The 72,089-nt window shown below is 37.3% G+C and overlaps 1 protein-coding gene and 2 pseudogenes across 5 annotated transcripts in view; all 3 read right to left on the bottom strand.

Moving 5' to 3' along the window:
* The window catches only part of LOC120078319 (trans-resveratrol di-O-methyltransferase-like), a 10,345-nt gene extending 409 nt beyond the window's left edge, over positions 1-9,936 (bottom strand). The window contains exons 1-2 of one of the 5 annotated variants that reach the window (XM_039032555.2): positions 9,017-9,936; positions 1-8,925 (exon numbers count right to left, since the gene is read on the bottom strand). The exon at positions 1-8,925 is cut by the window's left edge and continues 409 nt beyond it. In XM_039032555.2, the coding sequence (XP_038888483.2) occupies positions 8,791-8,925; positions 9,017-9,784 (903 nt within the window). In that variant the 5' untranslated portion in view covers positions 9,785-9,936 and the 3' untranslated portion in view covers positions 1-8,790. The remainder of the gene's footprint in view (positions 8,926-9,016) is intronic. The other 4 variants (XM_090313443.1, XM_039032556.2, XM_039032554.2 and 1 more) reach the window with 4 other exon arrangements.
* Positions 9,937-12,815: 2,879 nt separating this feature from the next.
* On the bottom strand, positions 12,816-46,403 carry LOC150036254 (trans-resveratrol di-O-methyltransferase pseudogene; annotated as a pseudogene).
* Positions 46,404-47,367: 964 nt separating this feature from the next.
* On the bottom strand, positions 47,368-49,097 carry LOC120077368 (putative O-methyltransferase 3; annotated as a pseudogene).
* Positions 49,098-72,089: the final 22,992 nt, after the last annotated feature.

Below are 72,089 nucleotides of genomic sequence, written 5' to 3'. Positions count from 1 at the left end.
ACTTCTTCCATGGAAGACTGGATTTTTTGATAATGCAACGGCAGAGATTTGTTGTAGCCCAACCCTAGACATGCAGGACCGTCATAGCCCAACCCCGACATACAGATGCAGGTGACAATGTACATGGAAAAAATCTTCTACCCCACGAATGTAAGTTTGGAGAAAACTATGCATAAAATTAAAATATTCTTCAACTATTTCCTTCAACCCCATATCATAATACATCCCAAATTCTTGAAGAAATTTACTTGTAATCTGCATATCTATGCAAGTCTGAAGATGGATAGTAGGCTTTAGATTTTTATTTATGGTTGTTTTGCACTTCATCACTATATCTACATTGTTCTTAAAAATTCATATAGAAGAAATGATAAAGTGCACAAATGCATATTCTTTCTTTTGTTTTCGACAAAAAATAGTCTGTTGTTGCTCTTTTGATGTCACACATTGATAGCAAATTGCTTTATTTGATTGGATTAGTTTGTTTCTGAGTTTTATATTGTTTATATTGTTTATATTTTTTAAAACTTCCAATTTGTAAGATAATTTAGTTGCTAAGAATCACCTTTGTTACTTAGTAAAAGTATATTTCTTTTAGTATTGAATTTGGAAGCTGACTACAACTACTACTTTAGAGCATATTTGGATTGACTTTCTAAGTACTTAAGAATACCTTCTTTGTACGTTGAAATACTTATTTAAGCACTTAGAAAGTCAATCCACATAATGTCTGAATTTATGAGTAGAAATGTGCATAATTCATTACTCATAGCCTATAATACTTCTAGTTCACCTCATGATTTCTCAGTTTTGTCTTTCATATTAGTTCTCAACATTAAAGTAAAGTCTATGTCCCAAACTCCCATCTCCGAGTTTCATATCTCATTTAGATGTTGGATCTTTGTAAGACTTGCATTCGGTCAAGGAGGAACGCTAGGCTTTAATGGAGATACACATATCACTCAACATATCTGTGTAAGTTTGATTTTGCATTTAGATTTGTAAATTGTTGGCTTGACCAAATGTTTAGTTCTAAAGGCTTTGATTTTTCTTTGGGTATTGATCTATGTTTTCAAGAATACATCTTTAAAGTAAGTGTTTGCTTCAATCTTCTTGTTTATGTCAAATAACTATGTAAATCCTTGATATTATAGGTTTCTTGAATCAAAGGTAAAGGTTGTGATTTCTCACTTTTTGAACGTTGATATATGGTCTCTTTAGTTGTATGTAGTATTTTTTCCCTTATATTTGTATTTTACAATTTTAATTTTACATCATGTTCAACACTCTATTGTAGAAAAATATTGTCACATTTGATGAATGAGTTTTGAGTTTGATGGTAAATATATGTTCTTTTTGCAGCAAGCAAAGATAAAAGACTTATCAGATTTTTTATGTAAATACTAGTGGATGCATCATTTTAAAAAGATGGAGATTAAAGGATACTTACGTATATTGAGGAAACTAGAAAGTTGAGGTTACATTATTTTTTCTTTATCTTAATTTAATTTATACAACATGTCGATCCCAAAAAAAATATAGTTATTTTTATGGAATGTTGTATTGATTGAAGCATCTTATTATGAGTGATATTTATACTACTGAAATTTTATTTTGATTTAAATGTACTTACATACAATACTAAAAATTTATATGATTACAGTTGATTTTATAACTTCATTTGTAATAATTTGTTACTGGTATAAAGTGCTACGTAAACAATATACAATTTGATCAAAATCGACTATCAAGGGGAGATTCAAAATGTATATGATTTTAAAAATTGCAATCAAAAGTCAACTATAGTATTTTTTAATGCTATGAAAACTTTCCAGGATATTAAAATTATGTAATAAAAAATGAATATTTTATAGTATTGAAAAAATGCTATGGAAAGTCATGGACTTTCAATAACATCGGTTACAACAGCATGTCTAAAACGCTATAGAAAGTCTTTTATAACTTTTTTTTTACCGCTATAAAAATGCTATAGAAAGTCTTTTATAGCGTTTTTTACCGTTATAAAAGATGCTATAAAAGACATTCTATAGCGTTTTTTGCCAATGCTATGAAAGGTTTTCATACCATTAAATATGTGCTATCAAAAGTTGATTTTTTATATCGGTTTTTATAGCGTTAAAAAAACGTTGTGGAAAGTTGGGGATTTGAATAACATGTGCTACGACAACATTTCGAAAACGCTATGAAAAATCTACGACAACGTTTTTTTAAAGCTGTCAAATGTGATATTTGTTGTAGTGTTGCAAATATACTGTTAAAAGATAATAATAAATCAATATTTAAATATATGGATTATCTATGCTTCACTTTGATATGATCCAATATTTTCTTTACAAATAACGAAAACTTCCATTATCATTCTACAATTCATTCAATTTTGACATTCTTAAAATGACAATTCTTTCAATCATGACATTCTAAAGATGAAGTGACCAAATAAATAAGAAAACTTATAATTATTCTTTTAAAAATATGTAGTTATTATATGAAAAATTGTCTACTATTTTTAAAGGATGTGTCTATTTAAATTTTAGTTTTTATGTGAAGGGATAGATCAAGAGGATTATTATTTATATAAAAAATATTTAGTTATTATATGAAGTTAAAATTAAATTACTTATATACAACACAAAGTGATGCTTAGTTATTGTATTTATCTGAAAAGTATAAAATTAGAAAAGAAAAGTTAAAAATATCAATAAAAAAATCTAAAGAGTACAAAATATATATATATATATATATATATATATATATATATATATATTATAAAGGGGTGTGAATATAATTTATAATTAAGTTATTTTTCACTCTATCCTCTCTTGCTCTTCATATTGTTTTTCTCTCTCCTCCACTGATGTGATGCTTCTTTGTTGGAGGATAATTTGTTGAAAACAAAAATCTAAAAAGAAAAAAAATAAAAGTAAAAGGCACATATACCTAATGAAAAGGGTATAATGGATATTTAGCAAAAATGAAAGGCAACATCAAGAGAGAAAAATTATTCCGATATAGCCCTTTTAATTGGTATACTGGATAGACTTGTCTAAAAAGGATAAAAAAATGCTTTTAATATATATACCTTCTATAGAAGGGAAAAAAAAAAAAAATCTTTTTGGTCACTGAGATCTCAAGAATAAATGTATTTGGTGCTTAACGAACATTTCCATTCCTGTTCTTTATGTTCTATTTTGAAAGACAAATATAATAATCATTTCTTTTTTTTTTTTTTTTGTTCTATGAATTTTTAAAATAAAAACAAACAAAAATGATATAAAAATAATTTTTGAAATTTAATTTTTAAGTTTTAATATTATATTATATTTTTAGATTGTATTTTATATATAATTAAAAATGATAAAAATAACACTTTCATATATGTTTTAGAAAAAAATTGAAACAATTAGAAACTTAATTTTGTTGTCTTAAAAATTTATACACAATTATGAAGACGTCATTAGAAGAGAAATATGAACAATATTTGACCGAAATACTTGTCTTTTCTAAAATAACAAAAAACAAAACACTAGAAACATAAACGCTACCATATGTTTTATATATACCATTAACAAGGTATATCACTAATATATCCATTTTCTTAATTTATAAAAAATGTACCTACATATGTATCATCAATATATGCATGAGTTCTTACATGTTCGGGTCATTTTTGCAAAATATTTTATCATATATTTAGCCAAGAGATATGCCATTATCATAAATGCTCCTTAAAATTGTAACCAAACAGTTGTAATTATAAAAATAACACTTTCATTTCTTCACGTATAATGGATAGAGAGGATGGAAAGGATCATTCCAACATAGAATTGTAGCTAATCTGTTTAAAATGATCTTTCAAAGAGCTTCAAAAGTGTTTTCTTTTTTGAAAAAGATATAACTGGGGTCAGTAGGTATACCGGGACATCTCAATTAGGTTGACACCTCCTTAGCACCATTATCATATCCCCAACTTATTCATTAATCAACAATAAAAAGGGTTACAAAAGAAGGGTTGGAGATGAACCCTGTAGAAAGTGCAAGTTACATGAAAGCATTAAAATTCAGTGAAATAGTAGTTGGGGAGTAGTCTTTGAAGTGTTTTGACTTGGAGGACCACAAACCAAAGAGGATGTGCAGACATTTTTCCAAACCTTTGTTTCAGTGTTTTCAAGATCGTTGAAGGTTCAGTTTTTTCTTTCAAGCCACAAGGACCAGCAAATGGCTATAGCTGAGTTGAAAACAATAACACCCTTTTTTATTTTGTAGTTTATATTGGAGATTGCATTTACAAGTGAAGGCATGCCACTAGCATTCCTAATGTTTCTGTTGGTCCAAGGTTGAATTTTCCTCCAAATAGCTTTTGCAAAGTTACAATGGATGAATAGGTGATTCATAATCTCCTTTTTTTTCTTTTGTGTAGGATGGTCCAAAGAAAGAATTTGCATTTTTTTGGAATATATGACTTACATACTTTGTTAAAAGTAGGACGATTCTGATTAGTATTATCACGTACAAATGGGCAAAAGAGGTTCATTTTGGCTGAGGAGATGTTATATAAATCAATGCTTTCCAGAGTCCATCGAGGCTTGTTAGAAGCTTTGCTGTCGTTGGGTATTATCAAAGAGCTCTTGAAGTTGTTCCAATTCATTATGTCTCTGTCAAATAGAGGTGTGCGAGGGATAAGATTCCAATAATTTGTGTGAATGTCCCAATTATCTTTGATGGAGCTGTCTAGGAGACTTGTAAGAGCCTAAAGTCTAGGAAAGCTATCAGTAAGAGGGCTTCTCTGATTCCATTTTCCTTTCTAGAAAGATATCAAAGCACCATTGTTCACCTTCCATACCATATTTTGTCCAAACCAATCAAGGAATTTAATAATAGAATGTCATGATACTTTTAAGCTACTATATTTGCCTTCAACAGGAATGCCACCAAGAAAGGATTGTTTGTATTTTGTCATTATAATTTGCTTCCAACGGGGGAGTTCTTCATAGCAGAAACACTAGAGCCATTTACTAAGAAGGGCGAAGTTTGTATCATCAATATTGTTCATGTCCAAGCCACCTCTATTTTTTGGAGCAGTGACGATCGACCAATGAACAAGGTGAGTAGAGTTTCTGCTTGAGTCATCTTTCCAAAGATAGTTTCTCCAAAGCTGGGGCTTTGAAGACTGAGAGTAGCTAAGTTAGAACACTGCTGAGGGTTGATTTAATGAGTGTAGTTTTTTCCCCTTTGGAGATATATGAGTATTTCCAATTATCTAGTCTTCTCCTGATTTTTTTCACGATGACCTCCCTAAAGGAAGTGGAAATAGGTTTACCACCAAGGGAAGCACCTATTTAAGAGGTATGTGTTGTTGTTTCCAGTTATCTAGTCTTCCCCTGGTTTTCAAACACAGTCGTAGGCAAGGTGAAGTTCGAGTCTCTCTGCAAGCACTTTGGCAATAATTTTATACAAGGAGGTGGTAAGACTTACAGGCTTGTAATTAGAGGTTAGAAGTGCTTTATATTTCTTTGCAATTAAAGCAAAATAAGTTTCATTAAGATTTTTGTTTACTATACAATCCTGAAAAAGTCGTGGAACACTCCCATGATATCTTCTTTGAAAATGTTCTAGTACTTTTTGTAGAACTCAATAGTAAATTCGTCAGGACCAAGAGCTTTATTAATAACAATAGAATTGAGCACTGAGTGTACCTAAAGTTCTGTGAAGGGGGAATGAGCCTCTGGTTTTGTTCATGCGAGATCACATTCAAGTGAAAGTTGTCAATATATAATGAATCAAAGTTTTCCCAACATAGATATCCTTAAAGATCCTTAAAATATTGAAGGAGGCTTCCTCAATACTGTTGTTGTTTGTGCAGCTAACTCCGTCTTTGTTGGTGATTTATGAAATAATATTTCTTCTTTTCCTGACCAAACAAACTTTATGGAAAAATGCAGTATTTTCATCTCCCTCTAAAAGCCATTACTTTTTTACATCATTGAGCCCAATAGAGGTTTTCTTTAATAATAGCCTTGCTGAGATATGCTTTGAGAGAAATTCTTCTTTGATAATATTAAATAAGATATCAGATAACTTCTGATCGGCTTCAAGTTTATTAATAGCTTCTATTTCTGACAGCACAAGAAAATTGTTTCAATCTCCTAATGAAGGAGTATCTTGGATATCCAATTTGATGGGTGCTGCTCCACCAAAATTTGCTATTATTCTTGAAGCTCAGGTTATCCAGCTCATAGTTGTTCAATCTGAAAGGAGAAGGACCCCAAGTAAGATTTGAAGTCTCAAGGGCAATTGGGAAGTGGTCAGATGTAGTTCTAGCAAGCTTCTTGGTATATTGAGGAAGGAATTTATCTTCCCAATTTTGTGAATATACGAAACGATCGATGCTTAATAGGACAGGCCTAGTCCTAAGATTTTTCCAGGTATATGTACCATTTTTCAAGGGAGGGTCAAGAAGCCCAAAGTTGTTAATGAACGCATTGAATTTTTTCATACTATGTTTGGCTGGATTTAGGGAGGAGGTTTCATTTTGATCTCTGATGACATTGAAATCACCAAAAAGAATCCAATATGGAAGACATAGGTTGGCCAAAAAGAAGAGTTCATCCCAAAGATTTTTTTCTATCTTTTCTTTTAGCTTGACCATATATAGTCGTTAAGCACAAAGGGAAGCCATCACTCAAATTAAATCTAGCAAAGATGGAGTAAGTGCCTTGAATGTAGAAATCCGATGTTTTAAGTCATCCCATAATAAAAGAATCCCCCTCAATCTACCAATGGAATTTAGGCAAATTCAATTGATGCTAATGGAGCTCCAAATAGATTTGATAAGAGATTTGTTAATAGAGGATAATTTAGTTTCAGTGATAATGACAAATTTTGGACAGGAGCTAGAAATAGTGCATTTTATTAAGGCTCTTTTTTAGGGAGAGCGTAACCCTCTAACATTCCAAGTGATAATTTTCATGGGGAGGTGATGTTCCCTTTGGCCTTTTGGCCTACAAAGAAATCATCTAAATTACCCGTCTGAAAATTATTCGGACTTGCTATTGCATCTGTTGAGATAACTCATAAGTTATTTGAGTGAAGCCATTCTTTTGAAGTCATTTTTGAAGAAGCTTCCTAGTACTTTTGGATATTCCTCTTCTTTATATCTTTCATAATCACTTCCATGTTGCCTTTCATAAACTCAGATTGAGTAGGATAAGGGGTCTATGCTCTGGTTATAATTGATTTGGGCTAGAGACTTTTGCATCTGATTCCAGGTAGATGTAACCTAACTCCACAAAACGTTCAAAATCTGGTTGGTCGGGCCCAGGGACATTATTCCCATTAACTTAAATTTTTTCTAGGTAGTTGCACTGATTTAGCAAACAATTGGGCTAATTTTTTGTTGGGCTTTTCACACGATAGATTCGTCTGTCATTTTTCTTTTCAATCTTTCTTTTTGGACTTGGTGGGCTGGCAATTCAAATTGACATGGCAGGAGCATAAGATGGGTTATAATATTAAGTTTTGTTTCTTGGGGAAAATGACCTTTCTCTTAACATTTAAACCGAAGTGACTAGTGTTAGATTCATCATCACAAATTTTCTTCCCCTTGTCTATTTCATTCATCTTCTCTTTTCCTTTCGACTGTTCAGCTGATTTAAAAATATTTTTTTCACTATTAGTACTTCAGATTACCTTGGGTTCCAACATAATATCTAGTTTGCATTTGGTTGTAATTGAATTATTTGTAACCAAACACTGTTCATTCAGTTGGGGAGGGTAAGCAATGTTGTCACAACTATTGTACTGTTCATTGTTTGTGTCAAATTCATTGAAACTCACGACCACCTCCTTCATGTAGGATCCATGTATGTTTGAATCATGTCTAACTAACCACTTCCCAGACACTTGAGTAATTGGATGCACAATAAAACGATTACCTTTGTTATCGGAGATGGCTATAGCCGTTGGGATGAAGCCTATGAAGTTTCTTTTGATCTTGATACGAGTTTCCATAATATCAACTTTTCTCCAAGTATCCTTTGATACTTCTAAGAAACCACCACACGCATCTCTAATCTAGGTGAAAGTGTGTAAATTCCAAGCATGCAAAGGGATATCCCTAAAAATTGTCTAGCCTCCATAACTTGGGATGAGATTAGGAGTAGAATGCAGACTGAGAGCCCATTCTTCAAATTTGACATAATACTTATCCACAGTGACAAATACTTATCCACTGAGAGCCCATTCAACCAAGGAAATTGTAGTTCTCTCTAGAAAATTATGTAACTACATTTAAACATAGAGGTTGAATTTAAAAAGTACATTTATCATTTAAAGGATCATATATCAAAAGGAAGAAGAAAAGGAAAAAAAATAGAGGTTCAAACATGGGATCCACTAATTTAATACTATATTAAATCATCAATTAATAACCTAAAACCTACTAGCTAAAAAGCTTAAGCTAATAGGTTTGCACAAAATTTAATCACATAAATACTTTAACAACACTCAAGCCAAATAAATAAATATATAATTGATCGAAAAATATTTAGATGCATCTCGAGTTGAATTCATCCTTTTGCAGCTCACCTAGTGTCTAACCACTGATTTTTTTTGGAGAAAAACTCCTTTCTCCTTTTTACCTTAAATATAATTTTTTAGTTTTCTCTACTCTATGATTGTAACAATTTTACATAAAGATAGGTATAGTATAAAATTCACCAAAATATTGATTATAATAACCTATCATATAATAATGTTAAAGATATGAGTGCATCAAATTTTTTGTAGTCTACGTACACAATTGTGCAACCACAATTTGCTATGTGAAAACTCTTCTTCCTTCTTTCTTTTTTTTTTTTTTTTTTTTTTAATATTTTGATTTTGTTTCTGGTATGTGGTTGAAGTAGACTGCAAAAAAAGATGTGTGGAGTCCACAATGTAGTCTAAGTATTTCTCTAATATATAATTAACCAAAAATCTTAAATAAATTTTAGTATACCTTTAATAGAAGTGCATCAGCAGGAGGAATGGCTTCAAACATGTCCCCTCCAACATATTTCAAGTTTTCGTTATCTTTCATGTTAGCCACTACTTGAGGAAGATCTAACACAATGCATACCGTTTGAGGAAAAGCCTCAGCAATGGCTTTGGCCATAGTTCCAGTGCCACCTCCCACATCAACTAGTGAGCCAAGTCCTTCAAAAACACCTTTATATTTACCTAACAAAACACTCATCACCAACTTTGCATCACTCGCCATGCCTGCATTAAAAACATCATTATCTTTTGGCCTTCCACCTACATACTCCCAAAACGACATTCCATGAGCTGTATCAAATAAGGTCTTATCGTCATTTAGGAAGCAAGCCGAGAACAACTGCCATGGCTCTATGATGAGCGGATCAAGCATGGAAAGCAAGAATGGAGTGAGAGTCAAAGGGTTGTCTTTAAGAAGAAGACGAGATGAATTGGTCAACATATATCCTTCTTCTTGTAGAGCAAAGAAGCCGGAGTATGTCAATAAACGCATCAAGCGGTATATGAATTGGGTTTTATTAGGATGAAGTTTGAGGGATGAAACAAGAAGAGAAAGGGGCATAGGGTTGGGGCCATGGCGATGGATGGCATCTGGAATTCCAAGTTGAATGGCACATTTGAGAGACATGGAGTTTATAAAGTCGAAGATGTGGTTCCATATGTGAGCCTGAGCTTCAAGGAGGTCATTATTGCTTTCAAATACTGTCATCTTTTCATCCTTCAAATCCATATTGATAACTCGTGAGAGAGAATTTGGCTTTCGTCTTTTGCTTTTTCCCTAACATGCCATTGTCAAATAACAAATGCAAGAGAAACTAAGTGTGGGGGACTGACGCATCTTCAACTTTTTTCGAAGAGGGCTTTACATAAAAATGCGATATAAAATTGATTATAAATAATTGATTCCAAAATTCACAATTAATAATAAATACTCAAAACAAATAATAATTAATTAATTCTAATTAATACATTTACACAAATTAGGTTTAACCAAAATATATAAATGATACTTGAGCATAAAAAATTGGTTAAGTCATACATTGTCAACTAAAAAATCAAAATTAGAATTTCGCTCCACCTATTCTCGAACTAAAAAAAGGAAAATTTTTAGAAATGTTAAACTAGTTATAGAAATAGTAAAACTATTTACTTATAGACTTCTTTTAGTGTCTATCGGTGATAGACTTCTATCAGTTTCTATCAATAATAGACACTGATAGGCATCTATCAACCTCTATCAAAGTAAATTAAAATTTTGCTATTTTGTGTATATAATTTTTCTTATTTTTCTATTTTTGAAAATCCTCACCAAAAAAGTTGTATTTTGAAATATATTTATTATCCGATCTTCTTAATTGATAATCCAACCAAATTCATAAATCAATTTTAATAAATTTTATTCTACTTCTTTTGTATGACAGATGTTAGATATAAAAATTTGAATTCCTAATTTCGAAGAAGTACATTTCAATTATAGTTGAGTTAGATTCAATAACTTTTATCTAATTAATTATGAACCATTCAAAGTTTAAAAGATGTTTTTAAATATAGACAAATGAACAAAAATATTTACAAATATAGCAAAATTTTACTTTCAATCTACAATAGATCATGATAGACTACTATCTGCGTCTATCTGTGTCATGATAGAGACACAGATAGTATTCTTTATCGCAGTCTATTGCAGATAGACTGTGATAGTTTACTATTATTTATAAATATTTTCAGCAGTTTTATCATTTAAAATAATTTTCTTATAATTAATTTATGATGAAATTTAATATAAGTTATTTAATTGTGTAATTCATCAATTACAGTTGAGTTTGAATCGACATATCATCTCTTTGCTTATTACCTATCACCATATCAATTACAACCACTTTTCCTTTCTTTTCGTTACTTGTGATTGCCTCTTTGCATTTCTCTAAAAGTTAAACTAATATGTACATAAATCTGATTATATCGAATATTATAAGACGTTCGACAAATAAAAATCAATATTAATTGAGAATAATGGATTAAATTAGACTAAAATTTAGAATGAAGAGAGATTATGGAGAACTTCTACTATTGAGAGTTTTGACACACTTTGTTCAATTGGAGTTAACGTTCTTGCTAACTTTATACCAGGATTAGAGAACAACTTTATTTATAGTTGTCAATAAAAAATTAAAGAGATTCCTAGTTATAACCAAGGTAATTATAGTTCTCTTTGGAAAATTGGTATTTACATTTAAAAACTAGAGGTTTGATTTTAAAAGTACATTTAACAATTAGAGGATTATATATCAAAAGGAAAAAAAAAAAAAAAAAAAAACTAGCTAGTGGTTCAAACATGGGACCTACTACCTTAATACTATATTAAATCACCATTTAATAACCTAAAAGTTACCCAGCTAAAAAGCTTAAGCTAATAGGGTTGTAATAAATTTAATCATATAATTACTTTAACAACACTCAAGCCAAATAAATAAATATATAATTGATTAGAGGATTATATATCAAAAGAAAACGAAAAAAAAAAAAAGAAAAAAAGAACTAATGGTTCAAACATGGGACCCACTACTTTAATACTATATTAAATCACCATTTAATAACCTAAAAGCTACCTAGCTAAAAAGCTTAAGTTAATAGGGTTTTAATAAATTTAATCACATAATTACTTTAACAACACTCAAGTCAAATAAATAAATATATAATTGATTGAAAAATACTTAAGTGCATCTTAAGTGCATCTTGAGTTGAATTCATTTTTTTACAACTCACCAAATTGTCTAAACAAAATTTTCCATTTAATTATATCAAATACCTGGAAGATGTCCAACAAATCAAAATCTATATTATATTAATTGGAAGGGAATTAAATTGGGTTAGAATTTAGAATGAAGAGAGAATATGGATAAACTTTTTCTATTGAGAGTTTCACTCACTTTGTTCAATTGGAGCTTACTTTCTTTCTAACTTTCTACGAGAGATAGAGAACCACTCTAATTATAGGTGTGAATAGAAAACTACAGAAGTTCTTAATTACAAGAAGGAAAATATATTTTTCTTTGGAAAATTATGTAATTACATTTAAAATTAGAGGTTCAACTTAAAAATTAAATTTAACAATTAGAGGTTCATATATCACAAGCAAAAAAGGAAAAAAAAAAAAAAAAAGAATTAGAGGTTCAAACATGAGACTCACTACTTTAATACTATATTAAATCACCAATTAATAACCCAAAAGCTACATATCTAAAAAGCTTAAGCTACTAGGGTTGCAATAAATTTAATCATATAAATACTTTAACACACTCAAGCCAAATAAATAAATGTATAGTTGATTGAAAAATACTTAGATGCATCTTGAGTTGAATCCATCCTTTTGTAGCTCACTTAGTTGTCTAACCATAATTTTCTTGGAGAAAAACTCCTTTCTTCGTTTTTCCTTAGATATTTTTTTTAGTTTTTCTACTCTATGATTATAACGATGTTGCATAAAATAGGTGTAGTACCAAATTCAACAAAGTATTGATTATAATAACCTATCATATAATGAAAAACACTACCTTGTATCAAAGTTTTTTTTTTTTTGTAGTTCACACAATTGCGCACCACAATTTGCCATGTGAAAACTCTTCTTTTGTTTTTTTTTTTTAATATTTCATTTTTTAACTGCTATGTGGTTGAAATAGACTGCAAAAAAGATGTGTGGCATCCATGATGTAGTCTAGGTATTTCTTTAATATATAATTAATAAAAAATCTTAAATAAATTTAAGTATATACCTTTAGTAGAAATGCATTGGTAGGAGGAATGGCCTCAAACATGTCCCTTCCAACTGTTGGGGATGATGCCCTAAAGTCTCATGTCCTATAGTTTGTAAACACAGTTTTGTACGAATGCTTGTGATGTATAATATATGATATTTACTTCACTTCTTATCTTTGAAGATTGGATGTTTTATTTGGTTTACCACAAACCAATAAACTAAAATCCCTGGTTGTCATTATGTAACTTAAGCATGTATGTGGTGACATACAAGTGGAGCATATCTTAAGTGATAACCAAAATGATCTATAGTATTTAGATATAGGAGGGAAACTTTATCTTGGTAACGCTACGAATGCGTCCCGCTTTGTAGAATAGTTACAAGTATTATGACTTGCTACAAATGGTCTGATCCTGATAATTCGTGTGGGGACATAGAAAGCGGGGACGTCCTATACAAAGAATTTGTATAAGACCTGGCCATGAAATGTTAACGTCTCGTTATATAACACCGTTCATGACAGAGACGTCACTTCACTAGGATGACCATAGGTAACATGACCTCAATTCTGAGTGAGTTGGGAACTCCTGCCTTTAAGGGTGGTTCTTTGATTTTCATGGGTGCGAGTGGCCAGGTTGCCGACTCAAACCTATCACTTTGAGAATTCATTTGATTTGGGTACTGGGAACTGATGATGGGCAGAAATGCACGTCATTATAGGCCTTTTATTTAGAATTATGAGGGCTGTTAAGTAGAATATGTGGCGATTATATTAGGAATTCATGAGAAAACAAGTTTGTATCGATGGGCATTAAGAATCTCGACTAACCCACTATTATGCATTATTATGCGTTCAATTGTCTATCTTTGTAGCTAACGCAGGAAGCGGACGCATACGCGTAAGTCGGGCTATCGCAAAGATGACCGCATGTGGGGAATCTCTCCATCGCAAAGGCGAATGTATACGTTCGACGCATGGATGTTGCGGCCATCATCCGTATGCATCCATCGCATAGAAGTTGTGGCCGTCAAGCGAATACGGTCATCACAAAGAAGTTGCGGCTGTCAAGTGAATGCGGTCATCGCAAGAAGATTGCGGCTACAGATAATAACCATAATAGAAGGGCGATCGCAAGGTTAGTGGAATGCAACATGAACGCATACCTTGGGAGTATTAAAAGATGATGTTGACATTTTACCTACCACGCCGTTAGCAGCAGAGATTCAGAAAAGGACCATCGCGCCGCGAATGTCAAGAATCAGAGTAAGTCCATTAATGCTGTCGGCGATCAAGCTCTATAAATAGATGCCGTTGAGCAGAATTTCAATTCATCCAAGTTTCTACCTTTGGATGGATCTTTGTGATCCAAATGAAAGCATGAGAAGATAGCTTGAGAGTTCTTCATCTCCTTCATTCATTCCAAGTGACGACTGGAGCCTTCGAGAGCTCGAGAGTCTGCTCCACCACCCATCCATGGCACCAACGGTAACCTTGACACACATCTGCTGGAAGCAAGACATTGCTTCCAGCTAGCCCTCCATTTCTCTTCTTTCCTTGTATTGTATTACATTTTGGCTTAAGGAATTAATACATTTTGTGATCAATGCATTTCTGTATGTTCCTTCAATTCCATCTCCATCTCCATCTACTTAGCATCATTTACTTTCATTGCATCACTAAGTGAGATTGTTAAAGTATCACACATTTAATCATGCGGATTAGGGATATAAAGCATGTAGCAACCCACCGGGAGGTATGCGTTGCGTGAGTGTTGTGAGAAAACCTTATTTGCTTAGTGTGAAGCTGTAGTAACGCTTGTCTATAGGCGGATGTAATGCTTGTCTATGAGTAGAATCAACAGCAACTAACTGCCCGAGAGGGTAAGTAGTTGGTCGCATTAAGCAATATAAGCAAGTGTTCACTAGAGATAGGAATAATCTTACGTCAGCCAGGTTTATGCGATTACCTTGTCTTATGAGCGCATCATCATCATTTAGGCATAGTTGGGAAAGTAGTCTAAAACTCGAGAGAGCGGATTGGATCGCATAAGCAAGAATGGGGAACTTATAGATAAGCTCCATTTGCTATTACACAGCATATGCACCCTACGGATAGAATATTGCATGCGTCCAGAAGTAGGATACGGTGGTACGTGTTCATCTTGTTTATGTGTGAGAGCACATAAGCAGGAATAGAGACTTAGGAATAAGGCCTTTCGACACTATCGCATCGCATGCGTCCTAGAATTAGGCACAAGCGTGGGAACTCCTACCTTTGAGGGTAGTCCTTTGATTTGCATGGGTGCGAGTGGCCAGGTCACCGACTCAAACTTATCACTTTGGGGATTCGTCTGATTTGGGGACTAAGAACTTAGCTACACAAGATGGAATTCACTCCTTCTCAAAGTAGGGGTAAGTAGATAGATTGCTCCGTTAAGTGCTGATCCTGGGGCTTGAACGATGTTGCGCCACACACCTTCTCATGGCCCGAGAGATGTCCACACATAATAGCACTATGTTGTATTGTTCATTAGAGGGATTAGTGATAATTAAGAAGTTAGATGTAACTACATGGGCAAAACGATAATTGGCCCAGCTGTACTTACGAGCATCTGTGAAAGGTTATCGTACTGTTGATTGGTTATATCCAATGGACACAGAAATATATCTATGGTAAGAAGAGTTCAAGTGTCGATCTTTAGTGAAATGCCTAACAGTTAACGAATGATGGATTTCGTGGCTAAAGACTTTAGTCAGCTATTCACGTACCGTTGGAGCTTCGAGCAATAGGTCCATAAGGTCCCCTTGGTAGCTCAATAGATTCAAGTTGAGAATTAGTTTTTGGGTCAGTTTGAAATGTTCAAATTGACTAGAGGGAGTTCGATTATGTATGATATGATTGAACTGGTTAATTATATATGATATGAATGAACTCAGAAGTAGCGGAAGAACCTCCAGACGTACTCTATCGCCCAAAAAATGTGTCGGCTGCAGCAGCACGATCAGTCACGAACAAGTGAATGCTGCGGGGACGACACCACCAAAATGGAGCCCTTGGTATTCTCGGATTGAGAACCCCAAGTGTGGTTTTTGGTGAGTTTGGTAGAGGTTAGAGAATGAACTAATCAAGTAGACGATAAGCAAGTGGGAGAGAAAAGGAAGCTATTGTATAACTAAGTGCTTATCGTTTAAAAGAAGCTACACGATCGTGTAGGCTTTACTAAGCGATCGTTTAATAAAAGGTGGATGATCGTTTTGAAAACACGGCACACTATGCGATCATTTAGGAAAGCTAAGCAATCATTTAGAAACTAGCGTGTGATCGTTTAGGGGCGAGGTGTGCGATTGTTTAGGTGCTGAGCGACTATCGTATAGGCTTTCGACTATGCGATCGTTTACATTTCCACACCGATGCCAATTTTTTCGAACCTTTGTTAAAAGAAACTAATTTTCATTTTATTCTTTGGTTACCATAACCGAAGCGGCTACTCCCACTAATGCACGCTCGAGAGAAATTTTAGGCCAATTATCATATAATTAACCAATTAAATCATTAATAAATATAATCATATTATATTCTCAATTATCATATAATTAACCAATTAAATCATTAATAAATATAATCATATTATATTCTTACCCTATAGTTTGATATGACAGATCTACTATAGTAATTTCTCCTCTACTTGATATAAATATTATTTATATCTAATTTCCTCCAAAATAATAAATTTCATACATTTAGTTAATTATATCATATATAATCAACCAGTTCAATTATATCATATATAATCAAACTCTCTCTTGTCAATTTGAACATTTCAAACTGACTCAAACACTGATTCTGGACTTTACCCAAGCTACCAGAGGGACCTAATGGACTTGTGGCTCAAGCTCTAACGGTACGTGAATAGCTGACCAAACTCTTTAGCCACGAGATCCACTATCTGTTAACTGTCAGGCATTACACTAAAGATCAACAACTGAACTCTTCTTACCACAAATATATTTCTGTGACCATCAGATATAACCAATCATGAGTACGATGACCCATCACAGATGCTCGTAAGTACAACTAGGCCAATTTACCGTTTTACCCCTATAGTTACATCTCACTTCTTAAGTACCACTGATTCCTCTAATGAACAATACAACATAGTCCAACTATGTGTGAACACCTCTCGAGCCAAGAGAAGGTATGTGGAGTGACATCGTTCAAGCCCTAGAATCAGCCCTTGAGGGAGCTATCTATCTACTTACCCCTGCCTCGGGGAAGGAGTGAATTCCATCTTGTGTAGCTGAGTTCCCAGTTCCCAAATCAGACGAATCCCCAAAATGGTAGGTTTGAATCGGCGACTTGGCCACTCGCACCCATATAAATCAAAGGACCTCCCTCAATGGCAGAAGTTCCCAACTCACTGAGGATTGAGGTCATATTACTTATGGTTATCCTAGTGAAGTGATGTATCAGTCATGAACGGTGTTATATAATGATGACGTGCAGAAATGCACGTCATTATAGGCCTTTTATTTAGAATTACGAGGACTGTTAAGTAGAATATGCGGCGATTATGTTAGGAATTCATGAGAAAACGAGTTTGCGTCGATTGGCATTAAGAATCTTGGCTAACCCACTATTATGCGTTATTATGCATTCAATTGTTTATTTTTGTAGCAACTGCAGAAATCGATCGCATACGCGGAAGCCAAGCTACCGTGGAGACGATCGCATGCGCGATCGCATACGTTCGACGCCTGGATGTTGCGGCCATCAACTGCATGCGTCCATCGCATGGATGTTGCGGCCATCAACTGCATGTGTCCATCGCATGGATGTTGCGGCCATCAACCGCATGCGTCCATCGCATAGAAGTTGCGGCCGTCAACCGAATGCGGTCGTCACAGAGAGATTGCGGCTATAGAATAATAACCATAATAGAGAGATGACCGCAAGTTTGGTGGAATGCAAACATGATGCATACCTCGGGAGTATCAAAAGATGATGTTGACATTTCATCTACCACACCATTAGCAGCAGAAATTCAGAAAAGGACCATTTGTCGTGAATGTCAGATTCAGAGCAGGTCTATTAATGTTGTCGGTGATCAAGCCCTATAAATAGAAGCCGTTAAGTAGAATTTCAAATCATCCAAGTTTCTACATTCGGGTGAATCCTTGTGATCCAGACAAAAGTGTAAGAAGATAGCTTGAGAGTTCTTCATCTCTTTCATCCATTCCGAGTGACGATTGGAGCCTTCGCTGGAGTTAGAGCTTGAGAGAGTCTACTCCACCGCTCATCCATGGCACCACCGGCAGCCTTGACACACATCTGCTGGAAGCAAGACATTGCTTCCAGCTGGCCCTCCATTTCTGTTCTCTCCTTGTATTGTATTACATTTTGGCTTAAGGAATTAATACATTTTTTGATCAATGCATTTCTATATTTTCCTTCGATTCCATATCCATCTTCATTTACTGAGTATCCTTTACTTTCATTGCATCACTAAGTAAGACTGTTAGAGTATCACATACTTAATCATGTGGCATAGGGATATGAAGCATGTAGCAAACCATCGGGAGGTGTGCGTTGCGTGAGTCTTGTGAGAAAACCATATTTGTTTAGTGTGAAACTGTAACAACGCTTGTCTATAGGCGGCCGCAATGCTTGTTTATGAGTAGAATCAGCAGCAACTAACTACTCGGGAGGGTAAGTAGTTGATCACATTAAGCAATGTAAGCAAGTGTTCACTAGGTATAGGAATAATCTTACGTTAGCCAGGCTTGTGTGATTACCTTGTCTTATGCATGTGTCCATCACCCCTTTAGAGCTACTCGAGAGAGAGTCTAAAGAAGGAACCTAAGACTTGAGAGAGCTAGGTTAGAATCGAGGCTTGAGAGAGCTAGAATAAGATCGTATAAGCAAGAATGGAGACTTAGGAATAAGTTTCGTTTGCTATTACACATCGTGTGCGTCTTCTTCAGGTGTGTATAGCATGATCGCATAAGTTTGCGTTGGTTGGGGTTACTCTTGCGGTCAATCTTATGGTTGCGATGAAGACATCCTCACCATTTTATCTATTTTTTCCATGCATTTTACTATGCGTCAACCGTTGCTATGTCTCTACCTTTCATTCATACTTCCACCGCTTAATCTATTAGTTAAGAATAGGAGTAGTGCTTAGCCCATAACCCTCATCATTGTTTTATTTATTCGCCGCAAACACATCACCGCATAACATTTAGCTACAAGTCCCTGAGTTCTACCTTGGATTAGCCGAGAAACTTGCGTTCTTGTTATACTTGGGGAGAGCACAAGAAAACTTGTGATAGGAATGCATGGTCATTGCATATGAGATCAATGAATACATTCCATTCCAACACATGACCACCGACGCATGAGAACCAATGCATAACCTAAGACATTCATCACAAATATTGCGTTCACAAATTTACGTCATCATATAACGAGACGTTAACACTTCGTGGTCAGGTCTTATACAAACTCTTTGTATAGGACGCCCCTGCTTGCATGTCCCCAACACGAATGATTAGGATCAGACCATCTATGACAAGTCACAACACTTGTGACCATTCCACAAAGCGAGCCGCATTTGTAGCATTAATAGGATAAGGTTTCCCTCTTATATCCATACACTACAGACCATTTTGGTTATCATTCAAGACATGATCCACTTGTATGTCACCACATATATGCTTAAGTTACATATAGATAACCAAGGATTTTATGTTTATTGGTTTGTGGTAAAGCAAATAAAACATGCAAATGAGCAAAATACAAAATGTGAAGTAAAATATCATATATTATACAACACAAGCGTTCATACAAACTGTTTACAAACTATAGGACTCGAGATTTTAGGGCATCAATCCCAACAATCTCCCACTTGTCCTAAAGTGAAGTGGGCTGTACATAAAACTAGTACAAAACAATAAATTAGGGCATAAAAGCCCAGTACATGAAAATCTCCCACTTTCCCTAGTCCAATCGCGAGCGATCCTATAGACCCATGCTCGTAGGTGACCCTCAAACACTGTAGCCGTGAGAGCCTTCGTAAATGGGTCAACAACATTGTGCTTCGAAGTGATCTTCGTGACGATCACGTCCCCTCGATGCACTATCTTGCGGATCAGATGATACTTCCGCTCTACGTGTTTGCCACACCTGTGACTCCTCAGCTTCTTACAGTTCACCACTGCCCTACAATTATCACAATATAGTGTAATGAGCCTAGACATATCTAGAACAACTTCTAATTCTGTAAAGAACTTCCTGAGCTAGACGACCTCCTTATTAGCTTCACAAGCCGCTACGTACTCCGCCTCTATAGTGGAGTCGGCGATGCACCCTGCTTAGTGCTTCGCCACACTACAGCTCCTCCGTTAAGAGTAAAGATTGAGCCCGATGTGGACTTGCGAGAGTCCTTATCAGTTTGAAAGTCAGAATCCATGTATCCGATAAGGATCAAATCCCTAGAACCATACACGAGCACGTAGTCCCTCGTTCTTCGAAGATACTTGAAGATGTTCTTCACTGTGGTCCAGTGACCCTGGCCTGGGTTAGACTAATACCTACAGACTATGCCCACAGTGTAGCAGATGTCTGGATGAGTACAGAGCATTCGTACATCAAACTGCCAATGGCAGACGCATATGGGACCCGTCTCACCTCCTTAACCTCTTGAGGCATCTTAGAACACACGTCCTTAGACAAAGTGACTCCATGCCTGAATGGAAGTAGGCCCCTCTTGGAGTCTTGCATCGAGTACTTGAGCAACATCTTGTCAATGTACGATGCCTGAGATAGTGCTAGCACTTTGTACTTACGATCCCGAAAGATTTGTATACCAAGAACAAACTGAGTCTCTCCAAAATCTTTCAGTTGGAATTGGGTCGCTAGCCAGTTCTTAATTGCAGTCAGTAGACCTACATCATTCCTAATGAGTAGTATGTCATCTACGTGCAACACTAAGAAAACTACTGAAGCATTGATGATCTTTTTGTAGACACAAGGTTCATCAACGTTTTGGTCAAAGCCATACAACTTGATCGCAGTATCAAACCATATGTTCCAAGATCGAAATGCCTATTTCAGCCCATAAATGGACCGATTCAGTTTGTAAACTTTTTGCTCTTGACCTTGGGCTATGAATCCCTCAGGTTGCACCATGTAAATGGTCTCCTCAAGATTGCCATTCAGAAAGGCTGTCTTGACGTCCATTTGCCAGATCTTATAATTATAATAAGCTATAATGGATAGAAGGATACATAACGAATTTAACATGGAAACAGGCGAGAACGTCTCCTCATAGTCGACTCCCTCTACCTGGGTATAACCTTTTGCCACAAGTCGATCCTTGAAGGTCTGTACCTTCCCATCAACACCCTGTTTGCGCTTGTAGATCCATTTACAACCTATAGTCTTACTCCATCAGGCTGATCTATAAGATCCCATACTGAGTTGAAGTACATCGACTCCATCTCGAGATCCATGGCCTTGACCCATTCATCCTGGTCAACATCCTTCATTTCCTTTTGGTAAGACAACGTATCCTTAACGTCACCATTTGCTACCATAGCAAGGATTTTTGTGAAACCCAGATAGTGAATGGGCGGGTTCGCAACCCTCCCACTACGTTGAGGTTCCCTCAACTCTTGAGGTGGAACCGGCCTACTAGATGAACTCCCATCAACAATTCTTTCTGATGTAGCAGGCTCTTCAACAACTCTTGTTGAAGTTTCAGTAGTTTCATGGGAAAGTTCACGCAACATGACTTTACTTCGTAGACTGTGCTCCCTTATATGATCCTCCTCCAGGAAAGTAGTGCTCATTGAAACAAACACCCTATTTTCCATCAGATCATAAAAATAACCCCCTCGTGTACTTTGGGGTAGCCTACAAAGAGGCATAACCTCGATCGTGGTTCCAACTTCTTGGGATTAGCCTCAAGCTCGTGTGTAGGGCAACACTAAATGCGGAAGTGACGTAAACTAGCTTTAAGCCCGTTCCACAACTCCAGAGGAGGGAACACAGTTGATTATGTATACCGTAGTCTCCACTTCAAAACCCCAAAATGAGTCCGGTAAGGAACCGTAACTCATCCTCGAGCGAACCATGTCCAACAAGGTTCTATTTCTCCTCTCCGCTACACCATTCTGCTGAGGTGTACCCAGTGCTGAGAGTTGGAAAACGATTCCATGTTCTATCAAATAGTCCTAGAATGCTGAGTCCACAAACTCTCCACCTCGATCCGATCGAAGTTTTTTGATTCGTCTATCCAATGCCTTTTCAACTTCGGCCTTGAACTCTTTGAAATTTTCAAAGAATTCAGGCTTCCGTTGCATAAGATAAACATACTCGTACCTAGAGTAATCATCAGTAAAATTGATAACATACTCATAACCACCTTGGGCTCGCACATTCATAGGACCACAAAGGTCAGAATGTACTAACTCAAGAGGCTCTTTGGCTCTATAACTGTAACGTGTATTTTTAGCATGATGCAAGTCCATGCCATAAGCTTGATGACATAGATTTTATGTGATCATATGTGATACTACTATTAGATATGCGTTATTAATGAATGTTTTTGTAGTATGCTGTGTATTGTCACAAGTTTCCTTGCGTTGAAACCAAGTATAATTTCACCGCAAGTTTCTCGGTGTGATCCGAGGTTAAACACAAGGACTGTTTGAGGTTATTGCATTATGTTTGTGATATATGTGACCAGGGGTTTTTCAATTTATAAAAGAATTTGTGTACAAGTAATTAAACATGCGATAAAGTAAAGTAAAGCGGTAAAAATGTGATAATAACATAAATTGCGTTAAAGTAAATTGCATTAGAGTAAATCTAAGCTAAGATGATATAAGATCTAGGTTTCGTGATACAAGATACTGAGGTCAAGGCTGACTGTGAAGATTATACAAAGATCGTGTAATGCGGTGACAAGTCTTATGTGTGAAGCACAAACAGAGAAGATAATTAATACAAATATCGCAAGTTCCTTAATTGCGTTCAAGATATAAGTACGGTTCCGCTTTTCTCTTGGCGTACACCTCTTGGTGATCGGCCGCGTTCCCACATCTCTGTGGTGAAACAGGGACGAACGTAATAAACGCAAGGTTGCTTCCATCTTTAGAAGTTCTACTTGTTTTAGTTAACGCATTCTTCTAACCTTCCCTCGACAGATCAGAATGACATCTTCACTTCTGCTCTCACAGGTGAAGATGCCGTCTAGCATGCCTTAGCTAAATGCATTTATCTCCTTATCACAAATTAAGTTACTCGTTAAATCCATATTAATTACCAAGTTATTAAGAAAACTTCATGGAGAAATTGATTAATGGAGGAGTGGAAATAGACAGAAAAGTGGAAATGAAAGTGATCGAGACATTCAATAACACTATTTAATGTCTGATACATGATTTGTGAATGAAGAGATTAAGAGAATGAAATACAATGGATGAAATAGAGTTAGAAACAAATACAAATAAACACCAACATCTTAGCGCCGATTTGGATGGCAATTTGCTTGCCGGCATGGGTGGTTTGTGCGGAAGGATGAGCTTCCCTCTCAGGCTTGCTCAACCGGTAGTAGGGATCTAAGCACAGAGCTTCACGGCGGGGATCTGGTAGAATTGCACTAAGACTCACCTCTCAGCCTTGTCTCTTCTCTTCCCAGATTTCTTCTGATCAGTACTCAGCTCAGCCTCTCTCTTTCAATGATGTAGCATCAATTAGCCCACGTATCAAGTATATCTTCTCTAAATTCTATGGGGGTGTTTATAAGTGAAAAGCTTTGACTCTTGGCTTGTGGACCCCACTTCTTGTTATGGAAATTCCAAAGATGTTTACAAGTGGGGTAACTTGAAAATTGCATCAAATTTTGCCTAATCAACTTCCAATCCTGCTTTAGAGATTTTGTGACCCAGAACTATTCCTTCTTCCACCATAAAGTGGCATTTTTCCCAGTTCAAAACAAGATTTTTTGCCATGCATCTCTTCAAGACCTTTTCAATGTTAGATAGACAAGAGTCGTAATTATTGTCGAAGACTGAAAAATCATCCATGAATGCCTCGACTGACTCCTCCAAGTAATTTGAGAATATTGGCATCATGCATCGTTGGAAAGTGCCTGGCGCATTGCAAAGTCCAAATGGCATGCGTCGAAATGCAAACGTACCAAATGGGCACGTGAATGTTGTCTTATCCTGATCTTCCGGCGCAATTGCTATTTGATTGTACCCTGAATAGTCGTCAAGAAAACAGAAAAATTCATTCCCCGAAAGTCTGTCTAGCATTTGATCAATGAACGGGAGTGGAAAGTGGTCCTTTTTAGTGGCCAAGTTTAACTTGCGATAATCCATGCAAATTCTCCATGCCGTAGTCGTTCTTGTGGGAATTAATTCATTCTTTTCATTAGTGACAACTGTCATCCCCCCATTCTTCGGAACACACTGCACTAGGCTCACACAGCTGCTATCAGTTATTGGGTAGATGACTCCTGCGTCTAGCCACTTCACTATTTCCTTCTTCACGACCTCCCTTATAGCCAGGTTCAAGTGATGTTGCCTTTCTACCGATCCTGTCTTTCCTTCTTCCAAACGAATCTCGTGCATACAATACGAGGGACTGATTCCTCGAATGTCCGCCAAGGTCCATCCTAAGGCCTTTGCGTTATTTCTTAGGATCTGTATGAGCGCATCTTCTTTCTCCTTATACAGCGATACGGAAATGATAACTAGTAACGTGTTGTTACTTCCTAAGTAAGCATACTTAAGGTGCACGGGCAACGATTTTAACTCTAGCACGGGTGGCTCTTCCAAAGATGGCTTAATGCGTTGTGAGGTCCATTCAGATAATTTGAGTGGTTCAAATTTGATTCAATATGAATTACGACGTAGTCCTCCTCCAATATTGCGCCGATTCCAAGATCTTCTTCCTCCAGCTCCTTCAGGGGTTTGTGCCAATGTTCTTCTCGTAGTTCCTCAATATATTGGCAGTTTTCCATGTCACCTGGGTACTTCAACGCATTGAACACGTTGAATTTTACTTCCTGATCGTCGACCCTGATGGTCAATTCCCCTTTTTGCACATTGATCAGTGCTTGCCTTGTTGCGAGAAATGGGCGACCCAAGATGATAGGGACTTCTCTGTCAGCTTCATAATCCAATATGACAAAATCTGCCGGAAAGATAAACTTGTCCCCTTGCATGAGTACATCATCTATCTTTCCCTCAGGATGCTTTATTGATCTATCGATCATCTGTAATGTGATCGTAGTTGGTCTTGCGTTGCCGATATCCAACTTTTAAAAAATTGACAAGGTCATTAGATTTATGCTTGCCCCTAAATCGCACAGCGCGTTCCCGACCATCTTCCCTCTTATTGTGCAGGGCAACGTAAAAATCCCAGGGTCCTTCATTTTAGTGGGGATATTGTTTTGAAACAGTGCGGTGCATTCATATGTTAGCACAACTGTTTCATTTTCTCCCATCTTTCTTTTATTGGCAAGGATATCCTTGAGAAATTTTACATAACTTGGCATCTGCTCTAGTGCTTCTATTAAAGGAATGTTAATGTGTAGCTGTTGGAGAACGTCCAAGAACCTCTGAAATTGCTTACTATCATCTTTCTTCTTCAGCTTGGACGAGAAAGGTGGAGGATCCCCCCTTACTTCTTGTTGCGTTGGCTGTCTGTTTAGGTCCTGTTCTTACTGTGTTTCATTATCTGAAGGTTGCGTTGATTGAGAATTCAAGTCTCTTGAGGAGCTTTATCTTTTGTAGGTGAACTTGGTTCTGAACTGGTACTTTTTCCACTATTGGTTGACTGGTCATCTTCAACAGTCAAATTTATTAGTGTTGTTGTCGCATCTGGTACTAATGGCATAAGGGCTGTTGTTTCGCCACTTCTCAATGTCATTGCGTGACACTGTTCTTTACCTCGCTGCCCCGATGCTCCTGAGTTGCTATGCCGCGTACCAGGCGCTTTCTTCTTTAATTCCCTCGTAAGCTGATCTATCTGCTCTTTTAATTCTTTAAGGGAGTCAGCTTGCGATTGTCTCATTGCCTTGCTCTTTTCAATGTAATGTTTTAACGATGTCTCCATAGTCGAGGTGCTGCAAGAGGTATCATATAAGAACGGTTGATCATAGGGTGGTATACCTTGAGAATTACCTGTGTTATAGTCTAGAGTAATGAAGACTGGAGGGTTACCTCTATCCTCTTGATAACTGTTCTAATAGAAACTATGGCTCCCTTGGTTGTGATTCCCATCCTAACTCGAAGTTGGGTGATCCCACCAACAAGGGTTATAGATGTTGCCAAACGATTCATCATAGACAAAATATACGAGTTGTTGATTCCATGGGCAAACTTCTATTGGATGTCCCTCTCCACATTGAATGCAATTCATTGCGACCGTGTGAGTCACCGCATTAACTTGCGTTAATCCTTGAGAAAGAGTTCTCTGTTTGTTAGCCACTGTCTGGAGAAGTGAGGTCATTGTGGTCATTTGATCGACCAGTGCGCTCATCGCATCAGTTGACACATCAAAACTTTCTACTCTTTCTTGCTCTAGACCTCTTACCTCAAGCCTGGTATCAATCCACTCATCAGAATGTCGCGAGATGCGATCCAAGATATTCTTTGCTTCCATATATGATCTGTTCATTAATCCTCCTTCTGCGGAGGCATTGCCAACTGCTTGTGTTGATTGGTCTAAGCCATTGTAAAAGGTTTCCATCAAAATACTATCGGGAATCCCTATATGCGGACAACTCTTCACTAGCTGTCGGAATCGCACCCAAGCGGTGCTCAAGGTTTCATAACCTTTTTGCTCAAAATTCAGCACATCCCTCCATCTCCTTGCATTGACGGCTGGAGGGAAGAATCTGTTCATCAACCTATCAACCAACTGTTCCCATGCTTTAATCTCAGTTGGCTCTAATGACTGAGCCCACCTCTTTGCTTCATCTCGCAGTGTGCACGGGAAAAGATATAACCTAAGTCTTTCTTGATTCACATTAGGCATGGAGAATGCACTGCACATGTCTACAAAATTCGTCAAATACGCATGTGGGTTTTCTCCTTGTAATCCTCCAAATTGACCCATATTCTGAATAATCTACAGCATAATTGGTTTTAATTCAACGCTTATATTTTTCTCATTTGCTTATCTTGCGATTCCTGGTGAGGAGTTATAGAAATCCGGCGCCGCATAGTCTCTCATTGGGACATCATGATCAGCAGCAAGAATTATGGAGCCTTGCACTGGCCCATTTTTCTTTTGATTCGCTACTTGAGGATCGTTATTAACAGTCTTGTTTCTTTACCACTTAATTTGGCCCTGATGTGCTCTTGCGCGAATAATATACTTGATCTATGGGTCTGCTTAGAATTTCTGAATTACTCCAGCACTCATAAGCCGTCAGACTGCTCTTCGCGTTGAACAATCAGTACAAAGAGATTTGTCCAACAAAATACCACAAACATATTCAAATAATAACCATTAACCATTCCCCGGCAACGACGCCATAAACTTGTAATGTGTATTTTAAGCATGATGCAAGTCCATGCCATAAGCTTGATGACATAGATTTTATGCGATGATATGTGATACTACTTCTAGATATGCGTTATTAATGAATGTTTTTGTAGTATGCTGTGTGTTGTCACAAGTTTCCTTGCATTGAAACCAAGTATAATTTCACCTCAACTTTCTCGATATGATCCAAGGTCGAACACAGGGACTGTTTGAGGTTATTGCGTTATGTTTGTGATATATGCTATCGGGGGTTTTTCAATTTATAAAAGAATTTGTGTACAAGTAATTAAACATGCGATAAAGTAAAGTAAAGCAGTAAAAATGCGATAATAACATAAATTGCGTTAGAGTAAATCTAAGCTAAGATGATACAAGATACAAGTTTCGTGATACATGATACTGAGGTCAAGGCTGACTGTGAAGACTATACAAAGATCGTGTAATGCGGTGACAAGTCTTATGTGTGAAGCAGAAACAGAGAAGATAATTAATACAAACATCACAAGTTCCTTAATTGCATTCAAGATATAAGTATGGTTCCGCTTTTCCCTTGGCGTACACCTCTCGGTGATCGGCCGCGTTCCTACATCTCTGTGGTGAAACAGGGATGAACGTAATGAATGCAAGGTTGCTTCCATTTCTGGAAGTTCTACTTGCTTTAGTTAACGCATTCTTCTAACCTTCTCTCGACAGATCAGAATGACATCTTCACTTCTGCTCTCACAGGTGAAGATGTCGTCTAGCATGCCTTAGCTAAACGCATTTATCTCTTTAGCACAAATTAAGTTACTCTTGTAATCCATATTAATTACCAAGGTATTAAGAAAACTTAATGGAGAAATTGATTTATAGAGGAGCAGAAATAGACAGAAAAGTGGAAATAAAAGTGATCGAGACATTCAATAACACTATTTAACGTCTGATACATGATTTGTGAATGAAGAGATTAAGAGAATAAAATAAAATGGATGAAATAAAGTTAGAAACAAATAAAAATAAACGCCAACGTCTTAGCGCCGATTTGGATGGAAATTTTCTTGTCGGCATGGGTGGTTCGTGCGGAAGGATGAGCTTCCCTCTCAGGCTTGCTCAACCGGTAGTAGGGATCTAAGCACAGAGCTTCATGGCGGGGATCTGGCAGAATCGCACTGAGACTCACCTCTTGGTCTTTTCTCTTCTCTTCCCAGATTTCTTCCAATAAGTACTCAGCTCAGCCTCTCACTCTCAATGATCTAGCATCAATTAGCCCTCGTATCATGTATATCTTCTCTGAATTCTATGGGGGTATTTATAGATGAAAAGCTTTAACTCTTGGCTTGTGGACCCCACTTCTTGTTATGGAAATTCCGAAGATGGAGGAATAAATATTCCTTCTGTTATGCAATCAGACCATCAAATCTGCATAATGGTTAGTTGTACACGTGTCACAATCCTCCGCATTTGCATTGCTCATCTGCATCTTTCGATCGGTTGCTCGCATGCGGTGTTGTTTTTATTACCGCATGCGGTTGAAATTCAGCTCGAGATCGATTGTCGCATTGCGCCGTCATTGCATTAATCGTCTCTTCATTGTTGATTGACGGGCGCAATTGTAACAGAGATGCGTTGTTTAGTTTCTCATTGAGCCTTGATTGCAAGCGGTGACTTGGTTTCCTGCAAAACTGTAGTAGAAATATCCTCTTCTACCATCTTAATGATGTTAGTGGGTGTAATTGCGATAATTTATATTTATTGTATTTCTAAGCTATTTTTCATGCAATTGATGCATATTCCTTCTCTTTTGGCCACAATATCTGAATAAAGCAGCATAAATAACTTGTATTTCTACAAGTTATCAATAACCTTTTCCAGTAAAAGGTCGTTTAGTCATCTTACCCTAAAAAAAAGACTCACACACTGATAAAGAATTTTCTTTTAACTCACTTAGAAGTCCATTCTTCACCAATCTCTCAATCCTATTAAGATTGATGTGCCCTAAACGTAAATGCCAAAGTTGGTGTTCGTTGATTTCGTGATTCGAGCTTAGGAGTGTATTGTATAAAATAATTGGAAAAATAAGTATAGATATGAATGATGCGTTGATGCGTTGATGCATTGATGCGTTAGTAAAGCGTTGATGCGTTAGAGATGTGCAACAGGACGCATGACACTCCTCTGTTGACGTTCAAGTTTTCCTAAATCGGATCCAAGTTTAAATGCAACTTAGGTTCCTGGTAAGTCCAGGGTCGAACTCAAGGATTCAGATTAAAGCTAACGCAGACCTTGCATTGTAACTGTTGTAGGGATATCCAAAGTATATGGATAAATGAGTTATTCACACTAAGGTGCTGTGTGTGTGTGCAAGAAGATACAAAAGGATCGAGTAGAGATTGATAGGTCCTGTGAAAATGGAGTTTGATACAAGTGATATGCATCGATCTAAATTGGATGTACACGAACAAGAATATGATGCAAATGAGATGACTTGTTTATCTCTGTTTATGCTTTAGACTCTATTCGACACTTCTCAATGCAAATATCATACAGTACCTATCTCTAGGATGTATGCGTCAAACATAGGATGCAATAAAACACAAGTGCGTTTATCTCTAGATATACTAGGCGTTCTAATTTGATGCTGGCTTACTTATTCTCTCGAATAGTTTAAGCTAGAGATGCTTTTACCAATTGATTTAGTTGGCTTAAGCGTTCGAAATGGAATTTTACATGAAGTATAGATGCATCCAACATAAACAAGAAATAAACAATGGAAAAGTATGATAAATCAAATATGTGAATTTATAAAGAAACTGATTGTCTTTACAAAACCAATACTTCATCAGATGAAAAGATGAAAGCGATAAGTAAGATGAAATGAAATGAGTCAAGCCGTAGAGTACAATCCCTTGTCCTCTTTGGCTCAATGCTAGTTGTGTACAACCACTTGTGGAAGAATTGGAAGAAATGTCTCTCTCGAGCTCGACTTCCTTCGCTCCTTGATCGGCGATGGTGGTGGTTCTCTTCCCTCTTGTTCTTCTCGACACCACATCACAACTCTAAAGATCTAAAACTAAGACTAAGCTAAAACTGAGACTAAAAACTGAGAGTTGAGGACTTGGAACTTCTAACTTCAAAAAAACTTCCAACAACTGGTGGGATTTCTTTTATTTATAGGTGTCGGTCTTCTCCAGCTTGATGATGGGAACCATTAAATTCCATACCCTGGTCAGCCGCCTGACACTCAAATGCTTTTCATACGCCGCCCGCTGCAGATGCCCATGCTTGCGATTGGTGATTTGACACAAACAGCCTGAATCGATGAATCTTCCTTCCGTTGAATCCCTCTGACGCATGCCCTATACATTAGACTTTGCCTGCGACACTTTTCTTAATTATGTGTTAGCCTCTTGTTGAGATCCTGCAATATCATGCGTTAGTGCTGTAGTACTTTAGCAATAAACATTCTTTTGCATGAGTTTGATAATGTTTGAGTAATTCCATGCATTTCTTCTAAAAATGATGAGATTTTATCATTAAAAACCCTAATTGTTCCAACTTTTCAGCCACAATAACTTGTATTTCTACAAGTTATCAGTTGGGCATTTTCTTTTGGACAAATTCGTTGATGTTTTGATTGAGTTATGACAGTTCTAAACAATTCAATATTATGGAGGTAATTAATGGCTAACAACCTTAGCACATATAAATTCGATTCTAGATTTGCAGTACAGATAAAAACACCGTCTTTATGAATAAACATTTTATCCAGATTAAAAGAGATAGCATATTTACATTGGAATAAACATTTTACAGAAATAAGGTTACTCTTTAGTTCGGGAACAATATATACATCATACAAAACAAGAAACCTATTCTGTAAAGCTAATTGGAGCCCTCCCACTGGCACAGCTGAGACGACGTGCCTGGTGCCTACTTGTATCTTCATCTCACCAGCCTCCAGCTGTCACCAAGATCTAATCCCCTGAAAAAAAGAACAAATGTGGTTTGTGGTGCCCGAATCAATTATCCAGGCTGAATCATTATTCTCCACTAAACAAGTTTCAAGAACTAGTAAATCATATTTACCTTTATCGACCCGAGCCTTAGCCTTGGCTGCTTTCTTCTCTTTCAGATACCGAGGACAGTTTCGCTTCTAGTGTCCATCTTGGTTGCGATGGAAACACTTTCCCTTTTCAATCGATGGACACCTCCTTAGGGCGACAAGCAGTGGGTTAGCAGGCGCCTTCCCTTTTCCCTTACCACCCTTATTCTTCTTTCCGTTTACAAAGTTAAAAGTATAAGGTGCAGACTTCATTCCTGAGGTCGAACCTCTATGGAACATCCTGGAGGATGAAGCAACATTTGCCTCACTCTTCTTCCTCTCCTTACTTATCAGTAAAGATTGGTAGGTCTGCAACTCGTTGAGGAGAGTTATAAGGTTATATTTCACTTTGTTAAGAATCACATTACTAACAAAATGCAGGAAGATTTCCGGCAAAGAATGCAGGATTATGCTAACCTGGCTCTGATACCAATTGAAGGATCTATTGATGAAGAGCATCCATGAGCACATTCAGATCTTTCCGATTTCACCATGACCGAAATACAACATATACATTTTAACATATAGTTATACAAACAAACAATAATTAACGACATGCTTTGAACACTAAAGAATAAGGGAAATAGTTCTCATACCAGTTGAAGACCCTCTTCAAGCTTTAAAACACAGAAGCAGCGGAAGAACCTCCACCCATACTCTATCGCCCCAGCAAACGCGTTGGCTGTAGCAGTATGATTAGTCTCAAACAAGTGAATGTAGCGGGGACGACACCACTAAAATGGAGCCCTTGGTTTTCTCGGAGTGAGAAAACAAAGTGTGGTCTTTGGTGAGTTTTGTAGAAGTTGGAGAATGAACTAATCATGTAGACGATAAGCAAATGGAAGAGAAAAGGAAGCTATCGTATACCTAAGTGCTTATCGTTTAGAAGAAACTACACGATCGTGTAGGTTTTACTAAGCGATCGTTTAATAAAAGGTGGACAATTGTTTAGAAAACATGACACACTATGCGATCGTTTAGGAAAGCTAAGTGATCGTTTAGAAACTAGCGTGCGATCGTTTAGGCGCGAGGTGTGCGATCGTTTAGGTGCTGAGCGACTATCATATAGGCTCTCAATTATGCAATTGTTTATGTTTCTACACTGATGCCAATTTTTCCGAACCTTTGTCAAAAGAAACTAATTTTCATTTTATTCTTTTGTTACTATAACCAAAGTGGCTTCTCCCACTAACGCACGCCCAAGAGAAATTTTAGGCCAATTATCATATAATTAACCAATTAAATAATTAATAAATATAATCATATTATATTCTTACCCTGTAGTTTGATATCACATATCTACTATAGTAATTTCTCCTCTACTTGATATAAATCATATTTATATCTAATTTCCTTCAAAATAATGTATCTCATACATTTAGTTAATTATATCATATATAATCAACCAGTTCAATTATATCATATATAATCGAACTCCATCTTGTCAATTTGAACATTTCAAACTGACCCAAACACTGATTCTGTACTTTACCCAAGCTACCCAGGGGACCTAATGGACCTGTGGCTCGAAGCTCCAATGGTACGTGAATAGCTGACCAAACTCTTTAGTCACAAGATCCAATATCCATTAACTGTTAGGCATTCCACTAAATACCAACAGCTGAACTCTTCTTACCACATATATATTTCTATGTCCATCGAATATACCCAATCATAAGTACGATGACCCTTCACAGATGCTCGTAAGTACAGCTGGGCCAATTTACCGTTTTGCCCCTGTAGTTACATCTCACTTTTTAAGTACCACTGATTCCTTTAATGAACAATACAACATAGTCCAATTATGTGTGAACACCTTTCGGGTCAAGAGAAGGTGTGTAGCGCCACATCGCTCAAGCCCTGAAATCAACCCTTAAGGGAGCGATCTATATACTTAGGTTCGCCTGTGAACCGGTTTGCTCGATGGAAAAATTGTAATAGATAGAGTTTTTCATTCCAGTTTTTTTTTAGGTTGTTCATCCCAGTCCATTAATCTGTGTTTATATACGTAGGATGTATGTTTTAATATATATGTCATATGGTATGACATATAGAAAAATCCCTTCTTAGGTTATGGATTGGCCATGCATCATCTCTTTATTATAAGTGTTATGATTTAGAGAAGCATGATTTAAATTACGTAAGAGCATGTTCATGCATCATATAATGTAAGAGTTATATTTATGCATGCACAAATCATTAACATGCATCATCTTTATATTATAAGTGTTAATAAGGGTGTATGGAGCATGTGTGCTTGGTTTATTACTTGTATATAAAAGTTATGTATAGTAATGACCGGACATTGCATGAAGCATGACACATAGGTTAAATTTATAAGAGTTATGAATACCTTGTTGTGTGGCAATGTATGGTTTTAGTTGTTTATTTTATAATAGTTATAAAGAAATTAGAACTAAAATTAATAAGAAAGAAATGTATGCCAACTTAAGTTTAAATCATGGTTTTAAAAGTGTTTTTAAAACTTCGATGAGATAGAGTTAAGATCATGGTTCTAATATGATTAGCAACCTTAGGCTTTAATCTTTTAATCAGTTTAATAGGATTAAATTGACTAATAAAAGATTAAAGTGTAGCAAATCTATCTATAAGAGATCTTTTGTCTAAGGTGGGTTCTGTCTAGGCTGGGGTTTTTAGGTAAGGAGACGGAACCCCCTACCTGGAAAGATGAATTAGATAGATTTGATGCATGCATGCAAGGTGAAAGACAGTCCAATGTGACTACTTGAACTTGTTTTATTTCAAAGACAAAAGTTTTTTTGAGCAGATTAAAAAAGACAGACTAAAATCAGTAGCTGGATTGTCTAGGTTAATGAACCCCTAGGTAAGACATTCAGTGGGAGGTACTTGGGGCATTTGATGCTTCATTTCAAACTCTCGCATTTCTTTTTTATTGTCCACACTGTGAGATCTATCCTCGGCCTCGTGGCACCCTAGGAGTGTCCCCCTAAAGGATGGTGTTTGGTAGGTCAATATCAAGATGGATGGAGAGAATGTTCATAGTAAGTGGGAGTGGAACGTGCGACAGCATATCCTACAGTCTTTCTCGTTAGGTTGAATAAAGTTTCTGTGCATTGCTTTGAGGCACCCTAAGAGTGTCCCCTTATAGGATGGCAGTTTTGTGCATTTCTATATTTGATCTCCTGTATAGGATAAAGTTACTTAGTCTCTTGTCCTAATCGCTTTGAGGCACCCTAAGAGTGTCCCTTTATAGGCCGGGACTTTGGGGCCGAAAACGAGGGGCTACACTTATTCGTAATTGTTAAAGATTAATAGTTCTGGACCAAACAAATGGTGGCTGTTAGGTTCAGTTGTAAGAGTTGGTTTTGCCTAATGGTTGAGAGTGTCTCATCCCAGTGAAGGGGCATTTGATCACCCTACCAGTGACGTTTGTCTTGCCTCACTAGGGCATCATTGCAAAAAAGAAGTTTTAATCACTTAGGGTACTTGGTAGCTGTTTTGTTAAAACTAATTGATGTTAAAATGTGGTTTAGCAAATCCTTATTAAAGTTTGTTTGTTTTTCAGCAATGGTTTTAAAAATGGCTGCAACCACTATTGCATTGCTAAGCACTGAAAAACTAACTGGCGACAACTATTTGAGTTGGAAACATATGATCACGAAGATACTCATCATCGAGGATCTCATGTTTACCCTTAGGGAGGTCTGTCCTTCTATTCCAGCTCTAAACATCGCTCGAAATGTTCAGGAGGCGTATGAGCGATGGACACGGACGAATGAGAAGGCTTGAGCCTATATCTTGGTCAATCTTAGCGATGTGTTGGTCAAGAAGCATGAGCCCATGATCTCAGCGCGTGAGATCATGGAGTCCCTGCGGGGGATGTTCGGACAACCGTCTGGACAGCTCAAACACAAGACTCTGAAATACATCTTCAACTCCAAAATGAAGGAAGGCACTCTGTTCGTGAACATTTGCTTAATATGACGGTCCACTTTAATGTGGTAGAGATGAATGGATCTAGAATTGATGAGAGCAGTCAGGTTAGCATAATCCTGCATTCATTGCCGGAGAGCTTCCTCCACCTTATTAGCAAAAGTAAGGAGAAGAGAGGAGGTGAGGCAAATGTTGCTTCATCTTCAAAGATGTTCCATCAAGGTTCGACCTTAGGGACGAAGTCTGCACCTTCTACTTCTAACTCTGGAAAGGGATATAAGAAGAAGGATGGTAAGGGAAAAGGGAAGGCACTGATGCGTGGTTAATGCGATGAAATAATGGTGTAGAATGCGATGGTGGAATATGAATTGTGCATGCAAGTTTTCTTAGCAAGATCCAAGTATAAACCCTACTAAGTTTCTTGGTAAGTCCAGGGTCAAACACAGGGACTAAAGAAACAGTATGCGATGGTAATTTTCGATTACTTTGCAGTAACAAATAAATCAATGCGTTGGTTGGTTTGTTGTTTAAGGTATAAAGTTTATGCGGCAGAATTAAGAAAAGAGCTAATAATGCGAAAGATACAATGAGTATGCAGATGAACGGGTTGAGAAGGTCTTTAACTAGTGTTTCCTGAGATTGCGTTCAAGTTATACGATCATGCTACACACATGCGACGACAATTCATTTTCCAATGCAAATGCGATAGCTCCTAGTTTTAGGACGCATGCGATGTATGCGATAATGTCTATAGAGCTTATTCCTAAGTTTCTACTTCTTGACTATGCGATGCTGAATGATGCACACAGGTACAAGGTGACCGCATACAATCATATCCTATCTCTAGGGTGCATGCGATGCGTTAATAGCAAACAGAACTTATTCCTAAGCTTCTATCTCTTGATTATGCAGTTCTAATCTGACTCTCTCGAGCCTAGATTCTAATCTGACTTTTCCAAGCCTAGATTCTATCCTTAGACTACCCTCCCGAGTATCTCAAGAGGATGAATGATGCGTATATAATACAAGATGATCATATAAAGTGAAGATCCCAGGTTGTTCTAGCTAAGTGCTTCTGAACCCATTCGACAGTTTTAGCTACTCATGCGTAATGTAAACAGAGTGTATAGATATAAAGATGCAATTTCCATTTTATAAATAAGTTCAGAATACAAAATGATAATGGAAAAATAAGGGTAGAGAGCTTGGTAGCAATATCTTGCTTCCCAAGGCTTTTACACTAAGTTATCTCTATTCTACCCAAAATATGTTCTTGCTTCCACAAGAGTTGGCCATCTCTCTGTTTTCGGCGCTTCCCGGCACTCTTCCGAGTTAACCAGGACGATCTCTTGGCGTATTCTCCCTTCACTCGCTTCTGCCTTCTAAGTATAGAAAATTATAGACTACGGCTATCTATGGTGAAGAAGAACTATATATTATGAGTCGCGAAACCGAACTCTCCGAACTCCTTTAATGAAGGTGGCCTTCGGTATATATAGAGCTTCAGGGTGAAGAGCTTTTTATCTCGAATGATTACACTAATGGGATGTCATTAATTCTCTGTTTGATGCATCGAATATTTGTCACTGAAAAGTTGAGTGTACTTGCTACATTATGTCATTAATGGCTCGTCAACTTAATTCGGACTCGACCGTCATCAGCTTTCTATCCCATCGTGATTTATTAAGCTTTCACCTTGATGCGCCGGCACTATGCGGCCACCTTCTTGAACAGATTTTCACGAACGCACACAATCGCATAGCCTTGCGGTCGCAATCTCTTAATGCGCTTGGACGTTGATTTCCTTGAATCGCAATTCCACTTTGCGCCAACACATTTTCTGCACAAAATACATAAGTTGGCTGTTTTAATGCGATGGACGCATGCAATCGCAATGTTGTGATCTTAATGCTTTTGGACGCCATATTTTATATTTTTACCATCGAAATTCTTCATTGTTTTATAACTTTGTGCTATAATAAGCTGCATTTCTGCCCGTTATCAAGCACCTGCCAACCTGCCACCTGTCACCTAGAGGAATAGGCGTCCGACACTAATTGACCAAGGAACATTTTTCCTCTACAACCAAGACGGACATTAGAAGAGGAATTGTCCTCGCTATCCGAAGGAAAGGAAGGCAGTCAAGGCTAAGGCCAAGGCGAACAAAGATAAATGTGATTTACTAGTGTTAGAAACTTGTTTAGTGGAGAATGATGATTCAGCCTGGATAATTGATTAGGGCACCACTAATCATGTTTGTTCTTCTTTTCAGGGGACTAGATCCTGGCGACAGCTGGAGGCTGGTGAGATGACAATGCGAGTAGGCACCGGGCATGTCGTCTCAGCTGTGGCAGTAGGAGGAATCCGGTTAACTTTAAAAGATTGATTTCTTGTTTTAAAAGATGTATTTGTAGTTCCTGAGTTAAAAAGAAACTTAATTTCTGTAAAGTGCTTGCTACAATGTAAATATACTCTTTCGTTTAATGTGGATAAAGTGTTTATTCATAAAGTTGAAGTTGAGATTTGTATAGCAAAACTAGAATATAACTTGTATGTGCTAAGAACGTTAGCCTTAACTTCCCTCCATAACATAGAGATGTTTAAAACTACTGTAACTCAAACTAAACGTCAACAAGTTTCTCCAAAAAAAAAAAAATGCCCAACTTTGGCACCTTTGATTAAGGCACATCAATCTCAATAGGATTGAGAGATTGGTGAAGAATGGCCTTCTAAGTTAGTTAGAAGAAAATTCATTACCAGTGTGAATCTTGCCTTGAGAGTAAGATGACTAAAAGATCTTTTACTGGAAAAGGTTATCGAACCAAAGAGTCTCTAGAGTTTGTACATTCTGACCTTTGTGGTCCTATGAATGTGAGAGCCATGGGAGGCTATGAGTATTTTATCAGTTTTACTGATGATTACTCTAGGTATAGGTATGTTTATCTGATGCAACAGAAGTTTGAATCCTTTGAAAAGTTCAAAGAGTTCAAGGCTGAAGTTGAAAATGCATTGGATAGATAGATTAAAACACTTTGATCAAATAGAGGTGGAGAGTTTTTGGATTCGGGATTCTAGGACCATTTGATAGAACATGGAATCGTTTTCCAACTCTCAGCGCTGGGTACACCTCAGCAGAATGGTGTAACGGAGAGGAGAAACAAAACCTTGTTGGACATGGTTTGTTCGATGATGAGTTATGCTTCCTTACCGGACTCGTTTTGGGGTTTCGCAGCGGAGACCGCAGTATACATACTCAACTGTGTTCCTTCCAAGAGTGTTGCGAGAACACCTACGGAGTTTTGGAATGAGCGTAAAGCTAGTTTATGGGGTTGTCCAGCACATGAGCTTGAGGCTAATCCAAAGAAATTGGAACCACGGTTGAGGTTGTGCCTCTTTGTAGGCTATCCCAAAGGTACACGAGGGGGTTATTTTTATGATCCGTCGAAAAATAGGATGTTTGTTTCAACGAATGCTACTTTCCTAGAGGAGGATCATATTCGGGAGCACAGCCCACGTGGTAAAGTCGTGTTATGTGAGCTTTCCAAGAAAACTACTGAAACTTCAACAAGAGTTGTTGAAGAGTCTGCTTCATCAGCAAAAGTTGATGATGGTTCTTCTGGTAGGTCGGTTCCACCACATGAGTTGAGGGAACCTTGATGTAGTGGGAGGTTGCAACCCACCTTTTCGCTATCGGGGTTTCACAGAAATCCTGCCTATGATAGCCGATGGCGATTTTGAGGATCCGTTGTCTTATCAGAAGGAAATGAAGGAAGTTGACCGGGATGAATGGGTCAACGCCATGGATTTTGAGATGAAGTCGGTGTACTTCAACTTATTATGGGATCTTGTAGATTAGCCTGATGGGGTAAGACCTATAGGTTGTATATGGATCTACAAGAGGAAACGGGGTGCCGATGGGAAGGTGCAAACCTTGAAGACTTGATTTGTGGCAAAAGTTTACACCCAGGTGGAGGGAGTTGAGTATGAGGAGACTTTCTCGCCTATTGCCATGTTAAAGTCAATCCATCCTCCTGTCCATTGTCGCTTATTATGATTATGAGATTTGGCAAATGGACGTCAAGACGGCCTTTTTGAATGACAATCTTGAGGAGACAATTTATATGGTGTAGCCTGAGGGATTCATTGCCCAAGGTCAAGAGCAAAAGGTTTACAAACTAAATTAGTCCATTTATGGGCTGAAAACGGCGTCTCGATCTTAGAATATTCAGTTTGATACTGCGATCAAATTGTACGGCTTTGACCAAAACATTGATGAGCCTTGTGTCTATAAGAAGATCGTCAACAGTTCAGTAGTTTTCTTAGTGTTGTATGTAGATGATATCCTACTCATTTGGAATGATGTAGGTCTACTGACTATAGTTAAGAACTGGCTAGCGACCCAATTCCAAATGAAATATTTGGGAGAAGCTCAGTTTGTTCTGGGTATACAGATCTTTCGGGATCGTAAGAACAAAGTGCTAACGCTGTCTCAAGCATCGTACATTAACAAGATGTTGCTCAAGTACTTGATGCAGGACTCCAAAAACGGCCTACTGCCGTTCAGGCATAAAGTCACTTTGTCTAAGGACATGTGTCCTAAGACGCCTCAAGAGGTTAAGGAGATGAGATGGGTCCCATATGCATCTGCCGTTGGCAGTTTGATGTATGCGATTCTCTGTACTAGGCTAAACATTTGCTATGTTGTGGGAATAGTCAGTAGGTATTAGTCTAACCCATACCAGGGTCACTTAACTGCAGTTAAGAATATCCTTAAGTATCTTTGAAGAACGAGGGACTACATGCTCGTGTATGGGTCTAGGGATTTAATCCTTACTGGATATACAGGTTCTGACTTTCAGACTGATAAGGACTCTCGAAAGTCCAGTTCAGGGTCAGTTTTTACTCTTAACGGAGGAGTTGTAGTGTGGCGAAGCACTAAGCAGGGGTGCATTGCCGACTCCACTATGGAGGTCGTGTACGTAGTGGCTTATGAAGCTGCTAAAGAGGCCGTTTGGCTCAAGAAGTTCCTGACAGAGCTGGAAGTTGTTCCAGATATGTCTAGGCCCATCACACTCTATTGTGACAACAGTGGTGCTGTGGTGAACTTTAAGGAGCCCAGGAGTCACAGGCGCGACAAACACATAGATTGGAAGTATCATCTGATCCGTGAGATAGTGCATCGAGGGGACGTGATCATCATGAAGGTCACAAGCACAACATTGCTGACTGATGGCATGCAAAAATGCATGTCATCTTAGTCCTTTTACTTAGAATGATGAAGGTTATTAGGCAAAATATGCGACAATAGTGATAGGAATTCACAAGAAAGTGAGCTTGCGTCGATCAGTATGTGGAATCTTAGCTAACCCATTATTTTGCGTTAATTATGCGTTCAATGTTCTATTTTTGTAGCTAAAGTAGGAAATGGACGCAAACACAAAAATCGGACCACCGCATAGATGACCGCATGTGGAGAAACACTCCATCGCAAAGGCAAACACATCGATCAACGCATGGATGTTGCGGTAATCAGCCGTATGTGTCAATCGCATGGGAGTTGCGCTCGTCAAGCGATTGCGGTCATCATATAGATTTACGACATTAAGCGAATCGCTCATTGAATGATTGTGGCTACGGGACAATGCAAACTAATGGGATCAACGCAAGGTAGGTGGAATGAACGCATCAACGCATCTTCCTCGAGAAAATCCAAAGCTAATGTTGACACTTCACCTACCACGCCGTTAGTGGTAGAGGTTCAGAAAGGACTAACGTGCCGAACGTCAGACTCAGAGCAATCCAATTAATGTTGTCAGTGACCTAAGCTCTATAAATAGAAGCCGATGAGCTAAAATTCAAGTGGTCCAGAGATTGTCCCTCAATCTGGGGATTTTCCCCGCGATCCAGACAAACTGCGTGAGAAAATGGCTAAAAGTTCTTCACCTCCTTCATCCATTCCGAGTGTTGACCAGAGCCTTTGACCGGAGCTAGATCTCAAGAGAGTCAGCTTCTCTGCCCATCCATGGTACCATCGGCAGCCTTGATGCACATCCGCTGGAAGCAAGTCTTTGCTTCCAGCCGGTCATTCCATTTCCCTTTCTTTTTTTACATTGTACTGTATGACATTTTGTGCTTAAAGAATTAATACAATTTGTTTTCAATGTACTTCTCTGTTTCCTTCGACTTCATCTCCATCTTCTTGCTTAGCATCTTTACTTTCATTGCAACACTTAGTGGGATTGCATGGGTATCATATACTTAGTCATGTGAATTAGAGATATGAAGCATGTGAGTAATCTTATTTGCTTAGTGTGAAGCTACTGCAACACCTGTCTTTAGGCTAACGCATTGCTTGTCTATGAGTAAAGTCAACAACAATCAATTACCCGAGAGGATAAGTGGTTGGTCGCATTAAGCAAGGTATGCATTGTTCACTAGGGATAGTAACAATCTTAGGTCAATAAAGTTCACGCGGTTACCTTGTCCTATGAGCACTTCATTAATCATTTAGGCATACTTGGGAGAGTAGTCTAAAACACAAATCTAAGACTCAGAAGAGTGTATTGGAATGCATAGGCAAGAATGGGGATCTTAAAGATAAGCTCTGTTTGTCAACACTGCATCTCATGCACCCTAGGAATAGGTATGATGATATGTGGTTGCCTTGTTTGTGTATCATCGCATAGACAAGAATTAGAGGCTTATGTGTAGGCCCTATAGAAACCTTTGCACGTACATTGCATGCATTCTAGCATTAAAACCGTAGCATTTGCACCGGGAGGTGGTTTACTAATGTATGAGTGTTGCATGATCACATGGCTTGCGTTGACTAGGGTTGCCCTTGTCGTCACTCTTAAGGGTTGCAATGAAATCATCTCCACATTTTATCTATTTTCTCATACATTTATTTCATGTCAATTGTTGTCGTATCTCTACCTCTCATGCATATTCTCATTGCGTTGTCTGTTAGATAGGAGTAGGAGCAACTTCGTAACATACCTTTCATTCTTTTATTCAAACCGTTGCATGCACATTACTGCATATATATAGCTACAAGTCCCTGTGTTCAACCTCGGATTACCCGAGAAACTTGCGTTCGCATTATACTTGGCGTGAGTGCAAGAAAACTTGTGGCAGGACGCATGGTCATCGCATACATTCATTAACGCATTATCAGTCCAATGCATGACCGTCGACGCATGACTATCAACGCATATCTTAGGAACATGCATCGCATACCGCGTCCAAGGGAATTTGGTTGTCAAGTAAAATCGACTTCTAAATTCCCGTCACCACTGACCTGTTTATGAAGGCTCTCATGGCTACACTTTTTTAGGGTTACCTTCAGAGCATGGGTCTACGAGACCGCCTTGTGGCTGGACTAGGGGAAGTGGGAGATTTTATTGTACTGGGCCTTAGTGCCCTAGTTTAACATTTTGTACTAGTTTTATGTACACCCCACTCGCTTTAGGACAAGTGGGAGATTGTTGGGGATGATGCCCTAAACTCTCGTGTTCTGTAGTTTGTAGATACAGTTTTGTACGGACGCTTGTGATGTATAATATATGATATTTACTTCATTTCTTATCTTTGAAGATTGAATGTTTTATTTGCTTACCACAAACCAATAACTAAAATCCCTGGTTGTCATTATGTAACTTAAACATATATGTGATGACATACAAGTGGATCATGTCTTTAAGTGATAACCAAAATGGTCTGTAGTATTTGGATATAGGAGGGAAACTTTATCCTGGTAACACTACGGATGCGACCCACTTTGTGGAATAGTTACAAGTGTTGTGACTTGCTACAGATGGTCTGATCCTGATCATTCGTGTGGGGACATAGAAAGTCGGGGCGTCCTATACAAAGAGTTTGTATAAGATCTGACCACAAAGTGTTAACGTCTTGTTATATAATGACGTTCATGACAGAGACTTCACTTCACTAGGATGACCATAGGTAACATGACCTCAATCTTAAGTGAGTTGGGAACTTCTGCCTTTGAGGGTAGTCCTTTGATTTGCATGGGTGCGAGTGGCCAGGTCGCCGACTCAAACCTACCATTTTGGGGATTCGTCTGATTTGGGAACTAGGAATTCAGCACAAGATGGAATTCATTCCTTCCTCGAAGCAGAGGTAAGTAGCTAGATTGCTATCTTAAGGGCTGATCCCAGGGCTTAAACGATGTGGCGCCACACTAAAGGAACTCTTAACAAAGAGCATCCATGAGTGTGTTCGGATCTTTCTGATTTCATTGAGATCGAAATCCAACACATAAATTCTAACAGATAGTTACATAAATTAACACTAATTAACGGCAAGCTTCCCTAAATAAAACACAAGGGAAAGAGTTCTCATATAAGTTGAAGACTCTCTTCAAATGTCAAACTCAGAAGCAACGGATGAACCTCTACGCAAACTTTTTCGCCTAACAAATCAGTCGGTTGCAACAGCACGATCATCTACATGAACGGCAGCAACACGAATAGTCACAAACAAGTAAATAGCGGGGACGAAACCACCAGCTGGAGCCCTTGGAATTCTCGGAGTGAGAATCTAAAGTGTGGTCTTTGGTGAATTTGGTAAGGTAGGAGAAAAGACAGATTGTGTAGAGGATAAGCAAGTGGAAGAGAAAGAGCTATCGTATAGCAAGGATGCTTATCATTTAGATGAAGCTACACAATCATGTAGGTTTTACTAAGCGATTGTTTAATAAAAGGTAGACCATCGTTTAGACAACACGGCATGTAATGCGATCATTTAGGAAAGCTAAGCGATTTTTTAGGGAATGGCATGCGATCGTTTAGACGCTAGTGTGCGATTGTTTAGATGTTGAGATACTATCGTATAGGCTCTCAAGCTAGGTGATCGTTTACGTTTCCACACCGATTGCGAATTTTCGAACTTGTTGCCAAATGAAAACAATTTTCATTTTATTCATCGGTTACCATAACCGAATGCGGCTGCTCCCACTAACGCACGATTGAGAAGAATAATCCGGCCAATTATATCATAATTAACCAATTTAATAATTAATGAATATAATCATATTATATTCTTATCCTATAGTTTGATATCTCATATCTACTATAGTAATTTCTCCTCCACTTGATATAAATCATATTTATATCTAATTTCCTCCAAAATAATATATCTCATACATTTAGCTAATTATATCATATATAATTAACCATTTCAATTATATCATATATAATCGAACTCCCTCATGTCAATTTGAACATTTCAAACTGACCCAAACACTGGTTTTTGACATTATCCAAGCTACCCAGGGGACCTAATGAACCTGTGACTTGAAGCTCCAATGGTTCGTGAATAACTGACTAAACTCTTTAGCTATGAGATCCACCAACCGTTAACTATCATGCAATCCATAAAAGACCAATAACTGAACTCTTCTTACCACAGATATATTTCTGTGTCCATCAGATATAACCAATCATGAGTACGATGACCCTTCACACATGCTCGTAAGTACAGCTGGGCCAATTTACTGTTTTACCCCCTATAGTTACATCTCACTCCTTAAGTACCACTGATTCGTCTAATGAACATTACAAGATAGTCCAACTATATGTGAACATCTCTCGGGCCAAGAGAAGGTATGTGGCGCCACATCGTTCAAGCCCTGGAATCAACCCTTGAGGGAGCTATCTATCTACTTACCCCTGCCTCGAGAATGAGTGAATTTCATTTTGTGTAGCTGAGTTTTCAGCTCCCAAATCAGACGAATCCCCAAAATGGTAGGTTTGAATCGGCGATCTGGCCACTCACACGCATACAAATCAAAGGACTGCCCTCAATAGCAGGAGTTCCCAACTCACTCAGGATTGAGGTCATATTACCTATGGTCATCCTAGTGAAGAAAGAGTCTTCAACTGGTATGTATTTGTTCTCTTGTTGGTTATTTGTTCTAAAGCATGCCAGTAATTTGTTGTTTGATGCATATCTGTCTGTGTGAATGTAAATAAGGTAATTCTGTCACAATGTTTTTGGAAAGATCCGCTTTCGCTCAGAGGTACTCTTGCATAAGAGTTCCTTCACCAACATATTTCAAGTTTTCATCATCTTTTAAGTTAGTCAAAACTTGAGGAAGATCTAACACAACGCATAATGGTTGAGAGAAAGCCTCAGCAATGGCTTTGGCCATAGTTCCAGTGCCACCTCCCACGTTAACTAGTTGCCAAGTCCATCAAATGCACCTTTATAATTACCTAACAAAACACTCATCACCAACTTTGCATTGCTCGCCATGCCTGCATTAAAAACCTCATTATCTTTTAGCCTTCCACCTACATACTCCTAAAACAACAATTCAGAGCCATATCAAATAGCAACTTATTGTCATTTTGGATTCAAACTGAGAGTAACTGCCATGGCTTCATGAAGATGTTGTAAGCGCTGATGAGCCCACTCTAAAATTCACTCTAAATCTCAGAAATTTGAAGAGAAGAAGCTTGTTCTCTTACAAAGCTCAAGAACACACAAGAGAAGAATATTATTCTCTTGAAACTCAATTTTCTTCTATTGATTTGATTTCCTTCCTTCACTTACTTAAAAATGAGGAAATGAATCCTTTATATAGTACTTGAGATGTTTCCTAAAAGACACAAAATAAATGAAGTACATGTATACATATCATTCATATACTTGAACAACTATATGTATCTAGAAGTGCATGTATCTAGAAAGTAGAAATTCACATATTTGAAAATGTTTGTAGAAATATATTATTCATTATGTATCTAGTTTAATTTCTAGCAGAAGAGCAATTCAAGCATGGAAAGAAAGAAGGGAGTGAGAGTCAAAGGGTTGTCTTTAAGAAGTCGAGATGAATTGGTCAGCATATGGATCTACTTCATTTTCATTTTGTAGTACAAAGAAGTCAGAATGAGGCAATAAACACATCAAACAATATATGAATTGAGTTTTATTAGGATGAAGTTGAAGGATGAAACAAGAAGAGAGGGAGTCATAGGGTTGGGGCCATAACGATGTGGTTCCATATGTGAGCTTGAGCTTCAAGTCGGTCATTAGTGGCGACTCATTTTTATTTTATTTTAAAATTAATCATTTTTAAGAATGGGCACATGGCAACAATTGGTATGTATGAGAGTGATAATACCTAGAGGGGATTGAGGTGTACAAAAGTGGTGTACACTCAGTAAGTTCTTTGTATATGAAATTGGTGTACATAGAGCTATGTGTACGAACGCGGTACACATTCCAACATACTTAGAGAGGCCTAGGGTGTACGAAAGTGGTGCACACCCAGTGGGTTATGTGTATATTGAATGTGGTGTATACATAACTATGTGTATGAAACTAGTACACATCCAAACATTCTCAGACAGACTTTAGTGTGTACGAAATTGATGCACACTCATGCATGAAATTGATGCATGTCCAGATTTAGGGTTCAAAGTATATGAAATTAATATATATTGAATTGATGTGTAGAAATTGATGCACATTTAAAGGAAGGAAATAGAGTGAACATCATATAAGCAAAGTTTTAGGTCCCCCAATTAAGAACATTCAGACAATGTGTTGCATGTGATTCAATTGCCTGACTCTAGTAGTGAAGTTACTTAGTGAACATTTTTTATACTTGTCCTTTCATATTATATTTTTTTTCAGGCAAAGGAAAGAATGCACCGAGTATATGATGAGAGGATCCGTGACAGTGTTTGAGACTAGTAAATAAGCTATTGCTCCGTGTCACATTTTTAAGAACTTTTTACCATTTTTTTAAAAAGAGAACCATTGAGTCTTCTAGTTTTAATTCTAATGTTTTATTTATTTATTTTTAATTAATCCATGCTTTACAGAAGCCAAACTAAACTTTTTATTAGAAATATTTATTTTATTTTAGTGAAAGATTTATCTATTTAGGAAATCTTTACTCTAAGACTTTAATGATCAACTTGTATTAGTTCTGAAACTACATGCAAGTAGTAAAAACCCTAATTAGAAATCTCAAAAAGTTTGGGCATTACAGTTACTAAATAGTGTTTGTATGTACCCATTCATTAAAAGAGACTTATGGGTATAAAACAAACAGTTACAGTCATACAAATACTTCATTCATAGAAAAAATTTATTTAAATTCACCCGCAAGACATTGGATGTATGTACCCATTCATGGAAAAAGAAACTATTATGGGTAAATCTCTATAATAGACCTTAGGCCCATAAATGGGAAGATTTTATAGTCACCAAATTCAGCTTCTTTGATCAATTGAGCCCACTCCTTTAATTCTCTCTCTTTTCCACCTACTAAACTCATCATCAACATGTCAAAGAACAATTGAGTTTGAATGTAGTCATGTCTTTTGTTATCACCCACCACCATATCTATTACCATCACTTTTCCTTTGTCACCATTGCTTGTAATTGCTTCTTTACAGTTTTTCAAAATCCTCACGCATTCTTCGTCGCTCCAATCATGTAATATCCATTATTTGTCACACCCAAATATCTTATTATTTAACAATACACACAAAAATAAAAAAAAAAGTCGAAGAAAATGATATAGGAGATCATAATATTAAGAGTCAGTAGATGCACCAAGATATTTCAACTAGATTGACATGTCTTTAACATCTTCATCATATCCCGATAATCAAGAACTTCAATGATTCAAAAAAAAAGAAAAAAAGAATATGTACAAGATCGAGTTGCATGTGTACACATGAAAATTTTAATACTTTGGCTATTATCTAAGTTTCAACCTTTTTTTCAGTAGTTCAACCTTATATGGCCCAATCATATGATGCCAAATGAAAAATTTATTATTATGATTATTTTAATTTCTTTTCTTCTTGTGGCTAGACTAGATTCAAAAAAAAAAAAAAAAAAAAAAAAAAAAAAAGGAAAAAAAAAATAGTTATACCCTAGCTCACACCAAACGACTATAGACAACAATAGAATTTAGATTTTACCTTCAAGAGAATAGCATCGGCGGGAGGAATCATATTAAACATATCACCTTCAACGTATTTCAAGTTTGGTTGATCCGCTTTCAAGTTAGCTACAACTTGAGGAAGATCAAGCACTATGCATTCAATTTGTGGAAAAGCATTTACAATGGTTTTGGCCATAGTTCCAGTCCCACCACCAACATCAACCAGCGAACCAATTCCCTCAAAAACATCCTTATATTTCTCGAATAACACACTTATCACCAACTTCGCATCACTCGCCATGCATGCATTAAAAATCTCTCCATCTTTTGGCTTATTCCTCATATACCCCAAATTGGCATTCTGTGAACTGTCTCAAATGCCGTCCGATCATCAGTTTGGAACTAGGTTGAGAGGAACTGGCATGACTCCATGAAAGTTGGTTCGAGCACGTAAAGTAGGAAAGGAGATATATTGTAAGTGTTGTCTGTTAGAAGAAGACGAGATGAATTGGTCAGCATATATCCTTCTTCATGTCCAACAAAGAAACCAGAGTGAATCAAGAAACGCATCAAGCGATATATGAATTGGGTTTTATTAGGATGAAGTTTGAGGGATGAAACAAGAAGAGAAAGGGGCATAGGGTTGGGGCCATGGCGATGGATGGCATCTGGAATTCCAAGTTGAATGGCACATTTGAGAGACATGGAGTTTATAGAGCCCAAGATGTGGTTCCATATGTGAGCTTGAGCTTCCAGCAACTACCGACCACATCTTTGCACCTTCAGAATCCATATTCACACAACCAAAGAAAGACAGAATAATTATGTGTAGTATGTTAAGGTGGTGAAGTCCTCCTATTTATATTACAAACACCAAAGAAAAATATATATAACATGGACTATCTAGAGATTTATAAATTTCTAGAGAGAAAAAAACATTACTAAAAATAAATTCCATAAACTTTTAATTTTGTTTCTACAAGATTTATGGTATATCCATTTTTTTTAAATGATAATCGATCGATTAGATATATAAAATTTTGTTTTTTTTTAATGGAGTCTTGAAATTTAATTTTTTTTTAGTAGACATATGAATATAATAAAACATATAACTAGGTCAAGGACTTCTTATGCATAAATGTGAAAAAATATTAGGGACCTATTTGGAAATAAAATTGAATGAAGGTTTTATTAAGAGTGCATTTTAAAGTTCAATAAATCAATAAACAAGTTTATGAATATCTATTAGCGCATAATTGAAAAGTTTAGACATCTATGCATATTAAATAATTTTGAAAGTTTACAAGCTAAATAAACACAAAACTAAAATTTTAGGCCTGTTCGGTAAGCATTTGGTTTTTGTTTTTTAAAATTAAATCCATAGACACTATTTCTATCTCCAAATTTCATTCTTTGTTATCTGTTCTTTTTATTAATGGTTTAAAAGACTAGGTAAAATTTTGAAAATTAAAATAATAGTTTTTAAAAATTTGTTTTTGTTTTTGAAATTTAGCTAAAATTCAACTATTGTACTTAAAAAAAATATAAATAGTGGTAGAAAAAAATAGTGGAGAAAGTATGTATAATTTTCAAAAATAAAAAAAAATAATATAATTACGAAATGGGATATTAGGATTGGAACTGTAATTCGTCCCAAAATAAATTGGGACATAGATGAATGTAATAAAGTAGATTATGACCTTAAATCTGCCGTACTTGAATATCCACACAATAATTCCTTATTTTTAATTTCCTCATCTTCTTCTATGTGCCAAATAAAAGTTTCGGTTGACATTGAAAAAAAAAAAAAAGGTTGAACATTTATATTTAAACATTGGTCAGAATAATTTTAAAGCGGTTTTGAGAGTGCAATGAAATTTAATATGGAATTATTTAAGGGCTTTTTTTAAAAAAAAAAATTAGGGATGACCTTCTTTTAGACACACGATTGAATTTTAACCCATCCCTACTTAATGTATGTTATCTAACCTTTCATTGACGTCATAAGCACTTTTCCACATTAAAAGAGCCCATCAAGTTCGGGTTGAAATTCCCAACCCAATGATGGATCGTCCCTAACCCGATGACACTTCCAAGCACGAACTCTACATTTCAAGATTGTTGCCACGAACCATCACCCGCGATAAGGAGGATTATGCGAGCCTAGCGCATTTAGTAAATCCCTAGCCCAATTTCAGTAATGCAATCTAAGGGTTAAATATGTTCACCAATGAAGTACCTTCCGATCACGATAAGGATACCCCACTTAGCCTAATGAAACCTGCAAAGTCCTTACCTGAATTAAGAAAGTTAGTGCAACCTGAAAAATTGAGCACTATACATTAAAAAAATGATTCAGAACCACTCACCTTCCTATCGTAATAGGGACACCCAATCCAACCCAATCAAACTTGCAAATCCTTACCCCGATTTTAAGCAGAAGCACGATTTTAAAAAAAAATTGAGAAGGCTGATTCAACATTTTCGTGAATTTCGACCCTTGTAGAGATAATTCAATATTTTTGCGAATTTCGACCCTTGTAGAGGCAAATGTTCGTAAGAAGCTCTTCTTTGTCTACACACGTCTTCCAGTTGTGTTAATCATCTCACACATCTAAGAAGGTAAGTTTTGTATTTCTCCCTTTCTCGAAATAATGACATTTAAATTGGGATGCACATCCATTTGTTCATAGAATTAGGGCACATGTATTTAGTGAATGGGTTTCAGTAATCTCTCTGTTGCTCTTGTACGTCTATGTTCTTTTTTTTTTCAATGAAACATAGGTAATACATGTCACCGATTTGAATATAGGCTAGAAAATGACTTCCCTACACAAATTACAAATCTGTCTCATATTGGTAAACGAATGAGGTGGTGAAGAAGAACCTTTCTTTAACATAGTTGCAAATGTTTATGCGAACAATATTTGATCGATTGGTAGATCTGGATTTGGTATTCAATAGTCCACTTGTACATTACATTCTTAGAAGAGAGATGGTTGATGATTAGCCTAATGTTTTGAGTTTTCTTATAGATGGCAAGGTTGTCACATTCTGCAAGGAAAACTTCCTACTAATTACAGAATCGTGGCCATCCCCAGATGCTATTGAATACATTCCATTGAATCGAAGCACTAGTGTTCTACGGGACAAATACTTCAAAAGCATAGAGACAATGCATCCTACGAATATGGAAGCTGAATACGAGAAGTTGGACTTTGAAAACTATGAGGATGTTGTTAAGGTTTTACTTGTATACTAGTTCGAGGTTGCAATGGTAGGGAAGGATCGTGTGGACACGAAGTTGGATACTTATTTATCGACGGCAGTTGAAGACCTCAATAATTTCAACCAACTAAACTGAGGGTGGCCTACTATTTGATAGAACCTTGAAAAGTCTACAAAGTACATTGGTGGGAAAATTTGAATATTATAAGAAAATGTGTGCCACGAAGAAGGAGTATAGAGTCAAGTACATTCTAATCGGTTTCATGCCTGCTTTCTTTGTATTTCGTCTATTTATTGGGCTATTTGGTTTATTTTGCTATTTTATGTATAAGTGATTATGAATGTTGACACAGGTGTGATTGATTGACATAGGTTTCGTGCCTACTTCTTTGTACGTCTGTTACCGGTAGGAATTTTTGCTCTTCCAACTATGAATCCTTCGCATTTAGAGGTGAAAAAAGAAAAATGTATTCTTCCATGTTGAGTAAGCCTTAGCCTCTAAGGCCAACCTCATTCATTCTTTGAAAAGTGTTCATTAAGATCACTATTTCAAATTGAAGTCTATCTGAACAACAATTCCCTCTATCAAATCCATTTCACTTGTCGAGTTGGCCAAGCTCAAGCCAACTTAGACCGAGCTCAGTAACCTCTTAATGGGGTAAGAGGTGAACTTAAGACAACAAAGTTGAGTTCACATATTGCAATTAATAATTTTGAAGCATAACTAGTAATGGCTCAAGGACAGTTGATATGATTTTTTACTATGGGTGTTTAACTTTCTCATATATTCTTCTTCAGGCAATTTTATTTAGCTACGTTGTATATGAATTTGATTAAATCAATTTGATCTTTTTGAATTTAGTCTCACCACATATATATCATCAAAGTTTTATAGAAAATAAGTTCATCTTCTATACCTATAAAAAGTGGTAGTCACCTTTTGTTGAAAAGTAAAAACTTATTTAGGCCTTAGAGTTTATGTGACAAGCATTATGTTGTGTATTATTATTCTGATTGTTTTGTTGGTGGCACGTGGAGGTTAGGTGGGTCTCTTTTGCTAGATTTTCCCATCAACAACGCTCATGTTATTGGTTTTTTATATTATATCATAAAAAAGTAGCTAGGCTAGCTCATACCATTAAAAGAAGTTCTCATCGTTTGTATACAGAACAATGAATCTTTTCCTTTGTCTACCTAAATATTTGACATTATTCGCATTCCCAAACTTTCAATTTTCGTAAACGGTTCAACCATGAAAATGTAGAAAGAAATTCAGATGAATTTGGTCAGCATATACATATATATCCATCTAATCTTTGCCATTTTTGCTCATTTGTATTAAAAATAAGCTTACTTAAATCTGATATGATGCATTAATAGATAGATGTGATATCTCTATGAGAGTATTTATGAGTATCAACTTCCTATGGGTTCAACTACTTTGTAAGAAAATAGTAAACAAATTAGTTGTTTTTAAACAAAAATTTAACTAACTTAAACAGCTCATGTACAACAGAATAATTTTTCTTAAGAATATAACAGAAAATGTCTCTAAAATATGTTTCATTCAAACTATTCTTTTGTTCATTATCTTTCTCTTTAAAATATGAAATTTAAATGTCTGAGATATAACTAACGTACGTATTTAGATTTGTAGGATAATAATTAATATCTTAAATGTTTGTATTACGAATTTTTGTATATAGAAACAAAAATAAGAGAATTACTTAATTAAATGGAAGATAACAAATAATGTATTTATAAATTAAATTGAGTATTACTTAATAGATTTCGTTTAAATCCTATTTTAGTTCTTAAACTCTTAATCTTATTCTTTTTTTATCCCTAAATTTTAAAAAATATCTATTTTAGTCCCTGAACTTTTAAGAAGTGTTAACTTTAGATCCTATCGTTAGGATTCCATTAACATTTTAACAAAAAGTTGAGATGGATTATAGTTTTTGATGGCTTATATTTATTTTCCAGCTATAAGATCTTGTATGTCAACAAAAAAAATGTATATTTTTCATGTATATATATATATATATATATTTTAACTATAAGTGATTTAAGTCCTACTATTTTTTATGTCTAACAAAAAAATGCTACAAGTCCTATTATTTTTTTTTTCAATTGGAATCTCCAATCAAATAAAAAGGGAAAAAAAAAAGAAAAAAAAAGAGTTGAATCAAACATAACGACTGACATATTGTGTAGAAGATGTTTTGTAGACATATGTCCATTTTTTCATATAAAAGTTTTTTTTTCGTCAATCATCAATATTTTATTTTCTATGTACTCTTCTCCACTCTATTTATTATGAGAACTTTTTAACCTAAGAAAATAAAACATCCCATTGCAAGGTAAAATAAACTAAGAAATTGCTAAGATGCAATCCGTGTAAGAAATAAATATATAAATCACCTCAACCTTTTGTTAAAAAGTTAATTGAATCCTAACCATATGGACAAAAAATAAGCACTTTTGAAAAGTTCAAGGAATAAAATAAACATTTTTTAAAGTTTAGAGACTAAAATAGAATAATATTCAAAGTTCAAGACCAAAATAGGATTTATACCTATTTAATATATTGTTATATCAATTTTAACTCTTAACTTGTCAAGTTCATTTATTTTTACTCCAAACTTTAAATTTCATTAAATTGTGCCTCAAATCTATCTATTTGTACTATCTATAAGTGGCTTAAGAGTAGAAACTTTTGTTTTCGTTTTTTGTCCCTTTGGACATATGAGGTAATTTAAATTATAAATATTAAATAATTTATAACTGAAGGGAATCGAATTCCCGTAGCAGAAGCGAGCGATCGCTTGTATTAGTGAATTTGTTTTTGGAATAACTTAAATTAGAGAAAAACAATATAGAGAGGATAAATAATATAAAAACCATGCTACACAAAACTGAGAGGAAGGGGAAGATTAGAAACTTACCATTAAAGATACTCAATATTCTCGTATTCCCCTCCGTGGTTGCAATCTCTTCTTCTCTGCTCAAACACTTCAAGCACGAATGCAGCAACCTCTCTAAGAAGGATACCACCACAAAAGTTACCTTGTTATTCTCAATGTGAGAATCACAATAGAGTGCTAGGCTTGCCTTGATTTTGGTTAAAGAGAAAGAGTGTTCTTGAGAGAAAATTTGACAGAGAAAGAATATAATCCAAAATTGCAGAAGAAAAAAAAAAAAAAAATTCTCTTCACAGTTTCATGTTAATGACAACTTACCTTCTCCTTTACCATTTCTTCACATATAAGAGATGAGGGAGTTATCTCATAATTCCCTCCCTACAAAGAGAAATAACTACTAAGGAGTTATTTTTCAAACTTTAATTATATTACAATTAATGTAATTAAAATCCAACTATATATTATATCATGTATAATATATAACATATAGTTTATATTATATCACATATAATATAACCTAATATAACCTATAGTTTATATTCTCTTATATCATCTAGTTTTAATATGAATCATATTCATATTAACTTTAGCCTATTATTTTTATATGAATCACATTCATATAATTAATATTTGAATCATATTCAAATAACAACATCTCACATCAAACTATATACTTTTAATAGGATTATGTTCATATTAATTTTAACATATATATGAATCTCATCTATATAATAAATATTTGAATCATATTCAAATATTTATGTAAGACCCTAACACTAAATCTAAAGTGGGAGGTTAAATATAGAGAAAAAAAATCCTAAGTAAGGATAGTGGGGCAAAGGGAGAAAAACATTAAAATTATCCAAAAAGGTGACCAAAGGTCCAAACGCCTATGAAGGGCTTAAAACATGTGGAATGCAAGAATGCATGGAGGATGGAAGGAAGAAAATGGCTAAGGGTTTCATACAACCAATGCAAAGGCATACATGAGCCATGCGGACACGGGCAGGAAGCATGCGTCGAGTGAGCATGCTAGGGGCGCAAGCCATGCGTTGAAGCCAAGCGCACAGGCCATGCGCCAAGCACGCAGTCCATGCGCCAAGGACAAGCGCACAGGCCATGTGTCGATAGTGTATGCCAAGTGCCCTACCTATGCGTCGAACGAGCAAGCGGGCAAGCCATCCTATGTGTCGAAGCGCTGCCGTGTCTGTCGAGCAGCCATGTGTCGATGCGCTATGCCAAGCGCATGCCCATGCGGCGAAGCACGCCCATGCGGTGAGGCACGCCCACAAGGTGGAGCATGCTTATGCGGCCAAGCGCGCAAGCGCCTAGGCAGCATGCCCATGCGTCGATGGTCAACACCGTGCATCCATGCTTAGTAGGCCGAGCAAGCACACCTAGCAAGCCATGTGTCGAGGGTGAGCGGCCACCCTATGCATTGGTGATGGCCGACTCATACGATGGCTAAGTGGGACTTTGATGAAGGAAAGGTAAGTTGTTATGCGTTAAGGATAAAGGGTAAGACTAATTGATGGAAGACTTCAAGGGAAGATGGCAATGGTATTTGAGCATAAGTCTTAAACAATTTAAATAGAGAAATATATTTAAGTATTTAAGTGATTTATGTGGCAAAAGGAGGATCACAAAAAGTTCTAGTAGGAGGTGGACAAATGAGATTTCATGCAATTAAAATATTATCACCCCAAGCAGGAGGTGGGTGAAGGAGATTTCATGCAAAAAAAGGATATTTTGGCTGGCAAGCTGAGATGAGAACAACTCAAGGCTAGGCTAGGTAGAATAAGTGTTCGCAGCTCCAAAGTGAGACAAATAGAAGTTGAGTTGTCACCATGGGGTGAGTTTGGAATGGCTATAAATAGAGGGGTTGGGAAAGAGGAATTTATTCATACCATCACTTAAATCTTGTGTTGAGAGCATATTTAGAGAGTTACGTTTGAGTTATTAGGCTACCAAGTTGATTGGAGATCAAAAGAAACAAAGGTTGCGTTGGTGAGGAATTGAGTCAGCCGGACGCACAGCCAGCCCATAACCTGCACGCACGCCTTGCAGCGCTGCGTCCGTCCACGTGCCTCGCTCGACGCATACTGCGCGCTAGCCCAGCACAACTGCCTTCCCCATGCGACGCATCACGTCCAGCGCAACCACGCCCAATGTGTCTACCCCTTTTGCTGCACAGCACGCCCACCCTGCGTACTGCCCAAACGCCCAGCTACCTATAACCTCTAAAGAGGCTAATTTATATGGAGGAATTCTCAGAAAAGTATTCTTATGTTGATTTTAGTGGAAAAACTTGCTTGCAGTGAGTGTTTACTTATTTTTATGTGTTGATGTGTGGATAAATGCATATATAAGTGCAAAATGCATGCTTATGATGTTATGTTGTTTGCCATGGTATTGTTTGTGAAATTTTTATGGAAATTGAGATTATCCGGACTACATAAGTTAGTATGCTTAATAAAAGGTGCTTGGCGGAAAAACATAGCGGCCTTGGACAACGAGAAATAATAGTCGGTGACGACTAGCGGGAAATATAATCAAGTTACCTAAGCATGACTAGCGGAAAAATAATTGTCGATGTGCACATTGACGGGAAAAGTAGGTTATAGGAAAGTTTCCATAAAAAGTTGTTATGATTGATAATGTGTCCATGATATAAGCATGCCACGTATAGCATGGAACTGGAGGATGATGATTGAATGAATGTACATATGATCATGCATAAAGTATTGGAAATATGATTATGTGATTGATTTCCCAAAAACATGTTTTGTAAAGTGACTATTATTTTAAAAGAACTACTCACTGGGCTTAGTAGCTCACACTCTTCCAAATGTTTTCTTATATCCCCTCCCCCTCCCCCAGGTAGAAAAGCGGAGTGTTCAGGAAGAAGTCTACTAACCACCAACACACCAGGACTTGGTAAATTCTCAGGACACGGCTCGGATCATGTAATAAAGAATATAGGAAATTGAACTATGTCTATGAAAGTTAGATAGAGTATTGTAAATATGTTGAAATATTAAATAGATAAAGGGGGGGAGGGGGGATGTTAAATTTAAATGTTGTCTTGGAATACTACTGGTGTACCCTCACGCTCCCTTCCAAGTCTGGGGGTTAAGGCTAGGGAGGGAGTGTGACAGCTTGGTATCAGAGCAAAGGTTTACATAAAACGTGGGAAAAAATTGAGTCTAGTTTAGGTATAAATAGAATCTGGGAAAAATAAAGGAAAAAGGGATAAGTTAAAGCCAAAGCGGCACCAGGAAAAGGCTTACCTGAGGTACGGAAGCCAGATAATATTAGAAGATAGGTTAGGCCAAAACCTAAAAAGAAATAAATATAACGAAATATACTAGGAAAACCTAAAGTAGAATCAGAAAAGGTTAGGAAAAAGAAATAATGAATAATAAGTGGAAATAGGAAAACATGAGAAAGGGGAAGTGAAAATAAAGAAATTACTAAGTAATAACCTGAATAATGTCCACTATAGGAAATGAATCCGAGCAGACAAGACTGGTGGTGGAATGACTCCGGAATGCAAGCTGGAGACCGCGGCGCTAACCCAGGGGAAAACCCTAAAAATTATGAGAATAGTGTGAACAATAATACTGAATATCCTATTACCTTGAACAATGCAAATTTAGTGGGATCCCGACCTAACATAGGATGTCCACAATGTGCTAAAAATCATAGCAGTCTGTGTCTGAAAGGGACCAGAATTTGCTATGGGTGTGGCAAGGTTGGCCATATCCGCAAAAATTATTATGCCTTTCAGAGAAAAACAAGAGAGATCTAGGAAAAATATCAACGGGAACTGGCCGGAGGTTCGAGTTCAGGAAGTAACAACATATTGCCTAAACTGTCGGTGGACCAAGAATGGGCGCGTGCAGCAAAAAAGGATATTCCTCGATGTATCGTGGTTGAATTCGAGGAACAACCCACTCATGACTCTAACAATGCGGAATCCTATAAATTTTGTATTTTTTGTAAGGAAATAGGACATGTTTAAGAGAGGTGTGTATGGAGAAACGAGAGGATGCACCTTAACTTCGAAAACTTACGACTACCGAAGAACGAGTAAACAAGTAGACTGAAGAAAATTACTAATGTAAATAGCAACAATGTTCATAAATAAAAATAGTATGTTGATAACATATGTCTAATTTATATGTGAATGATTGTAGACAAAATGCTGAGAAGTGGAAAACGTAGAACCGGGCAACCCTCTGGGAATGAAAGTGAAAGTGCCTTAAGCCATCCAAAAGAAAAATCCAAAGAGGAAGAACAAATGGATAAAGTCACCCAAAGACTTCAAGCAAGCTTAGAAAATATACAACCTGATACCGAAAAGAAATATGGGATAGAACGATTAAAGGCATTGGGAGCCACAAACTTTGAAAGAACAAAGGATCCTGCAGATGCAGAAGCATGGATGAATCAAATAGAAAAATGTTTTGAGGTGATGAGATGTCCTGAAAACCGTAAGGTAAGTCTTGCCACATTCTTACTGCAAAAACAAGTAGAAGATTGGTGGAAGCTACTAAAGAATAGGAGAGGCAATCAAGAAGAAATATGTTGGGAGGAGTTTCGAAAAGCATTTTTCAAAAGATTCTATCCCCGATCATTCAGGGATATGAAACAAGATGAATTCCTACAGCTCATGTAGGGAAACATGACTGTAGCGAAGTATGAATTAAAGTATACGGAGTTATCCAAGTATGCTTTAAATATAGTGGTGGATGAAAAAGAACATTGTCGGAGGTTTGAAACAGGATTGAGACAAGAGATTCGAACTTCTGTTACAGCAACTGCAGAATGGGGAGAATTTTCAAGACTAATAAAAAGCTGCGATGACAGTAGAAAAAAGTTTAACGGAGGAAGAAGTAAAACCGGAAAGAGACTCATCAATGAGTCGATGGCGGAGGGAAGAACCAAGAAATTTTACCCCCAGAGTAGAAAGCAGAAGTGGATGGAAAAGAAGAGGAATTACCAACACTAAAGCAGACCCTGAACGGGAGAGCCAAATAAAGGAGTCAATGGTGAGCGTTAACCAAAGACCAAGATGTCCGGTCTGTAATAAATATCACTGGGGAAGATGTTGGGAACAAACCCAAGAACGGTCACACACGTGTTTTAAGTGTGGCAGACCAGGACACTTTAAATGAGAATGTCCTCAATTGATGGATACTGGAAATGTACAACGACCAAACAACCTGGGAGGAAGATCAACGACGGTTGAGGGAGGATGAACTGTAGAAGGAAGAAAAGAGGGAACAGGAAAAACGACATTGGGGAAACTATATGGACTAACTCAAGATAGGGAAGACAATATGTCGGTCATGGGAAAATGGAAAGAGAAAATTTTAGAAGAAAAAGTCGTGGTGTAATAAAACTGTAGGAGGCAAATTATTAAATAAAAGTCATGTTGTAAATTAAGTTTCGTTTAATTTCGAGGACGAAATTATTTTAAGGGGGTGGTAAATGTAAGACCCTAATACTAAATCTAAAGTGGGTGGTTAAATGTAGAGAAGAAAAATCCTTAGTAAGGATAGTGGGGCAAAGGGAGAAAAACATTAAAATTATCCAAAAAGGTGACCAAAGGTCCAAACGCCTATGAAAGGCTTAAAACATGTGGGACACAAGAATGCATGGAGGATGGATGCAAGAAAATGGCTAAGGGTTTCATACAACCAACACAAAGGCATACATGAGCCATGCGGACACGGGCAGGAAGCATGCGTCGAGTGAGCATGCTAGGCGCGCAGGCCATGCGTTGAAGCCAAGCGCACAGGCCATGCATCAAGCGCGTAGCCCATGCGTCGATAGTGTATGCCGAGCACCCTGCCTATGCATTGAACGGGCAAGCGAGTAAGCCATCCTATGCATCGAAGCGCTACCGAGCAGCCATGCGTCGATGTGCTATGCCAAGCACACGCCCATGCGGCAAAGAACACCCATGCGGCGAGGCACGCCCACGCGGCTGAACATGCTTATGCGGCCAAGTGCGCAAGTGCCTAGGCAACACGCCCATGCATCGATGGCCAGCATCGTGCATCCATGCTTAGTAGGCTGAGCAAGCACACCTAGCAAGCCATGCGTTAAGGGTGAGCGGCCACCCTATGCGTTGGTGATGGCCGACTCGTGCGATGGCTAAGTAGGACTTTGATGAAGGAAAGGTGAGTTGCTATGCGTTAAGGATAAAAGGTAAGGCTAATTAATGAAAAACTTCAAGGAAAGATGTCAATGGTATATGAGCATAAGTCTTAAACAATTTAAATAGAGAAATATGGTTAAGTATTTAAGTGATTTAGGTGGAAAAAGGAGGATCACACAAAGTTCTAGTAGAAGGTGGACAAAGGAGATTCCATGGAATTGAAATCTTATCACCCTAAGCAGGAGGTGGGTGAAGGAGATTTCATGCAAAAAAAGGAGATTTTGGCTAGCAAGTTGAGATGAGAACAACTCAAGGCTAGGCTAGGTAGACTAAGTGTTGGCAGCTCCAAAGTGAGACAAATAGGAGTTGAGTTGTCACCATAGGGTGAGTTTGGAATGGCTATAAATAGAGGGGTTGGGCAAGAGGAATTTATTCATACCATCACTTAAATCTTGTGTTGAGAGCATGTTTAGAGAGTTACGTTTGAGTTATTAGGCTGCCAAGTTGATTGGAGATCAAAAGAAACAAAGGTTACGTTGGTGAGGCTTTGAGTCAGCCGGACGCACAGCCAGCCCACACCCTGTGCGCACGCCTTGCAGCGTTGCGTCCGTCTGCGTGCCTCTCTCGACGTATCCCCCGCGCTAGCCCAGCGCAGCTGCCTTCCCCGTGCGACGCATCGCGCCAGCACAATGCAGCCCCAACGCATTAACCCCCTGTGTGGCACAACACGCCCACCCACCCTGCCTACTACCCAAACCGCCCAGTTGTCTACCACGACCCAAATAACCTCTACAGAGACTAATTTTTGGATTTTGGATAAATTGGAGTAGGGTAAGCTGGTATTTTAATTATAATGATATTTTGGCTATTTTGACATTATTTATTGATATAACAAGTATTAATTGAGGAATTTCCATTTATATGGAGGAATTCTCAGGAAAGTATTCTCAAGGTGATTTTAGTGGAAAAACTTACTTGTGGTGAGTGTTTACTTAGTTTTATGCGTTGATATGTGGATAAATGCATATGTAAGTGCAAAATGCATGCTTATGATGTTATGTTTTTTTCCATGATATTGTTTGTGAAATTTTTATGGAAACTGAGATTATGCCCGGACTACATAAGTTAGCATGCTTAATAAAATGTGCTTGGCGGGAAAATATAGTCGGCCTTGGTTGGCGGGAAATAATAGTCGGTGACGACCAGTGGGAAATATAGTCAAGTTACCTAAGCATGACTAGCGGGAAAAGAATTATCAATGTGCACATTGGCGGGAAAAGTTGGTTATAGGAAAGCTTCCATAAAAACTTGTTATGATTGATAATGTGTCCATGATATGAGCATGCCACGTATAGCATAGAAATGGAGGATGATGATTGAATGAATGTACACATGATCATGCATAAAGTACTGGAGTTGTGATTATGTGATTGATTTCCCAAAAATATGTTTTGTAAAGTGACTATTATTTGAAAAGAACCACTCACTGGGCTTAGTAGCTCACCAACACACCAAGACTTGGTAAATTCTCAGGACATGGCTCGGATCATGTAATAAAGAATATAGAAAATTGAACTATGTGTATGAAAGTTAGATAGAGTCTTGGAATACTACTGGTGTACCCTCACGCTCCCTTCCAAGTCTTGGGGGCTAAGGCTAGCAAGGGGATCTTATGAACCTAAAGATTAGAAGCTCCAATGATACAAAATTAATTAATTAAACTCTTTAATTTAATTAATGAACATTCATTAAATGTCGGCTACTCTGCTAAACACCGAAAACTGTACTCTTTTCGTAGTACGTATATTTATGTGTCCATTGGATTAACCAATCAATGATGTGTTGACACTTCACAAATTGTTCGTATGTAGAGCTAGGTTAAAATTACCATTTTACCTGTATAGTTACATCTAACTTCTTAAGTACCATAGATCCCTCTAATGAACAATCAATCATAGTCTCACTATGACTAGACTCCTCTCTAGCCTATGAGAGGGTAAGGGCCCTCATTGTTTAAGGCTTGGAATCAGCCCTCAAGGGAAGGAGTGAATTCCATCTTTGTAGTTGAGTTCCCAACTCTTTACTCAGACGAATCCCCAAAATGGTAGGCAAGTTGAGTCGTGACTCTCACCCATGCAAATCAGAGGACCACCCTCATAAGTACGAGTTTATAACTCACTTAGGATTAAGGTCCAGTCACCTATGATCATCCTAGTGAAATACAATTTTCTTCAAATAACAGTGCTATAAAGAAAGACTAAACATTTCATGGTCTAGTCTTATACAAACTCTATGTATAGCATACCTCCACTCATATGTCTCCATGTAAATGATTAGGATGAAATCATTTTTAACACTTTACAACAATTGTAACAGTTTCAAAGTGGGTCGTATCAATAGTGTCACCAAGATAAGACACCCAACCTTATCCATTTACTACATACCATATACGTTATTACTTAAACATGATCAATTTGTATGTCACTACATACATGTTTAATCTACATAAAATAACCTTGGATCTTTCTTTAATGGATTATTGAATATTTAAAATAATCAACCATTGATTCAATAATATATAGCTTTGTGGCTTTAGGGCATACATCCCAACAATCTTCTACTTGCACTAAAGTTAGTGAGGCATGATTCAAATTTCTATATTTTCGTAAAATTTGAGGACAATTTTGATAAATTTCAAAATTCACTTTTGTTTAAAGAAAATATTTGGATTTATGTCGCATTAAATTAATTTTAAGTAAATGTCGAGAATTTAATTTAAATTGGAAAAGAAAATGGGTTTTAGAAATATATGTTTATTTATATATATTTATGTTTTGGAAGGAAAGAATGAAATAAGGATAAAATAAAATAAAATCTTCTTTCTATTCTATTCTTATTCTTTTTATTTTTTTATTTAATTATTATTTTATCCCTCTCCCCCTTCTTCAACTCGCACCATCCCCCTCTCACCAAAAAAAAAAAAAAGGAACGGTTGCCCCGCCTGGATCCACCCAAATCTGTGGTCGAACGCCCAACCCAGCCACCAATCGTTCGCTTTTTCGTGCCGCTAACTTGTCGTGCGTCCACTCATGTCAGTTGTTCGATCCATGCAACAACGCCTCGCACCGTCTGTTCATCCTTGCACTGTCCATTCATCCTTGCACCGTCTGCTCGTCTTCGACCTCTGATTGAGGTAGTGCCGGTCTTCCCACGCGAGCAAACCCAGTCGAGCAGCGCTGTCATCAAAACCACACACTGCCTAGCTTCTCTCTTTCATTTTCCACCTTCTTGTTGGGTTTTGAGTGTTAAGACTGGTTGGGTAAGTGTTGAACTTCCGAGATTTATTGTTAACTAAGATTTTGGTCTGATTTGATTGACCCATAATTTTGGGATTTTAGATTCAAGATTTGGGAGGATTTTGAGGTGGCTCATCATGTTTGAAGTTTAAGACCAATTTCGGTGGAAAATTGGTTAAGGTTGGTAAGTCTGTGAGTTTTGAAAATTAATCTTGGACGAAGCCACAATTTTAGTAAAGTTAAAACTGAAGACCTTGAATAGATTGGTTAATTAGAAAGGACTCAAGGGATTAATTTAAATATTGGATTTATTATAGATGTCATTTCAAGGCTCTGCTTGGCAAGGAAGGGATAAGCTTGCTTGAACTAATTTTGATTTACTTTGAGGTAAGTAATCTTACTACTGAAACTGCCCTTGTGTCGGATGATAAATTTAAGGATTATTTCGAGGACTCTAAGACTGTTTATAAGGATAATTTTGTTGCTTATGATATTTAATGGACTACTTAGAAAAGATACATGAGCATGTGATAATATTTCTGAAGTATGTTATAGGTGTGGGGATGATTTTAGAATTTATATGAAACGTATTAACAGGACGATTGAGCATGACCCTAAATTATGAATTAAGTGACACTACTACTGGAATGTCTGAAAGTTAGGTGAGAGTTAGACATTTGTTGATGTATATGGTTATGTGATTTATTATGAAAATGTGTAGGCCATATGATGTATTATGAAAATTTGAATATTTGATTGTTTACATGAATTAGTGCATGAAAATGATGTACTAGAGTTGATCCCTTAATACTAGATTAAATACATATGATGAGTTAGTTAACATGACTTTGATGAGGAGATTTTAGAGGACTTATGATTATGTGAATGGTATATGTAATATAAAGTTAGTTGCGACCTCTTTTCCTTTCCAAATTATTTGACTGCATGAAAGTGATGCATGTATGAGGGCACTAGTACATCAAATAGGTGTCCTACCGTTGGTGTGTATTAAACTGATACATACCTAGAGGGTACTGGGGTTTACGTAAGAGTTACACACTCAATGTTGGGATTGGTGTTCTAATTCTCCTGGACTCTCGTTGTTTTGTAAAGATACACATTGTTCAATAAATAAAATAAGTGTTATTTAATTCTAGCATTTACTCATATCTAATAAACAAAGCTCCTTGGTTATCTTATGTGAACTTAAGCATGTATATATGATATACAAGTGGATCATGCCCTAAGTGATAACCTAAATAGGTCTGTAGTATAAGGATTAAGGTAGGATACCTGATCCTTGTGACACTACGGATATGGCCCACTTTGTAGAAGTTTGCATGTGTTGTAAACTACTACAGATGGTAGATCTTGACCATTCATTCGAGACGTGGAGCGGAGGTGTCCTATACAAAGAGTTTTTATAAGACTTGGACCACGAGATGACTAGACTCTGTATATAATGTCGTTGATACTAGAGACTTGCATCTCACCTAAATGACCATAGGTGACACGACCTCAATCCTGAGTTTTTGGGAACTCCTGCCTTTGAGAGCGATCCTTCGATTAGTATGGGTGAAAATGGCTAGATTGTCAACTCAACATGGCTACCTTTTTGGGGACTTGTCTGATCTGGGAGCTGGGAACTCAATCCACAAGATGAAATTCACTTCTTTCCTGAAGCAGGGATAAGTAAAGAGATTACTCCCTTAAGGGCTGATTCTGATGCTTGAACATAGTGGCACAACTTCTCTTTGGAAGAGAAGTCTCAGTCATAGTGGGGCTATGACTTATGTTCATTAGAGGGATCAGTGGTACTTAAGGAGATAGATATAACTACAGGGGCATAACGGTTATTGGCCCAGCTGTACTTATGAGCGATCTGTGAAGGGTTGTCGCACTGCTCATTGGTTAAGATGGACACATAATATATCTGTAGTAAGGAGAGTTCAGCTATCGGTCTTTAGTGGAATGCCTGGCGGGTAATGGATGGTGGATCCTGTGACTAAAGAGTTTAGTTAGTTATTCATGTACCGTCGGAGCTTCGAGCTACAGGTACATGAGGTCCCCTTGGTAGCTCAATGAATTCAGTTGAGGATCAGTTTTTGGTGTTAATTTGAGATGTTCAAATTGACAATAGGTATTTTGATTATCTATGATATAATCGGTATGATGTATGAGATACATCTAGTGGAGGATTGATGTAAATGAGATTTACATTAAGTACCATGGAATAGAAAAAGAACTATGGTTTATATGTTTCATGAGATGAAATATTAAAACTATAGGTTATAAATATAGTATGATAAGTTGGTTATCATTCATGTTTATAATAATATTAATTATTGGATAATTAATTCTTTTTCTTTTAAATAACCAAAGTAGTGGGTGGTTATTGAATCATGGTAACCATGAGTTTAAAAGGAAAATGGTTTTCCTATTTTGAAAAAGAAGTTTTACAAAAGTTTCGTAAAAAGATTTTGAGTTTTCTCTCTGTGCAAAAGAAAGTCACGAAGTCGTCAAGTAAATTCGGATTTACTAAACGACGGTTGGGCGAGCTAAACGACGTGCAGAGTAGAGTTAAACATTCGTGTAGTATTTTCTAAATGATTACATAGTTTTGCTAGACGATCGCTGGCCCAAGGTAAACGATTGTGTAGAGTCTTTATGTGACAGACCGAGCTAAACGATGAGCTAAACGATCACATAGCTTTTTCTCGACGATCTCTTAGCTTTATTTAAACGATTGGACATCGACCTATACAATAGGTCTTCGCCATCTCCCACTTGCCCAGTCATGTACGCGATCAGTGTTTCCTCCTTTGTCTGCCTCATACCAAGTCCGAATAGAGCCTGGTGACGTAATATTGGTGACGCAATTATGCGATGCATGTCTTAGGTTATGCGTTGGTTCTCATGCATCTGCGATCATGCGTTGGAATGGAATGTATGCGTTGATCTCATATACAATGACCACGCGTTCCTGTCACAAGTTTTCTTGCGCTCTCGCCAAGTATAACGAGATTGCAAGTTTCTCGGGTGATCCGAGGTTGAACTCAGGGACTTGTAGCTAAATGGTATGCGGTAATGTGTTTACGACAAATAAATAAATGAATGATGAGGGTTATGGGCTAAGCACTACTCCTACTCCTAACTATCAGACTAAGCGGTGGAAGTATGACTGAGAGGTAGAGACGCGGCAACTGTTAACGCGTAATAAAATGCATGGAAAAATAGATGAAAAGGCAATGGTGTCTTCACTACAATACTAAGCTTGATCGCAAGGGTAACTCCAGCCAACGCAAGCTATGCGATCATGCTATACACACTTGACATAGACGCATGAGATGTATATGCAGTAGTGTCGAGAAGCCTATTTCTAAGCCTCTATCTGACCGCATACCACCATATCCTACTCAAAGGGTGCATACGCTGTGTACTAGCAAACAGAGCTTATTCCTAAGTTCCCCATTCTTGCTTATTCGATCCAATTCGCTCTCCCGAGTCTTAAATTTGGTTTTTAGACTACTGATGCGTTTTTTTATGATGTCGAATTGTGGATGAAATGTGATGATGAAAATGCGTTGAGCACTCAAGTTTTCTCAGCAGAATCCAAGTGTAAACTGATAACTTGTAGAAATACAAGTTATTGATACTGCCTTATCTAGATATTGTGGCCAAAAGAGAATAAATATGCGCCAATTATATGAAAATTAGCTTTGAATTACAATAATTATAAACTATCGCAATTACACCCACTAACATCTTTAAGATAGAAGAAATGGAGATTTTACTCTGTTTTGCAGGAAACCGAGTCACCACTTGTGCTCAAGGCTCAAGAAGAACTGATCAACGCATCTCTGTCATAATGCACCCGTCAATCAACAATGAAGAGACGATTAACGCAATGATGGTGCAATGCGACAGTCGATCCAGAGCTGACTTTCAGCCGCATGCGGTAATAAAAACAACACCACATGCAAACTCACGATTGAAAGATGCAGCTGAGCAACGCAAAAGCGGAGGATTGAGACATGTGTACAACTAACGGTTGTGCAGAATTGACGGTCTGATTGCATAACAGAAGGAATAATATCCTTCAATCTTCTGAATTTCCATAACAACTAGTGGGGACCACAAGGCCAGAGTCAAAGATTCTCACCTATAAATACCCCATAGATTTCAGGAAAAAAAAATATGCTACTGGATACGGGGCTAATTGCTGCTAAAGTGTTGAGAGGAAAGGCTAGGCTGACTGCTTAACTGAAGAAATCTGGGAAGAAGATGAGACAAGGACGGGAGGTGAGTCTCAGTTCTATTCTGCTAAATACCCGCTGAGAAGCTCTGTGTTGAAAACCCTGCTACTAGTTGAGCAAGCCTGAGAGGGAAGCTCATCCATCCATCTGATCCATCCAATCTGGCAAGCAATTCTCCACCCGAATCGGTGGTAAGACGTTGACGCTTGATTGTATCTGTTCTATCTCTTTTCATCATTGTATTTCACCTTCTTTATCTCTTCATTCACACCATGTATCAAACGCTTAATAGATGTATTAAATGTTTCGATTGCTTTCATATGCCATTTTATGTGTACTTCCGTTCCTTCGTTAATCACTTTCACCATGATGTCTTCCTAATCCCCTGGTAGTTAATATGAATTAGACGATTACTTAACTTGTGTTAAAGAGATAAATGCGTTTAGCTAAGGCATGCTAGACGGCATCTTCACCTGTGAGAGCAGAAGTGAAGATGCCATTCTGATCTATCGAGAGAAGATTAGAAGAATGTGTTAACTAAAGAGAGTAGTACTTCCAGAGATGGAAGCAACCTTGCGTTCATTACGTTCATCTCTGTTTCACCACAGACATGTGGGAGCGCGACCGATCATTGAAAGGAGTACGCCTAGAGAAAAGGAGAACCGTACTTATAGCTTCAACGCAATTAAAAAACTTGCGCTGTTTATATTAGTTATCTTTCTCTTTCTATGTTGTACATAAGACTTGCCATTGCATTCTATGTTCTTTGCATAACCTTCACAGCCAGCCTGGACCCCAGCATCTTGTATCATGAAGCCTGTATCTTGTATCATCTAGCTTAGGTTTACTGTACTTATTTTAGTATCACATTTTTTTTACTGCTTTCCTTTACTTTACCGCACTTTTATAAACTTGTACAAAACACTCTTTAAAGATTGAAAAACCTGGTCACATATATCATAAACATACCACAATAACCTCAAACAGTCCCTGTGTTCGACCTCGGATCACACCAAGAAACTTGCGGTGGAATTACACTTAGTTCCAATGAAAGGAAACTTGTGACAACGTATGGCATACTACAAGAACATTCATAATTAACGCATATCTAGAAGTAGTATCGCACAGTTTCGAGCATAGCATAGCATATCTTTTTAGCATCAATCCTAGCGTTCACCAAGTTTATGGCGTCGTTGCTAGGGACTGGTTAACGGTTAGTGTTGAATATATTTGTGATACGTGCAGGACAGATCTCTTTGTACTTGTTGTTCAACGCGGAGAGCAGTCTGACGGCTTGTGAGTGCTGGAGTGATCTAGTGACTCTAAGTGGACCCAGAGATCAAGTGTACTATTCGCGCAAGAGTTCATCTGGGCCAAAGTAATCGGTGAAGAAGTATGGCTAATGAAAATATGGCACTGACAGGAAACCAAATGGGAAATTTACCAGTGCAAGATCCAGTTTTTCTTGCTGCTGACCATTATATCCCTATGAGGGATTATGCGGCGCCAAATTTTTATAATTTCTCACCAGGAATTTCAAGACCTATGGTTGAAGGGAATGTAAGCTTTGAGATGAAATCTATTATGCTGCAGATGATTCAGAATGTGGGACAATTTGGAGGATTACAAGGAGAAGACCCACACGCTTATCTGACAAATTTTGTAGACATGTGCAACGTATTCTCCATGCCTGGTGTGACTCAAGAAGGGCTTAAGCTATATCTATTCTAGTACACATTGCGGGATGAAGCCAAGAGGTGGGCTCAAGCATTAGAAACGGATGAAATTAATGAATGGGAGCAGTTGGTTGATAGGTTCATGAACAGATTCTTTCCTTCGTCTGTTAACGCAAAGAAAATGAGGGACGTTTTGAATTTTGAACAAAAGGGTTACGAAACCTTGAGCATTGTCTGGGTGCGATTCTGGCAGTCAGTGAAGAACTGTTCGAACATCGGGATTCCCGATAGTATTTTGATGGAAACCTCTCACAATGGCTTAGACTAATCAACGCAAGCAGTTATCGATGCCTCCGCAGAAGGGGGATTAATGAATAAATCATATATAGAAGCAAAGAACATATTGGATCACATCTCCCGACATTCTGATGAGTGGGTTGATATCGGGCTCGAGGTAAGAGGTCGGGAACAAGAGAGAGTAGAAAGTGCTGATATGTCAACAGACACAATGAGCGCACTGGTCGATCAAATGACCATAATGACCTCACTCCTCCAGACTGTGGCTAATCAACAGAAAACTCTCTCTCAAGGATCAGCGCAAGTTAATGCGGTGACTCACGTAGTCGCAATGGATTGCACTCAATGGGAAGAGAGACATCTAGTAGAAGCCTGCCCATGGAATCAACAACCCGTATATGCTATCTACAATGAATCATTTAGCAACATCCACAACCCTGGTTGGTGGAACCGTCCAATTTTTGGTTTGGATGAGAATCTCGATCAGGAGAGCCAGAGTTTTTATCAATTCAGTTATCAAGGGGATCGAGGCAACCCTCCAGTCTTCACTAATTCGAACTGCGGCCCATGTAATTCTCAAGGTATGCCACCTTGTGACCAACCTTTCTTATATGACACCTCTTGCAACATCTCGTCTCTAGAGACATCGTTAAAACATTATATTGAAAAGAGCGAGGCAATGAGACAATTGCAAGTCGACTCCCTAAAAGAATTAGAAAAACAAATAGATCAGCTTGCGAGGGAATTAAAGAAGACAATGCCTGGTACACGACACAGAAACTCAGGAGTAGCGGGGCCCATGGGTAAAGAACAATGTCATGCAGTGACATTGAGGAATGGCAAAACAACAGCCCCTATTATGCCAAAGACACCAGATGTGGCAACAAAACCAGTAGATTTGACTGTTGATGATGACCAGTTGACTAATATTGGAAAAAGTACCAGTTCAGAAGTAAGCTCATCTTCAAAAGATGAAGCTCCTCAAGACATGAATTCTCATCAATGTAACCTCCAACTAATGACACACAACGAGCACAGAACCTCACCAAACAGCCAAGTGAACAAGAAATACGGCGAAATCCTCCACCTTTCCCGTCCAGGCTGAAAAATAAAGATGATAGCAAGCAATTTTAGAGGTTTCTGGACATTCTTCAACAGCTACACATTAATATTCCCCTGATAGAAGCACTAGAACAGATGCCGAGTTATGTAAAATTTCTCAAGGACATCCTGGCCAATAAAAGAAAGATTAGGGAGAATGAAACAGTTGCGTTAACATATGAGTGCAGCGCTCTGTTTCAAAAAAACGTCCCCACTAAAATAAAGGACCCTGAGACCTTTACATTGCCCTGCACGATAGGAGGGAAAATGGTCGGGAACGCGTTGTGTGATTTAGGGGCAAGCATAAATTTGATGCCCTTGTCAATTTTTAAGAAGCTGGATATCGGGAAAGCAAGACCAACCACGATCACATTACAGCTGGCCGATAGATCGATAAAGCTTTCTGAGGGCAAGATAGAAGATGTTCTCGTGCAAGTGGACAAGTTTATCTTCCCGGCAAACTTTGTCATATTGGATTACAAAGTCGATAGAGAAATCCTTATCATCCTGGGTCGGCCATTTCATGCCACAGGGCGAGCACTGATCGATGTGCAGAAAAGTGAACTGACCATCAGGGTTAACGATCAGGAAGTAATTCAACGTGCTTAATGCATTGAAATACCCAGGTGATATAGAGTACTGCCAATATATCAAGGAACTGTGGAAAAAACATTCGCACGAACCCCTGAAGGAGCTAAAAGAAGAAAACTTTGAAATCGGCGCAATATTGGAGGAGGGCTGCGTCGCAATTCTGGTATAATCTAATTTTGAGCTGCTCAAGTTATCTGAAAGGACATCACAACGCATTAAACCATCTTTGGAAGAACCACCCGTGTTA

The sequence above is a fragment of the Benincasa hispida genome, chromosome 5 (genome assembly GCF_027475165.1).
Source record: "Benincasa hispida cultivar pf3 chromosome 5, pf3_genome.v1.1, whole genome shotgun sequence".
Taxonomy (NCBI): Eukaryota; Viridiplantae; Streptophyta; class Magnoliopsida; order Cucurbitales; family Cucurbitaceae; genus Benincasa; species Benincasa hispida.
Note: the sequence above shows the minus strand (reverse complement) of the source record. Positions and strands in the feature narration are given on the sequence as shown.